General features: G+C 40.5%; 6 protein-coding genes across 6 annotated transcripts in view; all 6 read left to right on the forward strand.

The window, feature by feature from the left end:
• Positions 1–9321: 9321 nt before the first annotated feature.
• On the forward strand, positions 9322–21237 carry LOC310692521 (vomeronasal type-2 receptor 26-like; the record flags this gene model as incomplete). Its single annotated transcript, XM_083473465.1, has 9 exons — positions 9322–9880; positions 11561–11628; positions 12566–12690; positions 13645–13716; positions 14225–14516; positions 14858–15706; positions 17591–17818; positions 19425–19551; positions 20336–21237. The coding sequence occupies 9 exons, from the start codon at positions 9322–9324 to the stop codon at positions 21235–21237; spliced, it is 3222 nt and encodes a 1073-aa protein (XP_083329591.1).
• Positions 21238–24305: 3068 nt separating this feature from the next.
• Positions 24306–34929, forward strand: LOC310692522 (vomeronasal type-2 receptor 26-like; the record flags this gene model as incomplete). Its single annotated transcript, XM_083473466.1, has 6 exons — positions 24306–24448; positions 25526–25817; positions 27177–28025; positions 30229–30450; positions 32151–32277; positions 34028–34929. 6 exons carry the CDS (start codon positions 24306–24308, stop codon positions 34927–34929), a joined length of 2535 nt encoding a protein of 844 aa, XP_083329592.1.
• An 18326-nt stretch (positions 34930–53255) lies between these two features.
• On the forward strand, positions 53256–54194 carry LOC310691064 (olfactory receptor 14I1-like; the record flags this gene model as incomplete). Its single annotated transcript, XM_083470664.1, has 1 exon — positions 53256–54194. The coding sequence occupies one exon, from the start codon at positions 53256–53258 to the stop codon at positions 54192–54194; it is 939 nt and encodes a 312-aa protein (XP_083326790.1).
• A 4006-nt stretch (positions 54195–58200) lies between these two features.
• Positions 58201–59139, forward strand: LOC310691065 (olfactory receptor 14I1-like; the record flags this gene model as incomplete). The annotated part of the gene is made up of 1 exon (XM_083470665.1): positions 58201–59139. The coding sequence occupies one exon, from the start codon at positions 58201–58203 to the stop codon at positions 59137–59139; it is 939 nt and encodes a 312-aa protein (XP_083326791.1).
• A 5195-nt stretch (positions 59140–64334) lies between these two features.
• LOC310692523 (olfactory receptor 14I1-like) overlaps positions 64335–72089 on the forward strand; it is a gene marked incomplete at both ends in the record, with an annotated part of 12889 nt that continues 5134 nt past the window's right edge. The window contains one exon of the mRNA XM_083473467.1: positions 64335–64628. Within this exon, the coding sequence (XP_083329593.1) occupies positions 64335–64628 (294 nt within the window). The remainder of the gene's footprint in view (positions 64629–72089) is intronic.
• Positions 69643–70581, forward strand: LOC310691061 (olfactory receptor 14A16-like; the record flags this gene model as incomplete). Its single annotated transcript, XM_083470661.1, has 1 exon — positions 69643–70581. One exon carries the CDS (start codon positions 69643–69645, stop codon positions 70579–70581), a length of 939 nt encoding a protein of 312 aa, XP_083326787.1.

Raw genomic sequence — 72089 nt, forward strand, 5'->3', positions numbered from 1 at the left:
GCCATAACTCAGAAAATGAATTTCAATAGGGGCCAAAGTAAATCAGTACATTTTGACAGGAACAATCAGATTCACAATACTAGACTGCATTAACAGAAGTATAGTGCCCTGATCAGGGGAAGTAACAGTATAACTCTATTCTACCTTGGTCAGACCACACCTGGAGTACTATGTCCAGTTTTGAGTGCCACAATTTAAGAAGGACATTGACAAGCTGGAATGTGTGCAGAGGAGGGTGACCAAGATGATTAAGGGTCTGAAAACCAAGCTTTGTGCGCTGTTCAAGAGTGGAGAAGAAAGTAATGTCATCCTTTTAAAGCAGAGTGAGTCAACAGTAACTAGCAAAGGACATACCATTCTTTCCTGCATAGGGTTGTAGCTGCCGCCATTGTGCAGCGGTTTGAACATTTGCAAAGCGCCCTTGCAAGTAACTATGGAGCCTGCAGAATGTCTCACAGAAGCAGAGAGTTACTTAGCAGGTTCCCTTGTCTGGTATGAATATCAGAGCTGATCCTCAGGAGGTGATTGTTGGGGGCCCTCATCCACTACAAAAGGGAGGGAGGGAGGGAGGGAGGGAGGGAAGAACGAAAGAACGAAAGAACGAAAGAACGAAAGAACGAAAGAACGAAAGCTCCTGGCATCACTTGGCTCCTAGCCTTACTCAGCTGCGGCTGCCTCCTCATACCTCACAGTCAAGTCGTGTTTTGTGGGAGATTGCAGACAAATTCAACAAAAGCATATTCTTGACAGTTAGTAAGCTTAGGGTAAAACAGCCAAACAGCTGTATTGCTAGAAAGACAGGCTGAGACCATAGGAATGTAACTGGTGGAGAGCTCTGTGTGATGTCATTTCATCTGTTTTCAGTGGTGGGAAGAAATGAGAAATGAAAGCCCTTTTCCTTCCTGATGTGCTCTCACGCTATCTCGTTCTCTCTCTCTCTCTCTCTCTCTCTCTCTCTCTCTCTCTCATGCTGGTTATGCTGTAAACATAAGTATTTTACCTGCATAGTTTTCCTGCTGCCTTTACTGTGATCCAGCGCAAGACTACTGAGTAAGTAAACACAATTTTAAAGCTTACCTTATAAATTGCTGCCCAATACTTTGTTATGTTGGGTAATGTAGAGGAAGCCAGCCTATTTCATAAGCTGGAGTTGCTCAAAAGGGAAGGCTTTGGAACCTACTTTTTCAAAGCTTCTATTTTTGCTGCCAAATTATGTTATTTTAAAACTGTTGGAGACTGGAGGGATAAACTGTTATTACCAGTAATACATCCTCTCCTTCCTAGTAAAATTCATCTCATATGTTTCTGCCCTGGTAGTAGCTGGAGTCCCTGCCCCACCCCACCCACTCTCCCCATTACCCTTCTCGTCACATGCCGTTGGTGAAGCACCATGTTGGCTACCATAGTGCTGGTGCAGACAAATAGGTGGCAGATCCAGCTTCCAAGGAGCGTACCTCCCCCTCCTTCCCATCAGCTGGGAGGAATGGCATAGCTGCATGGCAAGTGTGAAGTGGCATGGCGCCCAGCTGCTGGAGGCTGCCACCTTGAGACCACCACCTCACCTAGCTTCATGGGCAGGCAAGTCCTGTTCTAAAGGAACAGAGAGAAGCAGCTCAATGGGAGATCAATCTGTGAACCGTAAATTATAAGTCTGGAAATATGAAGTCATCATGAAAGCTCTAATGTAATTCACGTTGGCATAAGAAATCTCTGAATTTATATTAAAAGCACCGCAATGTAGAACACAATAAACAAGCCTATTATTATGATCTCTACCCTAATCATGCTCACAACCTCAATGGCAGGGATGAGGAACCTGTGGCCCTTTGAATATTACTGGACTACAACTCCCATCTTCCTTCACCACTGACCATACTTTCTGGGGATAATAGGAATAAGGGTCCAATAATATCTGAAGAGCTACAAGTTTCTTATTTCTGCTTTATAATTTAATCCCCAGAACTAATGCTTCTGGATATAGTTTTTTTCACAATGTCACACTAAGTCCAAGTGTTGCAGCTGACTCAATGAATGAAAATTATGAGATTACAGCTAATAAATATGTTTTCTTCAGTTGTTCTGTTCCCTATGAGCAGAGTGCCTTGGGGACTTAATTGTGAACCCTGTAATTATTGAAAATCATGGCAATCCTCTTCCTTGCAAAAGATGCCATGTATTTTCAGTGACTACCCTCAAAAAAAGGAGTCATGATGGAGAGTTACAAAATGTGCCTGTGTTTTTCAGACTGGAGGGTGACAGACTGGACAAGCAGTGCTGCTGGGAGTTTTATAGGATGCAAAGAGTCACCATTGACTAGTAGAATGTAGAGACATTGTGACTGTATGTTTTAAATGGGGGAAATTGAATACTAAAGAATTAGGTTGGAGCAATGGAATTTGTTACAGAAGAAAAAGATTCACGCTTACAGTTGTAATGCTGATCTTGTTGGTGTGCCTACTGATTGTATGGCTGGTGATTCTTTCCCTAACTGATTGCAAGACACTTCCCTTTACTTGCAACATGAGAGATCCCCTCCGGATCCCACATGAGTATTATCAGCAAGGTGACCTCATCATTGGCAGTATATTTTCACAATTCTTCTCCTTTTTTGACACTATATCCTTCAAGCAACACCCCAATTTAATGTTTATTGAAGATGTCATGTAAGGAAACTATCATTTTACTCAGAAAAATGTTCATGGTCACACTATAATAATCACATAGGTAGATAACAGAGAGACTGTGAATATCCAGGTTTGGTCATACTCAGATTAGAGTCACTGGAATCTATGCATTTGAGATACTTTAAATCCAGTGGGTCTACTGTTAGTATAAGCAGTTATTTAGGAATCTACCAATTTCTCTGCCATTCAAATATCTCTATAGATTTCTAAATATCCACCTGACCTTCTTATCAGCTATACTCTGTTATATATCATATACTCGTCTCCCTTTTGTTTTGTTTTCTTCCAGATATATTTCAAGAATATATAGAATGGCACAAGATTATTTTTAGTTCTTTTCATTTCTGGAAATTTTGCTGTCTTTTATGAAGTCAGTTTTTTATATGAACATAGAGGCATAATTGACAATTCTATTAATCTACCTGTGCTTCCTTTCACATCAGACAAACAAGGCAACTTGCAATATTCAAACATAATTAAAAGCAATGAAAAACACCCTAAATATTTTTGTTTAAATTCTTCATGTTTTTAAATCTTTGATTCTAAAGCGATATATTTTACTAATGTGCATGCTAAATATCAGGTGCCTCTGTAAGGACAATGTAGACTTGACAAGCAGTTCATGAGATCTAGAATGTTGTTGTTGTTGACAGAATCATCCATAAATAGCAGGGTGATTCACAACATATACATATAATATTAATGTGATATGATGCAATGTGCCATATGTTTTCTTTACAGTGTAGTGACAAAATATTACCAGCATGTCCTAGCCTTGGTGTTTGCAGTGAAGGAGATTAATAAGGATCCCAAGATCTTACCAAATGTTACATTAGGATTTAATATCTATGACAGCTACTTCAATCAAAAGATGACCTACCAGACTACATTGAACCTTCTTTTTAAAGTGAAAGAAATGGTACCCAACTACAAGTGTGATACAAAGAAGAATCTGATAGCTGTCATTGGTGGACTTGACTCTGAAACCTCCCTTTGCATGGCTACCATCTTAAGCACCTATAAGATTCCTCAGGTATGTATGTGAGGAATGGAGAAGCTTCTGAGGGAAAATAAAGTGCCAGGGGTGGGACGACTCACGGTGGTATATCTTGCCTAATGATACTTGGAATATACAAGTACCACACACATAGGGTGGTAGACAATTTTGTCTACCTGGGTTGCACCATAACCAGTAATCTCTTAATCAATGCTGATCTGGACAAGCATATTGAAAGAGTGAGGAAGAATACCAGTCAATAAATGATTGTTCGGTGCTGCTACACACAAGGAGTCACAAATCCTGTATCTTTTTCCATAGTGCTATACAGTGGTACCTCTAGTTGCGAACTTAATTTGTTCCAGAGGTCCCTTTTTAACTGAAACTGTTCTTAACCTGAGGTACCACTTTAGCTAATAGGGCCTCCTGCTGCTTCCACAATGCCAGAGTGCAATTTCTGTTCTCCTTCTAAGGTGTAGTTCGTAACCCGAGGTACTACTTCCAGGTTAGCGGAGTCTGTAACCCGAAGTGTTTGTAACCCAAGGGCTTTGTAACCTGAGGTACCACTCTATTGACTTAACTCAGGAAAGATCTTCTCAGCATTGCGTGGACAGGCGGAGTCCCACCAACCCCAGGCGACCCCTGAGCGGAATAATGACTCAAGACAAGTTGCTATGGGATTAAAATTGGCCACAACTTTATTTAAAGTTTCAGATGTAGAGAGACCTTGGCTCAGGCATAGGGCATTTATCCTTCCAAGTCCCCAGCTGGAGATCTGGGAGACTTAACGGTTATCCAGAATATGTGGGGATTGGGCTGGCTTTGGAGAACATATGTTCAAGCAGAGAGCACCCCCCCCCCCGTTTCACCGCCTTTGGAGAGGAAAGCAATGACAACCTCTCGGAATATGGCCAATGCCTCCCCTCAATACCCCTTTTATGGGGAACCCTGGTATCACTGCCCCAAGGGGGGGGGCGTGGGTCACTGCTTCACGCCCCCCCACCCCATTTTGGAAGATAGACTAAAGGTTCTTCTCAGCATTTCTGCTTTTCACATCCTAGAATCTAGACAGAGACATTTCTACCCTTAAGAAAAATAATTGATAACTGCTTGAAAGATGAGCTACTGTAGAGTTTCATGTCCAACCTTTGACCCAGAACCACTTTCAGGTCCCCAACATTACGAGATGGAAAATCTACTATTAATAGTCATAATGAAGGAATGTGGACAAAGCAGTTCCAAACCCTAAAAAAAATGTGAAAAATTATTGTGGGAGGGAAAAATAATATTTCTCCAGAAAGCACCCTCTCAGAAAGCACACTACACTTCTGATTTGTTGTCAGCAATATATTTTTTATTTTATTTTATTGTAGGTCTCTTATTTCTTATTTGGTCCCTCTCAGAGTATGAAAACCCAGTTCCCTTTCATCTACCGTGTGGTTCCTAATGAAGAGAATCAGTACTATTTGATTATCCAATTACTTTTGCATTTCCAGTGGACATGGGTTGGCATCGTTACATCAGGCAATGATAAAGGAGAGAATTTTATGCAGACCTTGGTTCCAAAGCTTTCCCAGAATGGCATCTGTTTGGCTTTCACTGACAGAATGCCATCCCCGACAGACTTTTCTAAATTGCTTAATGAGTACCATACAAAAGGGGATATGGCCTGCTTTGTTAAAAACCACAAAGCAAAAGCAATTATTGTATTTGCAGAAACTTTATCTATACTTCATTTGATATTATTGCTGTATCAAATACAAACTGTGAATAAGGTAGAGACATATTTAGGAAGAGTATGGATCTTGACAGCTGAATGGGACTTCCCAGCAGTACAGTTTAACAAAAAATGGAGTATAGAAGTCTTTCATGGAGCCCTGTCTGTTGCTGTTCACACCAATCAGATAGAGGAATTTCATAATTTCATTCAGCCTTTAAATCCTTACTCACTCAGTGGAGACAGTTTTATCAAGGACTTTTGGCAGCAGGCTTTTGACTGCTTACTTCCAGATTCCCAGGAGTCTGAAGAGAGCAATGGAACTTGCACCGGTCAGGAAAAGCTGGAGAGTCTCCCAGGACCATTTTTTGAAATGAGCATGACTCCCCAAAGCTACAGTATATACAATGCTGCCTACGTGTTAGCCCATGCTTTACATGCATTGTATGCATTGAATCTGAAGCACAAAGCAGTGGCAGCACTTCCAAACTCACAACCATGGCAGGTGATTATTCATTAACCAAAGCATTTTGACAATCATGAGAAGATGTTTAATACCAGGGCCTGCCTGCCTGCCCATAAAGCAGACTGAAGCAGCTCCCTCAGGTGTTGGAATCCGATGGGGCAGTGACTCCAGTAACTTAGGCTTTGGTGGTGGAGCAGCACATTCTCATTTTGTGCATTTGCTGAAATAATATAAGCTGGACCTGCAACGTCACCACCATCTTCATGACCACCACCATATTCATTTTGTTCATTTCAGGAAATAGGATAGGCTGGCCATGCACCATTATCACCACCACCCCCATAATATATTTCTTACACCCCCGCAACTCTTGGCATCTTCCAACAAAAATACTGAGGGGAGGGAACACACCAACCATTAATAGCTTACTGAAACAGGGCTTCCTTCAAATATCTACATCAACTGATATGGCTTTTTATACTCTTTGACATCTGACGAGAGGGCATTCTACAGGGTGGATGTGACTACCGAGAAGTCATTCTGTCTTGTTCCTTGTAATTTCACTTCTGGTAATGAAGGAACTACCAGAAGGCCTGTGGAGGTGGACCTCGGTGTCTGGGTGAACAATGAGGGTGGAGACGCTCCTTCATGTATACAGGGTAAAAGCTGTTTAGGACTTTGAAGGTCAAAACAAACATTTTGAATGGTGCTTATAAATGTACATTAAAATGGGATTAAAGTTTAGAGGCATCTAGCATGAAAATCCCTAGTCCTGATCATCCGTAATTTGGCAGGTTTACCAACTATTATACCTTCAAATGCCATTGATAAATTTATTTGTTAAAAGGAAATTCTATAGATTTTATGATTTCCCAGAAGTGAATGGAGGAAGGCAAAATGAAGCAGATGCCCCCATTTCCTGAGTCAAATTGAGAAGTCTCCAAATCAGCTACACTGCAAAGCACTGAGTCAGGGTCTGAAATGAAGTTTCTCCTTTTGTCTTATTCTCTCTCTTTTTTTTGCAATAAATCTTTATTTGTTGCTTTTGACAAAAGAACTGAATCTTCTCATTAGCATATACTCTTAATTGTAACTATTGCCTTTATATTGTTTTTAAATAGTATTTTAGAGCCTGATGGATGGAAAGGTGGAATATAGTTATCATCAAAACAAAGATAGAAACAATGATGGAGTAAAAAAACCTTATTGTCTTTTCTCTATTTTTCTTAAATTGATTTTGCTTTTTCAAATTTAGCTTCATCACTTCTTGAGGAGAATCTTTTTTAATAACAGCATTGGTGACCTGGTGTCTCTGAATGAGAAAGGTGAATTAGAAAGTGGATTTGATCTTATAAACTGGGTTACTTTCCCAAATCGATCTTTCATGAAGGTGAAAGTAGGGAGGATGGATCTATGGGGAGGCAGACAGTTCACCATTAATGAGGAAAGCATCACATGGCACAAAGTGTTTAAGCAGGTAGGGCCTGAATTTTGGTTTCAGGTACAAAATATCAGTGAATATTCTAGTGGGTATCCTCAATGTATTTGTTCATCTATTTATTTGCCAGATGTATATCCAATAATTTAGGGCTTTAAGATGCTTTACAATATATTTCAAAATAGTATATCATACATAAAGATGAAAAATTTCCAGTGTAGAATACATTGCCACCCTCACTCAAAGTATTTTCATCCAATCGATTTTTAGCTACCTTTTAAATTTTAAAGTAGATCTCTGTGGAGTGTACATAGCATCAACAGTCAACACTGAGCACAGCAAAAGTTGTGAACTATTGGTATGAAATAAAGTATTATTCTGCAAAATATTATGTCGTTTTTCTGAAATTATGTATGACCTGGAATCAAGGAAGTTTGGGGCTTCCCGTTCTAGGGACCATTCTTCCCATATGAGAAGATTATTTGTGCCCAACTGTAAATGATGTTAATGGTTTGAATGCAATTAAATTAAATATTTTTAAAAAATGTAATAGAGGTATTAGGTGTTCTGAATAACCATGCGGCATTGGGTTGAGTGTAGAAAGAGTCTGTATCAGTTCAGAGCACCACTGTTTATTTGTTCTGTGCTGTTTTTGATTAATCTGCAGTGTTAAACAGTTCAAAGAACTGCATTAAAAATCTTGAGCAAATGCACTTATTCTTTAAAATAAAAAAAATATTTTCTTTAAGATAGTCATTTATAACTTTAATTAAAGATGAGAACTGCGTTGAAATAGTTATGAAGTGTCAATGCTAGAGATAACTAAAGTGGAAATATATGTTTCATGTTTAATTTGTCCCTTGTCATATAACACACTAGACTTTTGTGGGGCATCAATGGAGCCATCATAGTGATTCTTTGTGCACTGTAGGAGTAGATATCGTAACCCAGAAAGGCTGAACTTGTTTTGCTTCCAAGTGACCCCCAGCCTCTTATGCCAATACTTTCCATGTGACTGATTGATGGAGATCAGTATATACAACAACTATGTACCAGCTAAAAGATTAATCGTGTATCTGTGTTTTGCAGATACAGCCTGTTCTCCATTAAAGAGAGATACTGAATCCCATGTGGGAACGGGTGGTGGTCAAAAGAGGTCACTGATCCCTATTAAAGTGTTGGGTGGGGAAATGTCATGGCCCAGTGAAAACCCTGTTATTCCCAGAATCATTGATACAGCTTGTTTTCTGAGTACGTCATGGAGTTTTGGGAAGACAGCCTCTTCTTGCTGGACTAAATCTCTCCCTGGAGAAGAGTCATAAAACAATATTGAGCCAATTGGATCAACGTAGAGGGCAGTTTCCTATGCTTCCTTCCTATGTTCCTCCTGCAAGGAGATAACAGTGATGGTAAAACCAAATGTAAAATATACCCATGGGGAGGGGATGCAGCATTTGTTTAAAGGGGTGGCAATTTTTGGCACCCTATGACCAGAATAGAGAATTCATGATCCAATTCAAGACACCTTTAATTTGGGCATGTGAAAATCTCATTCAGAACACCCCTATCGATGCACACCCTTAAATGTACTAGCCATTTCTTTGCTTGCATTTCTGAATAGATACCACCTTCTTCTGTGTGTAATAACGTGTGTCATCCTGGGTTTGTGAGAAAAAAGAAGGAGGGGGAGCCATTCTGTTGCTGCGATTGTGACACATGTGCAGGAGGGAAGATTTCTAACCCAAAAGGCAAGTATCAACCATGTTGTCATATGAGCATGAATTCCTCTTCACCTCCATGGCTCAGTTAGGTTTGTGTGGACTTGGATAATTGAGTTTGCAATGTTAAACTTTGTATATGTTTATTGTAATTTTATAGGCCTAACACCATATGCGCATGTGGAATGCTCTTTCTGCATGATTGTGAAGATTGTGCTTCCAGAATTCCTTCTCATTCAGACATTTACCTATGTACTAGTTTCAGTGAATTGATTTGTGATTGTATGTTTTATCCCCAGAGATGGACAAATGTATAAACTGCCCAGAAGATCAGTATCCAAATGAAGAGCAAGATGGATGTCTCCCCAAGATGTTACACTTTCTGTCTTACGATGAAAAGTTGAGCATCACTTTAGCTTTCATGGCATTTTCATTTTCTGTGATCACAGCTTTGATGCTATCAATATTCATTAAATACCAGAAAACTCCCATTGTCAAAGCCAACAATAGTGGCCTCACATTTACTCTGCTCATCGCCCTCTTGCTTTGCTTCCTCTCCTCCTTGCTTTTCTTTGGAAGACCTCAGACAGTGACCTGCCTTCTAAGGCAAACAGCTTTTGGCATGATTTTCACCGTGGCTGTTTCATGTGTGTTGGCAAAAACCATCACTGTGATTTTGGCATTCATGGCCACACGACCAGGATCCAGGATAAGGAACTGGGTGGGGAAAAGACTGGCAGCTTCTATTGTTTTCTCTTGCACCGTCATTCAAGGAGCTCTTTGTACTGTGTGGCTCCTTACTGCTCCTCCGTTCCCATATTTGGACATGGACACTTTGGCTAAAGAAATTGTGGTTGAATGTAATGAAGGGTCTGTCCCTATGTTTTCTTCTGTTCTTGGGTACCTGGGGTTTCTGGCTCTTGTCAGCTTTGTTGTGGCTTTTCTTGCTAGGGCATTGCCCAGTACTTTTAATGAAGCCAAGTTCATCACTTTCAGCATGTTGGTGTTTTGCAGTGTGTGGGTGTCTTTTGTGCCAACTTACCTGAGCACAAAGGGAAAATACATGGTGGCTGTGGAGATCTTCTCCATCTTAGCCTCTAGTGCTGGATTATTGGGTTGTATCTTTTTTCCTAAATGTTATATTATTGTCATGAAGCCTGAGCTGAACAAGAAGTATCTCACAAAGAGAAATAAGTAGAAGTTAGTAGCTTGGGTCATATATTTCTTTTGAGATATTGATGTGACTTCCTCTTTACTGGTTTGGAATTCTGTGCTGGTTTTTCTCCTGATGATCCAGGGCTGTCTCCACCTGAGTTGAGCAGGGGTCCATTGGACACATAACAGAACTCCATAGATATATGCAATATTCCCTCAATATATCTTTTGCAATCATTTTATTTATCTATTTTAAAAAACTGAATTTCTAAAACACCTGCTTAACACTTGAAATGGCAGATAAAGGTAAAGGGACCCCTGACCATTAGGTCTAGTCGTGACCAACTCTGGGGTTGCGGTGCTTATCTCGCTTTATTGGCCGAGGCAGCCAGTGTAAAGCTTCCGGGTCATGTGGCCCGCATGACTAAGCTGCTTCTGGCAATCCAGAGCAGCGTACGGAAATGCCGTTTACCTTTCCGCTGGAGCGGCACCTATTTATCTACTTGCCCTTTGGTGTGCTTTTGAACTGCCAGGTTGGCAGGAGCAGGGACCGAGCAATGGGAGCTCACCCCGTCGCAGGGATTCGAACCGCCAACATTCTGATCAGCAAGCCCTAGGCTCTGTGGTTTAACCCACAGCGCTACCCGCATCCCAGGTAGAATGAAACAAATATCTGAGGAATTTTTTGTGAGTGTGAATAAGCATAACCGCTTATGGATTTATTTGAGATTAGTATCACTTTAAATTTAGGTTTCCACAAATGCCATGTAAATTGGATGTTATATAGCAAAGTTACAGGCATGAGAAAAGCACCTGAGTCTCCCAGTTGATGAATAGAAATGGAGAAAGGAAACTTTCCACCACCCATCCCATGCCCTCATCTGTGCAGGAAGAGGATATGAACAGATTTATAATGCCTGAATGATTGGTATTGGCAGAGAGGATTATGATATTTCTAAAGGAACTGCATTAGATCAAATAATTCACAGAGGTTAAGGCTCATGTTTAATGAAAAAGATCCCAAAGCCTTGGCTTAAAAAGAGACCTTCCCTACAAGTCTTGGAGAGTTGCTGTCACAGTAGATAGAACTGCCTGCATTGTATTCATCCAAGAAGTGCCAGCTTGGCCCTGTAACTGTGGGTGCCTGAGACCATGGGTGCCATGCAACCTGCATGGCCCTGGCACTGAAATTTGTGGGTGCCCGGCCCCTTCATGGGGAATTTTGTGGGTACCTGGGCACCCAGGGCCCCAGGGAGTTGGCACTTATGAGTTCTAAACTATTACCAGTAACACCTTGAAACATGGGGTGCCAACAAGGTGAACATAATCATTAGAACAGTGTGGAATACAAACTAAAAATTGCTTGAACTTGGATTTTTCCACAGTTAACAATCATTCAGGGATAGTAGTGAATATAAATGGTGCAAGGATGTTTGCACTGCAGACCACACAGGTATGTTTCCATGTACACGGGACCATCACATGCTTGATTATATAATCCTTGGAATATAAAATGTGATTTATGAAATCCTCATAAAAATCCCTCATGCAATATCAAAATGACAGAGGAAGTTTCTTAATATATATTACAAGCAGCCAGAAGACTGCACAATTGTAAGCCTATGCATAGGAGCAGAGAAAAGACATCATTCGTACATCCATTTCTACTCCAAGTCTTTCCACTTTCTCTAGGGCAATAACAGAAAACCTGTGGCCCTTCAGATATTAATGGACTACAGCACCTGTCTTCCCTTACTATTGGCCGCATAGGCCATACTGATTGGGGCTAAAGTGGCTGGAGTCCAACCACTTTCAGAGCATTCCTCATCCCTCCTCTATGGTTTACGCCAGAGACCTAATTCTTCTGGGAGCATTTTCTTGCTCAGTATCACAGTAAGCCCAGGTGTTGCTCCTGAATTAATAAACAAAAAGATGTGTGATGACACAGATACACTTTCTTCATCTGCTCTGTCCCTTGTGAGCAGAATGCTTTGGGGTATCTAATTGTGATCTCTGCAATTATGTAAAATTATGGTGATCTGCCTTATAGCCAAGGATGGCATGGCTTTTTTAGTGACCACTCTCACAATAAGCAGCCATGTCCCTGGCTTTTTCAGACTGTGGAGTGACAGATTGGACGAACTAGGTTGCTAGGGTTTTACAGGCCATAAAGTATCACTTTTGGCTAGCGGAACTGGAATACTCAGTGACCACTTGCCGTAAATTGATTGGACACTTATGAATTAGATCGGAGGAGTGGATTTTGCTGCACCTTGAGTGGTGCAATGCTGATTCTGTTGCTGTGGCTACTGCTTGTATGGTTGGTGCTTCTTCCCCTAACTGATTGCAAGGCACTTCCCTTTATTTGCACCATAAGTGATCCCCTCCAGATCCCACATGAATATTATCAGTCAGGCGACCTCATCATTGGCAGCATCGTGTCTCAGTCTCTCCCCTTTTCTGACTTTGTGAACTTTGATCAACATCCCAATGAAATGCTTTTTGAAGAACCCCTGTAAGGAATTTCTTGTTTCCTATAAAAGCATTTATAGACAGGCTATAATAATCCCATTCCCATTTATTTATTATTTATATTTTATTTATGCATTTTACATATCTTAGTATATGAGTTATGCAGTTGCCAATTGTTTATCTTACATTCTTTGACTTCTATGCACACCCCTATGTGGGGTCTTATTTAGTCCTTGTTAAGCTGCATCTCCTTATTTAACACCCTTCTTCTGCTTATATTACTGCTGCTCATATATCTAATCCCACTTGGAGGTTTATATGATTGTTATATTACTTTAAATATTTGTCAAAGTATTCCTACTCTTCTTTTATATCTGATTCATTCTGATTTCTTTTCTTTACAGTTAACATTGCTAGCTCCGCGAATTCTCTTAGCTTATTCTGCCAGTCTATTTTTGCGGGACTATTTTTGTCCTTCCACCTTTGGACATAAATGATTCTGGCCACTGTTATTGCACAGAGGAAAATGCTAAGTACTTTCTTGGGTATTTCCCCCTCTACTATACTCAATAAAAACATCTCTGGTTTCTTGGGAAATGAGACCCTTAACATCTTCTTTAGTTCTGAGTATATCATCATTCTTTGGCTTTCTTTACCCATGTGAGATATCCATGGGTAAAGTTCTTGTAATCCCTAAGTGTAAATAATGTTTGAAATGTCTCTTTGATATCAGGAAAATATGCTTTTCCTGTATCCTTGCAATATATATAATTATACATACATACATACATACATACATACCTACATACATACATGTATGTTTAAGAGACTAGTTAGTTCCTTTCTCAGTTTGCCATCCCCCTTTTATCAGCTCCACACACCAACAATTTCTCTGCCAGAACACATTTCTCCATGGTTTTCACAATATCCACTTGATTTTATCATCAGTTTGTCTGTCTCTGCTGTCATATACTCTCCTTTCTTTATTTTGTTCCAGATATAGGGTGATAGCCAGTGCTAGTCCTACTCAAATAGATTCAATGAAATTAATAGACATTTCTAATTTAGGGTTAGTCATCTAGTTTCATACAACCCATAATGATTTTGACAAATTAACAGTCCAAAAGTAATTTTACAGCATAAGCTAAATTTTCAGAGTGAATGGTATCCTTTCATAGATTATTAAAGGGGTTGATATAATAACAGTACCATTCATATATTTGTTTCATTATTTATTTATTGTGTTAGTCACCTAAAAGAGGGCATTATCAATATGCAAACATGTTAAAAGAAAATGACTAAAACAATTAATTGTGTTTCTAAAGTATAAATGTACATCATTTCTTTTGAGGTGAAGGCAGAACTGACAATTCTGCCTTCTCAAAAGTTGGACAAACTTTGTGCTGCTTAATGCGGACAGAGCTTCAGAAAATGAACAGAATGCCTGCCTCTCTATGTTATTTTTTAAAAAAAGATATGTCATGCGGAAAAACAGATGTCTCTGCAAGAACAGTGTGGACTTGTGGGTTCATGATAGCTCAGATATTCATGTTATATGGCCTATGTTCTGATTGCAGCGTAGTGATAAAAAACTACCAGCATGTCCTGGCTTTGGTGTTTGCAGTCAAAGAGATCAATGAGAATCCCAGGATCTTGCCAAATGTTACACTGGGATTCCACATCTATGACAGCTACTTCAATGAAAAGATAACTTACCAGACTACCCTAAATCTTCTCTTTCAAGTGAAAAGGATGGTCCCCAACTACAACTGTGACAAACAGAAGAATCTGATAGCTGCTATTGGGGCACTTGAGTCTGAAACCTCTCTTTACATGACCACCATCTTAAGCAACTATAAGATTCCTCAGGTGGGATATGTATGCGAAGCATGTGATATTTTGCAGATAGAGTATATAGAAAAATGCTTAAGAAAAGAGGAGGTATATTGTTATGGCATAAGCTGCATAATTACAAACTACATCTTTGCTCTCAAGGCATAGTGTCACTCACCCCTGTGTTTGCTCAGCATTGTAAGATAGGGAGTCTGGTACTAATAGCACCAGAAAATGCAGAAAAACTAGTTCCAAATTCTAGTGAAAAAAATATGAGGAAATGGGTGAAGAGAGGACGAAACATTATTCTCTCCTTTCAACCTTTCTGAAAGTTCACAATATTTGACTTGGTTTCAACAATACATTTCTTTTTGTAGCTCTCTTATTTCCTGTTTGGTCCTTCTCTGAGTGCTACAAGCCAGTTCCCTTTCCTCTATCGGGTGGTCCCCAATGAAGAGAATCAGTACTTGGGAGTTGTCAAACTACTTCTGCATTTCCAGTGGACTTGGGTTGGAATTTTCACATCAGATGATGACAAAGGCGAAAGTTTTGTACAGCTCTTGATACCCAAACTCTCCCAGAATGGCATCTGCTTGGGTTTCACTGATAGAACACCAGCCCTGACAGACTTTTCTCAATTAATGGATAGGTACCAAGTGGAAGCGGATAGGCTTTGCCTTGTTAACGACACTAAAGTGAAAACAATTATTGTGTTTTCAGAAACTATGTCTATATTGCGTTTGATATATTTATTGTATCAAGTGGAAAGAGATAATATAGCCGAGACGTCCCTTGGCAGAGTGTGGATCATGACAGCCCAATGGGACTTTCCAGCAGTACAGTTTCACAGGAGCTGGAGTATAGATGTCTTTCAGGGAGCCTTGTCTTTTGCAGTTCACACCAATCAGATAGAGGACTTTCAAAATTTCCTTAAGACATTAAATCCTCATTCACTGAATCGTGATGGTTTTATAAAGGACTTCTGGCAGCAGGCTTTTGACTGCTTACTTTCAGATTCTCAAGTGGCTGCAGAAAGTGATGGAATTTGCACAGGGAAGGAAAAGCTAGACAGCCTTTCTGGACCATTTTTTGAAATGAGCATGACTTCTCAAAGCTATAGTATATACAATGCTGTTTATGTGATAGCCCATGCTTTACATGCTATGTACTCATTGAATCACAAGAAAAGAGGGGTGACAGCACTTCCAACCCCACAACCATGGCAGGTATTACCTCATAACCAAAACATCTCTACAATCACAAAACACCTTTAAGTCCAAATATGATCTGTGATGATGAGGTACAGAAAATTGAACATTTCCAGCTCTAACCGCTCAGCTATTCTTCTTATTGGATGAAAATATATATGTAGTGCAGGAAAGCACACATTTCCTGTCACTGTGTTGGAGTAGCACATGGGCAAACATTTATTGCTTTTGGAGAATGAATGAACCCACATCTTTCTTTTATTATAGTCTCCTGAAATAATGGGCTTGAAGCATGACCTATGTCAACAAGGAGTTCTGTCTTCAGTTTTGTGGGTCCAACTTGATGGAAACCTGTTCATACAAGAAGTTAGACAGGGACCATCCCCACTGATTTTAAGATGCATGATTAAAACAATTTCATTTCAGGATGCCTTTGGATTAAGAATGCTTCCCTGATGTTATATATATATATATATATAGAGAGAGAGAGAGAGAGAGAGAGAGAAAGAGAGAGAGAGTGTGTTAGTTCACATTTTTGAGATTTTTAATTTCTGAGGTTTTTTCATTTATTAAGTTTTATTTATGTTTTACATGTTGTATATTGCTTTTTTTTCATTCTAAGCTGCTTTGAGATCTAGATAGTGAAAGGTGGGTTTTTTATTTTATGAAAGATAAATAAATACAGGAAGCCACTACAAATTGATGGGGTTGCCTCTCTCAACAAAGGCATGATCAAGGGTGATTTATTTATCCTCAATAGAAAAGAACACAGATGTGTACTTATGTTTATTTGCTTACTTCTTTAGTCATATCCTGCCTTTCTTCCATCATGAAAGTCACATAAACTAAGAAAGGATTGACAAGTAGTCTCCCATCCAGGTAATGAATATATTTGTTCACCTTTAGGATGGTGGATGCATTGTCTGCTGTCAGACTATGTACTTGAGCCTAACTGCTTACCAGCCTAATTGGTAACTACAGGCATCAGTAAAACAAGAGATCTACCAAGAAAGCATCAGGTATCACCATCTCTTGTCTGAACCTGCCCATCCATCCAGGTCCTTTGTGTAAGCAGTGCTGTGTGTTTTCTCATCATCTGAAATGCAGTGGGTTGATTTCCAAAGCAGTGCCTTTTTTGTGGTGATGTCTAATCTGTGGAACTTCTTTTCAAGTGAAGCCTCACATTGCCCCTTCTCTCCTTAGGTTAAGATGATAAATGAGAGTGCTTCTTCTTCATATGATATTTGAATCATATACAGTGGTGCCCCGCAAGACGAATGCCTCGCAAGACAAAAAACTCGCTAGACGAAAGGTTTTTCCGTTCGCGATTTGCCTCGCAAGACGAATTTCCCGTATGGGCTTGCTTCGCAAGACGAAAACGTCTCGCGACTTTTTTTTCTTTGACTAAAAACAAAGACATGTTTTGTTTATAAAGTTAATTTATTTTCCCTTAAATTTTTGAACTGCTCTTTACAGTATGTGTGACTTTAAAGAGCAGTTAATAAACTGTTGTTGTACCAAATTTGGCTTTGTTTGGACTTTTTTTGACCATAGGAATGCATTAATTGATTTTCAATGCATTCCTATGGGATTTCGTGCTTCGCAAGACGAAAAATTCGCTAGACAACAAAAATTGCGGAACGAATTAATTTCGTCTTGCGGGGCACCACTGTATAGTTATTTGTTACCCTTGATAGGCCTCTTCTTATAGTGCTGCTTCTGGTTTGTATTGATATATCTGCTTATGTTTTTTATAGTTTGAATATGCTCTATGTTTTTTAACATTACTGTTAGGCTAACTCTTAGAAAATGTCAGACAGCAGTATTTTACATGATAATGAACAAAGAAAATTAAGTGAAGCATGAATTATTATTATTATTATTATTCCTCTTTGATTATAGCTCCATCCCTTCTTGAGGAGAATCACTTTCAACAACAGTGCTGGGGATCAGGTTTCTCTGGATGAGCGAGGTGAATTAGAAAGCAGATTTGATATTATAAACTGGATTACTTTCCCAAATAGGTCTTTCTCGAGGGTGAAAGTAGGAAGGATTGATTCATGGGCCTTACCAGACAAAAAGTTTTCTCTTCATGAGGAGATCATCACATGGCACAAGATGTTTAACCAGGTAGTGTCTGACTTTTGGTTCTTTTGGTTTTTTGGGGGGGGAACCAAACTCATGAGTAATGACTGACCCAGGAGCAATCCTGGATTGCTCATTTATTTATCCAATGTTTAGGTCTTTAAAGCTATTTACAAACATATTTGAATAGAGCTGCTACTGCTCTTGGAAGGCACAAGCATCCATATAGTTCTTCAATGTACAGCAAAGGAACACACTCCCTCACAGTTCCTCTGACAAATACTGGTGTGTGTGTGTGTGTGTGTGTGTGTGTGTGTGTGAGAGAGAGAGAGAGAGAGAGAGAGAGAGAGAGAGATAGAGATTGTACTGACACAATTACACATGACACATCACACCCAATTTGGACCTTTGGTTCTTTGAAGAAAAGGGAAAATCATTAATTCAAGCTATCATTGCCTTCAGAAATTATCCGATTACAACAGGAACAAAGCATTTTCAAGAATATAGTTTTAGTATATATTAATAGCTCATAATGGCTTCTATGCACAGATATTGATTTCTGTGGTTCTATACATCCCAAGGACATTCAATCTAATTGTTAAAGCGATTAACAGATAGAAAGTGGTTTGTAAACCTATTTTCTCTAAAAAATGTACAGTTCTAAACACTGTTTTGTTTTGTTTTTGAGCTGAGAGTGCATCAAAATATTCAGGGAGTGCAAAAGCTGCAGTTAAGTAAGTGCCCCTTTATGTGCATTTGTCCATGTGCTAAGACGAAATTTCATGCCTCCCTAGTGCCACTGGGTATTTCATTTCCAGTGCAAATAGTGTGTTGTGACCACATAGAGAAAAAAGATGATTTTTCTCACCTCACTCAGCTCATGCTCACTTGTCCCCCCCCTAACATTTATTAAGATATGCACATCAATCACATTCACCCAATTAATATACTTAGCTTGAGCTGTCATAAATTGTAAGTCTTTTGCCTTTACAAGGCACCAATGGACACAGCACGAGACTAGTGGGTGTTTTCACTTTTGTGTACTTTCTGAGGCATGTATGAGAGCACGAAAATATGAAAGTGCTTTCCTGATTCCATTAGTTGTACATTAAAGCAGTGTTTCCCAACCGGTGTTCCGCGGCACACGAGTGTGCCGTGAGACATCGGCTGGTGTGCCGCGAGATGCCTGGAGGGAGGCGGGCGAGTCGGGCGGCGAGAGGCGGGGCGGCGGCGGCGAGGAGAGGCCGCGCCTCCTGCTGCTGCCTGGCGCTCCTCCTCGCAGCCGGCAGCGCTGCCTGGGCGCCTCCGCGCGACTCTGCCTCGCTGGGTTTGGTCTCCCAGCAGAGACGGGTCACACGCGCCCCTCCCTCCCTCCCTCAGCCTGCGCAGAGGGAGAGCCAGAGAGAGGCATCGCTCCTGCGCTCCGAGGCGGATTGAGCGCAGCTGAGAGGAGCTGCCGAGGGAAAAAACTTTCACTTTTGTGCGTCCCTCCCGGCGTGACGCTGCGCGCTGACGTCACGGGGCGGGGCTTTAATGGTGGTGTGCCGCGAGATTTTTTTTCAGTAAACAGGTGTGCCGTTGCCCAAAAACGTTTGGGAAACACTGCATTAAAGCATGCTCTCAGCTTATCCTGTCTTGCATTCATGGATAGATGCCTCCCTCTTCAGTGTGTAATGACAACTGCCATCCAGGTTCTGTTAGAAAAAAGAAAGAGGGGGAGCAGTTCTGTTGCTATGATTGTGACCCATGTCCAGAGGGGAAGATTTCTAACAAAAATGGTAAGTGTCCACTATATTATCATATTAAAATGAGTGTTCTTAGACTTTCCTTACCTTCTGTAAATATTAAATTAGGTTTGTGTGCATATATTAGCAACTTTACAATATACTCAGCAATGTTAACTATTGTATTAAAGGGTGGATGTTAACAGCACACATCATAATGAACTATTTCACTAGACACTGAACAATTAATTCTTTGTGGGGGGGGTTGAGTTGAGAGTGAAGTTGCACATACTGTCCTTCCTGTGTATGAATTCAGCTTAACAAAGGCCAAAGGGAGGAGTGCTATCTAGATCTTGGGACTCTTATTAGTTTGTGCTCTCTCCCCAAGCCATATTCCTCACCCCATATAATCACTGCCATCTGCTTACCTTCATGTCCTCCATGATTGCTTTGCCTGGCTAGAATGTGTCCTTCAATTGTGGAAATGCCTCTTGCTTGTCTAGATGGAGGATGGAGATGTGTGTATGTGTAGAAACCTTTGAACTTGGCACAGCTGGAATAAATATAAATGTAAGGGTTATATCTGTTTCTCCAGCTATTCTGACCTCCTAATGCAACTAGGTTTGTCTCTAGCCTCACCTACCACTGGAATGGAGGCCAAAAAGATTACTCATGAGGGACCATGGCCCCCATACTGACAATACTGAAAATGTGTAAGAACCATTCTATAGAATTGTAAATATTGCTTTTCAAGGCAATATTCAGAGAAACCTACGTACTTGTTTCAGAGATGTATGTATCATCATCTCCACAACATAATGCATTCTATCTTTTCTAGGAATGGACAATTGTATTGAATGCCCAGAAGATCAGTATCCAAATGGAGACCAAGATGGATGTCTACCAAAGGCTTTAAATTTTTTAGCTTACAATGATGTTTTGAGCATCACTTTAGTTTTCATTGTATTTTCATTTTCTGTGATCTCAGCTTTGGTGCTAGTGATGTTCATTAAATACCACAACACTCCCATTGTCAAAGCCAACAACCGAGGGCTCAGCTACACTCTGCTTATTGCCCTCCTGCTCTGCTTCCTCTGTTCTTTCCTGTTTATTGGGAAACCTCAAACAGTAACCTGCCTCCTAAGGCAAACAGCTTTTGGCATCATTTTCACTGTGGCTGTTTCTTCAGTGCTGGCCAAAACTATTACTGTAGTTTTAGCATTCATGGCTACAAAGCCAGGATCCAGGATAAGGAACTGGGTGGGGAAAAGACTGGCAGCTTCTATTGTTTTCTCCTGTTCCTTCATTCAAGGAGCTCTTTGTACTGTGTGGCTCTGTATTGACCCCCCATTCCCAGATTTGAACATGGAATCTTTGCCTAAAGAAATTGTGGTTGAATGTAATGAAGGGTCTGCTCTTATGTTTTATTTTGTTCTTGGTTACATGGGACTTCTGGCTCTTGTTAGCTTTGTTGTGGCTTTTCTTGCTAGGGCATTGCCCAACACTTTTAATGAAGCCAAGTTCATCACTTTTAGCATGTTGGTGTTTTGCAGTGTGTGGCTCTCTTTTGTTCCTACTTATCTGAGCACAAAGGGGAAACACATGGTGGCTGTGGAGATCTTCTCCATCTTAGCTTCTAGTGCTGGATTATTAGCGTGCATCTTTTTTCCAAAATGCTCTATAATTATCATGAAGCCTGAGCTGAACAACAAGGAACACTTAACAAGAAGAAGGAAGTAGAAGGAAGTAGTTTATGTCATACATTTCTTCTGAGATATTGATGAGTCCCTCATTACTGATTTTGAATTCTGAGTAAAAGATAAGTAAAAGTTAGAAACTAGGATATTGTTCTTCACTTCCCTGATATTTATTATACAAGTTGAATTGGTCACAACTGTTCCTGAAATATTTTCTTTTCCATTCAGGATCATTGTGCTATGGAACTGTAACCAAAAATACCCCACAAAAGTGTAATGTTACTAAGAATTGTATGTATGAGATTGAGGACAAGAAAACGAGTGTGTCAAGTATGAGAGTTCCCTTTTCCCTTCTGGTAGCTCAATGACAAGAATTAACGAGCATATGGTAGATTTATAGTCCTTTTATTACAGCATTGTGTTAGAAGCACAAACAGGAACCCTCTGCATGGATATCAGTTGCCTACTCTAACTCCTCCCCACTTTCGCAGCAAGAAGTGTGCCCACGGGAAGTTCCTCCTTTGTTCTCTGACATGCTCAGATCTCTGAGTTCAGGGGGAGGGAGGGGGTTCTCCCCCACTCTCTATTGATGTATCGCCCAGCTGCTCCCTCCCTACTGGTTGCTTACCTACTGTCTTATAACTGGGTAGCTCTTCTCTCAACTGAGCAGCCTCTGTGACTGCATGTCTCTCTGCTTCTGGAAATGCTGGAAGTAGGGTGGCGGCGGCAAATATTTCCCCTCCTCTTCTGTTGGGAGCTGATCTTCCTGCGATTGCATCCCCCAATCTTTCAATTCAGATCAACCCCTGACAGAGGATGGAGCAAGAATGGTATAAGAAATTTGGGTCATGCATTTGTGATAGATTTTTTGGTAAAGTTTTGCTTTCAGAAAATGGAACATCTGAAAAGGAATCCTGCATCAGTTTTTTTATGAGAGCCATTGCACCCACCCACCAGCTGACCAAAGACCTAGTATGTAGAGGCTGTTTTTTGTTTCTGTTTCCTAAGTGTGTTCAGGATCTTAGGAAAGCTTTTAGTTACAAAAGAAAATTCAACAAAGAAATTAAAATTGAAGTACACACAAAATAATAATAAAAAATATTTTTTTATTTATATCCCGCCCTCCCCAGCTGAAGCAGGGCTCAGGGCGGCTAACAACAATAAAATAATACAACATTCTAAAGTACATATCTAAATATGTACTTTACATACAAAATTCATATAATTTGAATTTAAACTTTTGTGGACACTTTCATAAAATGGAACAGGGCATACCTGTGATTAAGTGCTAGCAAAACTTCAAAACCATAAACCTGAAGCTTTAAACTATGATGAGGTTTCCCACCATTACAATTTCCCTTACAGAGTCTCAACTCTGTGATAAGAAAAAAAATCGAATTAATAAGTGAGAATTACAACATTATATACAGCAAAAAGAGGAAATATCCACATACCTGGTCTGAAACAATAAACTGTTCATTAATCATTCATTAGAGCAGCTTTTCAACTTAACTTACTGCTTACTGTAGCCTATTTTATTCTCAGTGTGGATCATTAAAACTAGGGTGTTCACATGGGGATTTCTCTTTCATCTCTTAAGATTCAGCTGTGTGAAAACTCTGATATTTGATTTCACTGCCATGACCATGGATAGACTTGGTTTCCCGGAGCTTCAGGGCACCAGTGTTGTCCACTCACCAGCACAGAGGCAAATGTCTAAAGAACATGTGGGCAACTCACAGCCCTGGTGGGTCTGGTGAATGTTACCCACAGCTGCTGATCTTCCTGCCTCTGCAAAATTTTGTGTTGTGATTCTGGTGGGGAGAACAGACACAGGAAGTGCCATCCCGCTCATTTACACCACACTAGTTCCAGTCTGCCCAAAAGCTGCTGGGGGGAAGTGGGAAGCATAATTTACATAAGCAGGAGGGGGTGCATGGAAGGGTCTAGTCACATGCTGCCTTGTATGTGCAAATTGCACGCTTACTAACCAGATGTGTGTGTGTTGGAATCTAGACAATAACATGGCATATAAAAGACAAACACACAGACAACAGTGAGGTGGGGAATGCAGGTGGACAGAAGGGATTTTCATGAACAGAAGGGATAGAAAAGATCTGCATATATGTTAAGATGATTACAACGAAACAACCTAGTGCTATACTAGAGCTTAGCACAAGAAGCCCAACTTCAACCAGGTAGAGGTTAGAGGAGGAGAGCTTCAGTAATGATGGGATTTCACAGAAGAACTGATGGACAGCGTTAGAGCAGAAGGTTCTCCCAATATGTAACATGGAACATAAAAGGCAAATAATCCACACAATCACTACCATGCATATACAGGCTCCTTTGCACATAAATGACTCATATTGAAATAGGTTGCAAATAGCAACCTAGTGATCATATGCCACTAGGAGGCCAAATATGAAGTTCCAGATAACACAAAATTGAAATTGTTCCAAGTTCCAAGTCCCATGGTGGCATTTTTTGTGTAGCTGCTTTAGGTTATGACTGGTCATGTATTCCTTGGGTCATCTGAGAATCTTCTAACTTCACCATTGTCCATACTATCTGGGGATAATTCCACACCACATCCTAGCGCTGTACCTGACTCCATAAACAAAAATTATGAGATTACAACTAATAAATAAGTTTTCTTCAGCTGCTCTGTTCTCTATGAGCAGAATGCATTGGGGACCTAATTATGAACCCTGCAATTATCTAAAATTATGGCAATATTCTTCCTTGCCAAAGATGGCATGTATTTTCAGTGGCCACTCTCATAAAAAGCAATCATGATGAAAACAGGTATGAAATGTGCCTTTGTTTTTCAGACTGCAGGGTGACAGACTGGACAAGCAGTGCTGCTGGGAGTTTTATAGGATGCAAAGTGTCACCATTAACCAGTAGAATGTAGAGACATTGTGACTGTGTGCTCTAAATAGGGGAACATTGTATACTAAAGAAGTAGGTTGGAGCAGTGGATTTTGTTACAGAAGAAAGAGATTCACACCTACAGTTGTAATGCTGATCTTGTTGGTGTGCCTATTAATCGTATGGTTGGTGTTTCTTCCCCTAACTGATTGCAAGGCACTTCCCTTTACTTGCAACATGAGAGATGCCCTCCAGATCCCACATGAGTATTATCAGCAAGGTGACCTCATCATTGGCAGTATATTTTCACAATTTTTCTCCTTTTTTGACACTATATCCTTCGAGCAACACCCAAATTTAAAGTTTATTGAAGATGTCCTGTAAGGAAATTATCATTTTACTCCCAAAAATGTTCATGGTCACACTCTAACAATCACAGGTAGATAACAGAAAGACAGTGTTATATCTAGGTTTGGTCATACTCAGATAAGAATCACTGGAATCAATGCATTTCAGAAACTTTAGTACAATAATTCCAGTGGGTGTGCTGTGAATTTAGGCAGTTGTTTAGGAGTCTGCCATTTCTCTATAGATTTCTAAATATCCACCTGACCTCCTTATCAGCAATACTCTGTTATATATCATATACTCTTCTCCTTTTTGTTTTTGCTTTCAGGGATATTTCAAGAATATATGAAATGGCATAAAATTATTATTAGTTCTTTCCATTTCTGGATTTCCCACAACTCTTTATTTCAGGATTTATTTCATTGCCTTCTCTACAATCTGATTTTAAAATATGAACATGGAGGCAGAACTGATTGAAGGATGCTTTGACACAATTCCACCTTCACAAAAGGTTGACAAGCTCTGTCTTGCAGGGCACTGAACTACATAACCCTCTGAGTCCCTTCAGTCTCTACAATTCTATGAGTCTAACTATGCTCCGTTTATCAGCCAAACAAAGCATCTTACAATACTAAAAAGAGCCAGTGTGGTGTAGTGGTTAAGAGCAGTAGTCTCGTAATCTGGGAAACCGGGTTCGCGTCTCTGCTCCTCCACATGCAGCTGCTGGGTGACCTTGGGCCAGTCACACTTCTTTGAAGTCTCTCAGCCCCACTCACCTCACAGAGTGTTTGTTGTGGGGGAGGAAGGGAAAGGAGAATGTTAGCTGCTTTGAGACTCCTTTGGGTAGTGATAAAGCGGGATATCAAATCCAAACTCTTCTTCTTCTTCTTCTTAAAAAATAATTTAAAACAATTAACTCACCACAATATTTTTGCTTACATTTTTCATGTTTTTGAAGCTGTGTGTGTAGATTGATTCTAAAGCTTTATACTCTACTGATGTGCATGCCAGAAAGCAGATGCCTGCGGAAGAACAATGTGAACATGGCAAGCAGTTCATGATATCTGGAACATTATTGTGATGCAATGTGGCCTATGCTTTCTTTACAGTGTAGTGACAAAATATTACCAGCATGTCCTAGCCTTCGTGTTTGCAGTGAAGGAGATTAACGAGGATCCCAAGATCTTACCAAATGTTACATTAGGATTACACGTCTATGACAGCTACTTCAATGAAAAGATGACCTACCAGACTACACTGAACCTTCTTTTCAAATTGAAAGAAATGCTACCCAACTACATGTGTGATACAAAGAAGAATGTAATAGCTGTCATTGGGGGACTTGACTCTGAAACCTCCCTTTGCATGGCTACCATCTTAAGTCCCTATAAGATTCCTCAGGTATGTATGTGAGGCATGGAGAAGCTTGTAAAGGAGCACTGAGAGTGTGTGTGTGTGTGTGTGTGTGTGTGTGTGTGTGTGTGTGTGTAAATGTATTTATTGTTGTATATCTTGCCTGATGAGACGGTTCTTTGAATTTAAGGCCATTAAACTTGTTCCAGTGCTCTTTTTGTGGTAAACTGTAAGAGAAAGGGACAGACACAAAGTAGGCTATATTAGAAATTTCTATCTCACCGACAGAGTCTCTCCTGAGTCACTATTTAGAACTTAGAAGTTAACCATCAGCATGATTATCTCACTATAAGCTGCAGGAAAAATGCCGAAAGCACAGGTGCCTCTTTTACATCACCTTCATAAACCTAATGAAGGCCTTTGGCCTTGGCAGCCAAAAGGGACCCTGCACACTGCTCAACAAGATAGGGTTCCCATCTAAGCTTCACAAGAAGATTGTATCCTTCCATCACCAGCAATTTCTTAATCGATTCTGAACTGAACAAGCATAGTGGCAAGTCAGCTATGACTCACCTCCCCAAAAGCGTATGGGAGAATGTGATTCTAACTACCAATATCAAGATGAAGGTCTACCAGGATTGTGTGTTGCTTTATAGAAGTGAGTTGTGGGCAATTTACAACCACCAGGAGCAATGCTTCAATGCCTTCTACATGTGCTGCATCAGGGACACTTTGGGCATCACATGGCAGGACAGAGTCTCAAGCAAACAAACAAATGAAAACAGCTCTCCCAAACCTTGCAGAATGAGTTGTTGTAGAGGTTTGACATGTTCACAGGCCCTATCTGGGTAGGAACAGGCTTACTGTTCTAACTGATTTTAATACTGCATTTTCACAATGTTTACCCAGGACCTTACAGTGACGAGCGGGTAAGAATACCAATCAGTAAATGATTGTCCTTTGTCCTACCCACAAGGAGTCAGAAATCCTATATGTTTTTCACAGTGGTGTATTGACTTAGCTCAAGAAAGGCCTTCTCAGCATTTCTGCTTTTCACATCCGAGAATTTGGACAGAGACATTTCTACCTTTAAAAAATACTTTGGGGACTGCTTGAAGGATGAGTTAGAGTGTCATGTCCAATGTTTGCCCTAGAACTATGGAATGGAATGGAACCGATCATTTTCAGGATCCTCAGCATTGCAAGATGCAGAGTCTGCTATTAACAGTCATAATATTTTAGAATACCATGAAGCAATGTAGACAAATCAGTTTCAAAACTCTTAAAAAATGAGAGAAATTGATGTGGGAGAGAAAAATAATATTTCTCCAGATAGCACTCTCTCAGAAAGCACACTACACTTCCGATCTGTTTTCAGCAATATGTCTTTATTTTATTTTCTTGTAGGTCTCTTATTTCTTATTTGGTCCTTCTCAGAGTATGAAAACCCAGTTCCCTTTCATCTACCGTGTGGTTCCCAATGAAGAGTATCAGTACCATTTGATTATCCAATTACTTCTGCATTTCCAGTGGACATGGGTTGGGATAGTTACATCAGGCAATGATAAAGGAGAGAATTTTGTGCAGACCTTGGTTCCAAAGCTTTCCCAGAATGGCCTTTGTTTGGCTTTCACTGACATAATGCCATCTCCGACAGACTTTTCCAACTTGCTTAATGAGTACCATACATCAAGGGATATAGCCGGCTTTGTTAAAGATCACAAAGCAAAAGCAGTTATTGTTTTTGCAGAAACTGCAGCTATATTTCGTTTTATATTCTTGCTGTATCAAATACAAACAGTAAATATGGTAGAGACATCTCTAGGAAGAGTATGGATCTTGACAGCTGAGTGGGACTTCCCAGCACTACAGTTTCACAAGGACTGGAGTATAGAAGTCTTTCAAGGAGCCTTGTCTTTTGCTGTTCACACCAATCAAATAGAGGAATTTCATCATTTCCTTCAGCCTTTAAATCCTTACTCACTCAGTGGAGACAGTTTTATCAAGGACTTTTGGCAGCAGGCTTTTGACTGCTTACTTCCAGATTCCCAGGAGTCTGAAGAGAGCTATGGAACTTGCACCGGTCAGGAAAAACTGGAGAGCCTTCCAGGACCATTTTTTCAAATGAGCATGACTCCCCAAAGCTACAGTATATACAACGCTGCCTACGTGTTAGCCCATGCTTTACATGCAATGTATGTATTAAATCTCAAGCACAAAGCAGCGGCAGCACTTCCAAACTCACAACCATGGCAGGTAATTTTTAATTAAGCAAAGCATTTTGACAATCATGAGAAAATGTGTAATACATGGCTGGCCTGAGGCAGACAACTCCGGTGGTTGAATCCTATGGGGCCGCAGCTCTGCGAGCTCCACACCCACTTTTACCACTGCTGCAAGACCCCAGTAAGTGAGGCTTTGTTGGGCAATGGGGTTGGGTGCCACATGCTTGTTTTGCGTCAGATGGCAAAATGAGATGGGCTGACCCTGGCTAATATATATTTATTTCATCCAAAACACCATTACCTTGTGGCTTAGAGGGGGAAGTAGATTGCTGGGTTTCAATCTCTTCCATAGCAATACATTTATTTGAATTTTATATACTGCCCCTCAGTGTGCTTCTCAGAATAAAACACAAGATAAAAACAGAAGTAAATAAATAATACAAAAATAATTAAACAATAACCGCAGCCCTTCCCACAAATATATTTAAAAGGCTTTGGAATATCCATCAGCCCAATGCCTAGTTGAATGGGAACGTTTTCGCCTGGCGACTATATATATATATATATAGAGAGAGAGAAAAGTCATTAGATGAACCTCCCTGGCAAGAGCATTTCACAAATAGGAAGCCACTACAGAAAAGGCCCATTTTCATGTTGTCTCCCTCCGGACCTCTCGTGGTGGAGAAGGCACATGAATAAGTGCCTCATATTATGAATGCATGTCCCAGGGTGGTTTATATGGGGAGAGGCAGTCCTCGAGGTAGTACAGTCCTGAGCCATTTAAGTCTTTATAAGTCAGCACTTTGACTTGGGCCTGGAAGACAAGTGGCAGCCAGCGAAGTCAGGTCAGGATTGGTGTCATATGCTCAAAGCGTCTTGTCCCTGTGAGCAACCTGGTTGCTGAATTCTGCACCAGCGGAAGCTTCCACACCATCTTCAGAGGCAGCCCTATATTTAATGCGTTGCAGTAATCTAGCCTAGAGGCTACCAGAGCATAGACAACAGAAGTTAGGCTGGGCCACAAGCTGAAGCTGATGGAAGGCACTCTGCACCACTGAGGCCACCTGAGCCTCAAGTGAAAGCAGAGGATACAGAAATACCTCCAAGCTACGTACCTGATCATTCAGAAGGAATGTAACCCCATCAAGAGCAGGCAGCCTTCCAGCCAGCTACCTTTATGTTTAAATACTGTGTTAACCACAGCACCAAACACCTAGCTTTAATTTCCCAGTTTTCCCCCAGATAGATATGTGGTTGGAATGGCTGCGTGTCAGAATTCCTTGTTGTGAAGCTGATCCCTACAGAAAGCAGGACTAAAGTTGCTACCTATTAGCTTTGAACATGTTGGATTGGTTGTGTGGGGAACTCAAACATACAGCCAATCTCTGCAGAAAGCAGGTTCAACATCACAGCTGATAGACAATAACTGTAAACCTCAACTGATCAGCAGTGTTTTAAAGTACCACACGGGGCTCTTTGGAAGCCCTGAATGGTGCTTTGTGGTCCTGACAATCCATACCTGCTGTCAGTGTGATGTCAGCTGATTGACAAGTGTTCATTCCCAGCAACCTGCTAAAATTGGCCCACAATTGACAAAGGAGATAAGGATGAGGCTTTCTAATCAGATTCAGTTTCCTTCCTGCTCCAAGCTTACCTGATACCAGGGTGGGATGGTGGGGGAAGAAAGAGCAGATGGCAGAGTGGGGTTTCTCACTGGCAGGTCAATCTTATAGTTAGACAGAACAATTTTACCCAGGAAAGTATGTCCCCTTTCTGTTCTTTCCACCCCAAAATCAATGTAAGAGGTGCCTAGCACAAAGGCTGTGGATAAATTTATGTGCTGTTCAAATTACATCTATTTTTGTTAAAAGGAAAATAAATTGTATGTAGTTTTTTTTTATTTCCAAGTAGTGAATGGAGGACAGAAAAATGAGGCAGATGCCCCCATTTCCTGAGTCAATGGAGAAGCCTCCAAATCAGTTCAGACTGAATCAAACTACATTGCAAAGCACTGATTCACATCTCAACTGAATCTTCTCATTGGCACATACTTTTGATTGTAACTATTGTTTTTATATTGTTGTTAAATTGTCTTGTATAGCCTGCTGGTTAGAAAAGTGGACTATAGGTATGACCAAAATAAGCAAAACAAATTGAAGGATGTTGTAAAAATATTTTTATGATTGTCTCTTATCTATTTTTTAAAAAAACTGATTTTACATCTTCAAATTTAGCTTCATCATTTCTTGAGGAGCATCTCTTTTAACAACAGCATTGGTGGCCACGTGTCTCTGAATGAAAAAGGTGAATTAGAAAGTGGATTTGATATTATAAACTGGATTACTTTCCCAAATAGATCTTTCATGAAGGTGAAAGTAGGGAGGATGGATCCATGGGGAGCCAAACAGTTCACCATTAACGAGGAGATCATCACATGGCACAAAGTGTTTAACCAGGTATGGTCTGACCTTTGGTTTCAGGTACAAAATATCAGTGGATATTCTAGTACGAATCCTCAATGTATTTATTTATTTGCCAGATTTATATCCAATCATCTAGGTCTTTAAGGTGGTTTACAAATATATTTGAAAATACTAACTTATGGGAAATTTTCACTTTAAAACATATGGAAACACTCATTCACAGTTCTTTCACCTGAGAGATTTCCAAATAAGTAACTTTAACAATTTAAAGTATTTCTCTGTGGAGAGTACAGAGCACCTGTTGTCAACTCAGCATAGGAAATGTTGTGAACTATTGGTATGTAATAAAGTAATATTTTGCAAACTGTTATGTCCTTTATTCAAACACTGTGTTGAAGCCTAGTGGAGTTATGTAGGACATGGAATCAATGAAGTTTTGGTTTGTTCCTCTTAGAGAACATGCTTGCCATATGAGGTTATTGGCCAAACTGAGTATGATGTTAATGGTTAGAATGCAATTAATGCAAATATTCTTAAAAATGTAAATAGAGAACATACATGTCCTGAAGAGCAATGGGGCAGGAGGTTCAGCACAGAGTGAGGGTCATTATCAGTCCAGAGCACCACTCCTAGTTTGTTCTGGCTGTTTTTGATTAATTTACAATGTTAAAAAGCCCATGGTACACATTTAAATGCATTTTCTCTTAGAATGGGGAAAAAATGAAAATGTATTTCTTTAAGCTATTCATTTATAACACATATTTTAGTCTTTAGGGTTTTTTAAAGATGTGAACTGCATTGAAATATTTATTAAACTAGAAATAACTAGAAGGGGAATATGTAGAATAGTTCGTGTTTCATTTGTCCCTTGTCATATAAGTCACTAGCCTTCTATAAGGCCTCAATGGAGCAAGCATTAGGACAGTGAAACTTTGTGCAATGTGCATTGTAAGAGAGCACATCTCTTGACCCAGAAATGATGAATTTATTTTGCATCGAACCTGTGTCCTCTCTTATGCCATTACTTTCAATGTGATTGATCCATGGAGATAAGAATATACAACAGGTGTGCACCAGTCACAAGATTCATCTAGTATCTGTATTTTGCAGATACAGCCTCTTCACCATGGAAAAAAGTAATTGCTTCACTGAATCCCATAGGGGAAGGGGTGGTGGTCAAAAGAGGTCATTGATCCTCAAGAAAGAGTTGGGTAGAGAAAATGTCATGGCCCAGTAAAAACCCTGTTATTCCAAGAATCATTGATGTGGGTGGGCTTCTTCCTACCCCATGGAGTTTTGGGAATACAGCTACTTTTTGCTGGGATAGATCTCTCCATGAGGAAGAGCCATAGCTTATCAGTAGAACATCTGTTTTGTATGCAGGCAGAAGTCAAGACTGAGCTAGATGGATCAATGTATCTATCAGTAAATGGCAGATTCCTATGTTCCCCCTGCAAAGAGATAATGATGGTGGTGAAAACAAATGCAAAATACAGTATATCCATGTGAAAAACAATGCAGCCCTTGCTTTAGAAATGTGGCAATTTTTATGCAACCTAGTACCAGAGTGACTCAGACCATTAAAGTGTTCATGATCCAGCTCAATACACCCTCAATTTGGGCATGAGAAAAACTCAGACCACTCCTATTTGCCTTGTAATCTAGGTAGCACACAACCAATTGATGCACATCCTCAGTATACTAGCCCTTTCCTTCATTGCATTTCTGAATAGACACCACCTTCTTCTGTGTGTAATAACGTGTGTCATCCAGGGTTTGTGAGAAAAAAGAAGGAGGGGGAGCCATTCTGTTGCTACGATTGTGACCCATGTGCAGAAGGGAAGATTTCTAATCCAAAAGGCAAGTGTCAACCATGTTATCACATGAACATGATTCCCCCCTCACCACCAGTGGCTTAATTACCGTATTTTTCGCCCCATAAGACGCACCGGCCCATAAGACGCACCTAGATTTTAGGGGGGGAAATAAAGGAAAAAAAATTATTTCCCCCCCAGGTGCGCTGCGCTAATCCAGAAGCTTGGGGCAAGCTGAGGTCAGCGCGCCCCAAGCTTCTGCGTGCCGGCAAGCAGTCCGCTGCCGCCCCAAGCCTCCCGCACCCGGCAGGAGGTCCCGCTGGGTGCGCAAGGCTTGGGGCGGCAGCGGACTGCTTGCGCGCACCTAGAAGCTTGGGGCGTGCTGAGCTCAGCACGCCCCAAGCTTCTGCATGCCGGCAAGCAGTCCGCTGCCGCCCCAAGCCTCCCGCACCCGGCAGGAGGTCCCGCCGGGTGCGCGAGGCTTGGGGCGGCAGCGGACTGCTTGCGCGCACCTAGAAGCTTGGGGCCAGCTGAGCTCAGCCCGCCCCAAGCTTCTAGGTGCGCGCAAGCAGTCCGCTGCCGCCCCAAGCCTCGCGCACCCAGCGGGACCTCCTGCCGGGTGCGGGAGGATTGGGGCGGCAGCGGACTGCTTGCGCGCACCGAGAAGCTTGGGGCCAGCTGAGCTCAGCCCGCCCCAAGCTTCTAGGTGCGCGCAAGCAGTCCGCTGCCGCCCCAAGCCTCGCGCACCCAGCGGGACCTCCTGCCGGGTGCGGGAGGATTGGGGCGGCAGCGGACTGCTTGCGCGCACCGAGAAGCTTGGGGCCAGCTGAGCTCAGCCCGCCCCAAGCTTCTAGGTGCGCGCAAGCAGTCCGCTGCCGCCCCAAGCCTCGCGCACCCAGCGGGACCTCCTGCCGGGTGCGGGAGGCTTGGGGCGGCAGCGGACTGCTTGTGCGCACCGAGAAGCTTGGGGCCAGCTGAGCTCAGCCCGCCCCAAGCTTCTAGGTGCGCGCAAGCAGTCCGCTGCCGCCCCAAGCCTCGCGCACCCAGCGGGACCTCCTGCCGGGTGCGGGAGGCTTGGGGCGGCAGCGGACTGCTTGCGCGCACCGAGAAGCTTGGGGCCAGCTGAGCTCAGCTGGCCCCAAGCTTCTAGGTGCGCGCAAGCAGTCCGCTGCCGCCCCAAGCCTCCCGCACCCGGTGGGACCTCCTGCCGGGTGCGCGAGGCTTGCAGACACTCGCCCGAAGCAGGGGGAGCCCTCCAGAGGGCTCCCCGTGCTTCGGGCGACAGGCTGCCGCCCCAAGCCTCGCGCACCCGGTGGGACCTCCTGCCGGGCGCGCGAGGCTTGCAGGCATTCGCCCCATAAGACGCACCCCGATTTCCCCTTCATTTTTGGAGGGGAAAAAGTGCGTCTTATGGGGCGAAAAATACGGTAAGTTTGTGTGGATTTATTTTATTTTTTAATCATTTTTATTGAGTTTTTTTCTCTTACAACAATATCTGCAATCATTACATTACATGCAAGTTTCACTTTCCCCTTTTCCCTACTGACATCCCTCAACTTCCGTCCCTGGTTTATTACCTCTCATATTACAATCTGCTGTTTGTGTGGATTTAGATGATAAAGCTTGCAGTGTTAAACTTTATCTTTAGATATGGGAATTTTGAAGGCATATGTACATGCAGAAGTCTCTTTCTGCATGATTGTGAACATTGCTTTTCCAGTATTCTGTATAGTTCAGACATCTACCCATGTGCTAGTTTCATTGACTGAGTTGTGATCATGCCTTTTCCTCTACAGATATGGACAATTGTATAAAATGCCCAGAAGATCAATATCCAAATGAAGACCAAGATGGATGTCTCCCCAAGATGCCACACTTTCTGTCCTATGATGAAAATTTGAGCATCACTTTAGCTTTCATGGCATTTTCATTTTCTGTGATCACTGCTTTGGTGCTTAAAATATTCATTAAATACAATGAAACTCCCCTTGTTAAAGCCAACAATCGTGGTCTCACGTACACTCTGCTCATCGCCCTTTTGCTTTGCTTCCTCTGCTCCATGCTGTTCTTTGGAAGGCCACAGAAAGTAACCTGCCTCCTTAGGCAAACAGCTTTTGGCATCATCTTCACTGTGGCTGTTTCTTCTGTGCTGGCAAAAACCATCACAGTGGTTTTAGCATTCATTGCCACAAAACCAGGATCCAGGATAAGGAACTGGGTGGGGAAAAGACTGGCAGCTTCTATTGTTTTCTTCTGTTCCCTCATTCAAGGAGCTCTTTGTACTGTGTGGCTCTGTACTGCTCCCCCATTCCCACATTTGGACATGGACTCTTTGGCTAAAGAAATTGTGGTTGAATGTAATGAAGGGTCTGTCCCTATGTTTTATTCTGTTCTTGGGTACCTGGGGTTTCTGGCTCTTGTCAGCTTTGTTGTGGCTTTTCTTGCTAGGGAATTGCCTAGCACTTTTAATGAAGCCAAGTTCATCACTTTCAGCATGTTGGTGTTTTGCAGTGTGTGGGTGTCTTTTGTGCCAACTTACCTGAGCACAAAGGGAAAATACATGGTGGCTGTGGAGATCTTCTCCATTTTAGCCTCTAGTGCTGGATTATTGGGCTGTATCTTTTTTCCTAAATGTTATATAATTGTCATGAAGCCTGAACTGAACAGAAAGAAGTACTTAGGAAGGAGAATGAAGTAGATGTTAGTAGCTTGGGTCATTCATTTCTTCTGAGATCCTCACGTGAGTTCTTTACTGGTTTGGAATTCTAAGCTGAAATCTTTCCTTCATTGAGGTTTAAAAACAGATAATCAGTGCTCAAGGATTTAGGAACTCATTTACAGATTTTGTTTGGTCTCCATTTTTGGAGTGTAGAAATAAATAGAAGCTATCAGAGGTACAGCTATCTTACATCAACCCATAGTACACCACAACTTTCTTTCTTTTTTGGAATTGATTTTGGTTTGTTTTCCCCCAACTAGACAAAGGTAATGGCCAGTTCAATAATCCAATAACTTCTGTTTCCAAAATGCAAAATGCAAATTCCAAAAATTCCTACAGGTAATTGGTTATTTATTCTGTTAGCCACATATGAGAGACTACTTGGGCCAACCTGGATCTGACATTAAATAATATGAATATGAAATATCAATATTTATATGTTTAAATTAGGGTTGGTGGAATATTCTTATTGTTAATATCAGCTGAATTGGTTTTGTTCATTTTCTATTGATGATCATCAGGTTTCAAAATAACCTTTTTTTGTTAGGAGAGTTATGGAGGATCTTAGTACAACACATTTTAATGAACTAACTGTCCTTATAGAATAGTAATGAAGTTGGGGTATATTAATTAATCCCACAGGGACTAAAACAAATAATTCAGTGCTTTGAATGACTGCAGAACATATTTGAGGTTGTAGAAAATAATGTTGGAGCCTTACCAAGGGAGCTAGGAGACCAAATACAGTGGTACCTCGGATTAAGAACTTCATTCGTTCTGGAGGTCTGTTCTTAACCTGAAACTGTTCTTAACCTGAGGTACAACTTTAGCTAATGGGGCCTCCCACTGCCGCCACACCGTTGAGTGATTTCTGTTCTCATCCTGAAGCAAAGTTCTTAACCTGAGGTACTTTTTATGGGTTTGTGGTGTCTGTAACCTGAAGCGTCTGTAACCCGAGATACCACTGTATCATCAAAATGAACTAAAATAGCCTAATAATACATTAATGTTTGACTCTATTAAGGAAATCTGAAGTGGGCCATGTGTGTTTGTCCTCATTCTTCCTTCATGCATATAAAGGTGACATGGAATGGATTTAGAAATATTTTAAAAAGTTATTGATTTGAAATAGGTCTCCATTTTCCTTCCCCTATGTTTGCATACACATTATAAGAAAGAAATTTGATGAGAGTCAATGTAATTTAAATGAAATTTAAATGAATAAATTTAAATGAAAAAGTATTAAACCCCTGATGAAATCTGTGAGCGTCAGCTGTTAGTGGATTTGATATCCTGCTTTATCACTACCCAAAGGAGTCTCAAAGCGGCTAACATTCTCATTTCCCTTCCTCCCCCACAACAAACACTCTGTGAGGTGAGTGGGGCTGAGAGACTTCAAAGAAGTGTGACTAGCCCAAGGTCACCCAGCAGCTGCATGTGGAGGAGCGGAGAAACGAACCCAGTTCACCAGATTACGAGCCTATCGCTCTTAAGCACTATACCACACTGGGTCATGTTACGATGTCAATCACATGTTTTGTGACAGAAGCATTCCTGACATTTACTGGAATATCGTCCCTTTAGTTAGTGACTATAACTCATCATACCCAGAAATTACATAACATTTTACAAAGAAGCAGAGCTACAAATAATGAACTGATTTTCACACTTTTTTGCATATATTATGTCATCATTTAACAGAATTTGAATAAAATATATTGCATTGTCTTATATGAATATAAGAATATTTAAAAGCATAGTTCTGACTTCAGGAGGGGAGATGGAGTGAGATGGTACATAAAGGAGAAAGAAACCAGAACAAAAGAGGGAGGGAACTGAAGCAGAATAAATCCCCACCAGCATTCAACCCATGGAATTGAATGAACTTTTAAACTAGTCATACAAATAATTGAAAACAACAGTAATTTATTGCTTATACCCCACCCATCTAACTGGATTGCCTCAGCCACTCTGGGTGGGTTCCAACATAATAAAAACACAACAAAATGAATATATTGGCAGTATGTCTTCACATCATATAGTGTATCCATTTTTGTACGTTATTGTCTTCCTAATCAATTCGTGGTTCTTAAATGGGTTATTATGGGAGAAGGCTCCTATCTCACCTTGGGAGAAAATGAGGTTGGTGTTTTATCAATCTATGTGACAGTAAGTTATACAGAAGTCAGACTAGAACACCCTATTCTGAGATTTGCAGCTGTCTGGAATAAAAAGCTGAGAGGTGAAGTATTAAAGTTGATGCTGTATGCTATTGGGAGACCTGATATTGTGTTATAACCTTATGCTATCTGATTAAGGTAGGCAAATAGATAAATTACACAGCTTCACAGATGAAAGCTATAAGCTAATGGCACCATAAACCTAGGTTATGGGCACAACAGAATGTCTAGGCGCACTTTTTTATAAGAAGAATACAAAGCTGAAAATGAATGAACTGCAGCTAAAATATTATGTTCATTTTCCCCATGATCTAGTCCTTCCCCAAATATTCTTAAGAGGGTCTCTTCTACAGCCTACAGAGAGTAGCTGGAAGTGGGAAGGCAGAAAAAGGTTCTCCTTTCCTCCCACTCTGCAGTTTTAATCTGAAATCTTAGGCACAGTACTGCATACAGAGATCAGAAACTGCTCAATCTAATGAAATTCCCTGTAGCAAAATACACCTAGAACAATGGGAATTTCAAACACTGACCATAAACACCTAGCTGAATGAAAGAATGAATGAATGAATGAAAGCTTGTTCTCTTATAATGGCAATGGCGGGCACTTGAGAGATGCCAAAACGGAGTTCTCGTGAGTTCCAGCTGAAAAAAAGACATGAATATCTCTTTTGGGGTGCTGAATTCTGGCCTTGTGCAGGGTGCCATTTTATGAAAGATTACAGAAGTCTGCCCTGGGGTACAGTTTGTTCATCCCCTCCATCAATATTCCATCAAAACATTCCTGTTTCCTTTATCCTGTTGACCCTGCCTTACAAATGAATTACTCATACACATTTAAGTTCCTACACTGCAGCCTTCTCATTTTGCTGGTGCAGAATCTCTGTCTGTAGAGAAAAAGAAGAGAGAACTGAAGAAAGCAGCCACTGAACATATGATATTTATTGTCCAAAGGCCTTATCACTCTCTTCTAGCTGAATGAATACTTGGGAAGGCATGACAATGGAGAAGGCAGATCAGAAAGGTTACTATATTAAGATCAAGGGTACTAAGGGGTCACGAGTTCAATCCATGATGTTTGGGAAAGCAAGTGCTTAATCAACTGTTTTCCCAAATATTGCACCAATTTTCTTCACTGCATCTTTTAGCACATCCTTGACTACTTTATTTCTAAAGCTATAGATAATTGGATTAAGTAAAGGAGTAACCACAGTGTTAAGAACAGTGGCCACCTTATTAAAATCCATAGAAGAGTTTCCAGCTGGCCTAACATAGATGAATATGGAGCTGCCATAATAGAGAGAGGCCACAGTGATATGAGAGCTGCAGGTGCTGAAGGCTTTCTTCCTACCTTGGGCTGAGGGCATCCTGACGACAGTAACAATGATGCAGAGGTAGGAGATGGCTGTCACAGAGACGGAGCTCAGAAGTGTGAAACATGATGAGGCAAATTCAATATTTTCAACCAGGGTGGTGTCTGCACAGAGTAACAGTGTCAACGGGGCTGTGTCGCAGAAGAAATGATCGATGACATTGGGGCCACAGTAAGGTAGTCCCGACTTGAAGATGATACCAAGAGCTACACAAATGAAGCCTCCAAACCAACAGAAGAGCATCATCAGCATGCAGACCTGGCTACTCATGATGGCCGTGTAGCGCAGTGGGTTACAGATGGCTAAGTAACGATCCACAGACATGGCACCAAGCAGGAGAACTTCTGTGGTCCCACAAAGGAAGTACAGTGTTATCTGGATAGCACATCCAAAAAAGGAGATGGTTTTTTTCTTTGTGATGAGGAGGCTTAGCATTTTAGGTGTGACTGTGGTGGTGATGATAATCTCCAGCCAGGAGAGTTGGCTCAGAAAATAGTACATGGGTGTGTGAAGGCGGCAGTCAAGGCGGATTATGAGGATGACCAGAGCATTGCCAATTAATGATAAAGTATACATGACCAGGAAGATGCAGAACAATGGCAACTGCATCCCCCGAAGACCAGAAAAGCCAAGCAACACAAACTCTGTCACGACTGTTCCCGATATATTTTCTTTTCCATTCAGGATCATTGTGCCATGAAACTGTAACCAGAACCCCTCCACAAAAGTTTGATGTCACTAAGGATTGTGCATATGAGGCTGGAAACAATAAAAAGAGTGAAAGAACAAGAATGATATAAGAAATCTGGGCCAAACATTTCCGATAAAATAATTTCGGTAAGATTCCTCTTTCAGAAAACAGAACATTGAATCTTACTTCAATGCACACAGTCACCAACTAGCTAAAGACTTGGCATGGAGGCTGTCTTTTGTTTCATTTTGTTAGAGTGTTCAAGATCTTAGGACAGCTTTTAGTTAAAATAGAAAATGCAACAAATAAATTGCATACAAAATTCATACAATTTATATTCAAACTTTTTTGTTTTAATTTTGGTTCCTCTGTTTTGTTTTTGCTGGATTGGTGTTGAATAAATTTGTTGGAGTTGGTGGTTATTTTAATTCAGATATAGCTGTAAACTGGTTGTTGTTGTTGTTTTCTATTTATTTATTTTCTATTTATTGGATTATTTATAGTCTGTATATTCTGTCTTTTAAAGACAGAAATGTCTGGGGAAACCCAGTCAGATGGGTGGGATATTATTATTATTATTATTATTATTATTATTATTATTATTATTATTATTATTAATTATTATTATTTCAGAATTTTTATGTGAATGTCATGACAGATATGGAAGTTTCTTCTCACTTCCCTCTTCCCCCCCAAAAGCCATGCAATGAACTTCAAGGAAATCAACATTTGTGGCTACTATCATCGTGCCCATCAATAATTTGCCGCAAATTTTTGCCTAATGCACAAATCAAAGTAAATATGAGGATTCATATAGAAATTTGAAATAAGAACAAACGATCAATGAAATACATCTTAGCATTGGTTATGAACAACTCCATAGCCAGCTAACCCACAGACTGCTTTTACCGTTGCTGAGTTGAAGTCAGGGAGATCCAATAGACATGGAACCCATGGATCAAACATGCTATGAACCAGATATGGGGAATATTTGGTCATCCAAATATTGCTGAACTACAACTCCCAGCAGCCCCAGCATGCATGGTCAATGGCCAGTAATGATCCAAGTTGTATTTCAGTAACATCTGGAGGGTGGAAGGTTCCCAATACCTGCTTTAAACACATTTATCCCCCAAAGAAAGAGCTTACTAAAATATTGTTGATCATGGAAACCATTGCTCACCCACCATATTTTTTTCTTTTCATTCATTGTTGCTAACTGCATCCAAAACAGAGAAGAGGCAGGGAATTAGCCTCATGTTCTGAATGAATTCTAAAATGGATGACAGTATGAAACCATCAATACTTACAGCACTGCAGTGACACAAGGCGGTTGGAGTGGGGCAACAGCTGAAGGCAAGAAAATGTGTTCCAGATTTTCTAGATGAGAAACTCAAAAGCTGATCAAATCAGAAACAGTTTAGTTTATCTTTGTTGTTTAGCAGCTCTCGCTATGTCCCTTTCTGTATGGCTCCAACTTCAAAACCATAAACTGAAAGCTATTAAACTATGTTGAGGTATCTCATCATCACCATTTGCCTTTCAAGTCATAGTCTGACAAAGAAAAACCTAGATTCAGGTAGGTAGCCGTGTTGGTCTGACGCAGTCAAAATACAGGGTGAGTCCTTTAAAAGAGGCCCTGTGAATACAGCACACACATGTTCCACGGGTCCTCTTTTAAAAGATTCACCCTGTATATTAAAAAAATAAGAAAATAATACAAATAAAGAAAATAAAATCCTGATTTAACTAGTGAAAATTACAAAATTATATGCAGCAAAAAGAGGAAATATCCATATACACCCTGAACTGTTAATTAATTGCCCACTGAAGCAGCTTTTAAACACAACATACCGGTACTTGATTACAGTAGCCTATTTCATTCTCTTTGTGGCTCATTAAAGCAAGGACAATCACATGGGGATTCCTATCACAACCCTTGAGATTCAGTTGTGTGAAACCTTGATGTCTGATCTCACTGCCATGACCAGAGATAGACTGGGCTTCCCAGATCCTCCAGGTGACAGGGTTTTCCATTCACCACCACAGAGGCAAAAGTCTGAAGAACATGTGGGCTACTCACAACCCTGGTGGGTCTTCCTTGTAGCTGCCCTGAAGGTTGCCCACAGCTGCTGAATCCCCCGCCATTGCAAAATTTTGCATTGTGATTGCAGGGGGGACAACACACACAGGAAGTGCCATCTTGCTCATTCATATCACACTAGCTCCGGTATGCCCCAAAGTTGCAGTGGGAAGCATAATTTTTTTTTGGGGGGGGGGGCACACACTGTGCTTTATTATTAAAGATTTTCTTGTTTTACAGAAGTAAGTGTAATGTCTCTCGTATTTTTTCCGTGTAACATTTTTACAAATCAGTTTCATAATTTACATGAACAGGAGGGAGTGCAGGTAAGGGGATATCAACATGTTGCCCCTGCCTATGTAAATTACACTCTTGCTAGCCAGGTGTGTTTGTGTGTGTGTGTGCGCGTGTGTGTGTGTGCTTGTAAATGCCCCCCTCAGTCCAGGCACCAGCCACCCCCATTGGCAGGTAGGTGCTTACTATTGACCCACTACCACATGAGGCAAAAACCTCGCAGCAGATAGCATTTTCCCTTTCCTGGAGAAGGCATTGGGAGGGCCTGTGCCCTTCTGCTCCCCTTCCAATCATTAGTTCCTATGGCAACCAAGTCACTCTGTAGTTATGCAAAGAGATGCTTAACATATTTTTCTTCACAAATAAAGTGGAAACAGGCGTGACCATTGTAGTAGTCCCCTTTTTCTGTATTCACCACATTATGTGGTTCTTACTAGTGTATAAAATGGGGGTGCATAGGTGTAATTGTTTGTAAATGATGGGATTTATGAGCACTTTTTCTTATATAGAAAAACAGTGTTCAGAGTCAGAATATTCTGAAAAAAATAATAGAATCACAGAATTGTAGAGTTGGAAGGGAGCCTGAGGGTCATCTAGTCCAATCACTTGCAATGCATCCATGTTTGATAGCCATCAAACCTCTGCTTAAAATCTCCCAATGAGGAAATGGAATCCATTCCACTGTCTGCAATGGCAAGTTTGAAGGTCAAATAAGTGCCTTGACCAGTGATACAATTTATTTTTCAAGTCCATCAGGTGTTTATACAGGAGAACATTAATTATGTCCAGGAGGAAAACACTGTTGTCATGAATGCAATGGGTAGGTGCACCTTATACAAAAATCCTGAAGCAAAATGGGTTTCAAGAAAGGACACATGTTATGTGCAGAAATACTTCTCGTACGTAGTATTGGAAAAGTACTTTAGAGAAGAGGCTGTGTTTGTTGTGGGGGAGTTGTGTTATATCCTCATGGACAATGCTGGTATCCTTATGCCAAGTCAGTCCATTTTTCTCAGCATTGTCTAGGCTGACTAACAGAGGCTCCCCAGGGATCATGTCCAGCAATATTCAGAAATTGTATCTGGGACTTGTCCTATGAAAAGCATATGCTATACAAGTGGTTGCTGCATGTTTTATATTTGCATTCTGCATTTCTTTCATGCTGGAACTCCAGGCATCCTAAATTGAGCTTCTATACACATATCTGGTTAGCTGCACTGAAAGACTGCTGCAATGCAGTGCCATTTTAGGGGATGGAACTTATTTTTTGCAAATTTCTTCAGCGAGGGCTCTTAAAAATATGTTTTAAGGTGCAAGAAATTAAAATCCGCTATTATTTCAGTGATTGCACATTTCTCTTGGCAAACCTATGTTTGATGATGAAGCACATAAACTGCTTTTAGAAAACCAAAGAATTTAATTTTACCTTCTGAAAATGTCAGCTAATCTTTTTAAATAATTTATATAGAATGTTACAGACACTTTACTCACCAAGCAAAACTAAATTGTATTAATTTAATAAAAATACTGTTTGAATTCCCAAGTCATGTTACAACCTTTTAGCACCCCTCATTTTTGGAATATGAAAGTTGAAAAATTCTACACTCACAACTGCTGCATCATGCCCCTTTAAACCCCTTGAAGACAATTACTCTAATTGTCTTTACCTACATTTCTCAAAAGAACTTGCAGTCAAGAGGGTTGTGGAAAATCTTAATGAATGTATAAAGCAATGCATTTTAATGAAAAGGAGCAATAGAACTGAAATTAAGTTGTAGTAAGTTAATTATTCTCATGGGGAGGGGAGCAAATAAATTGGAATAAATACAGAATGCAGAAACTTTTAGAGATTCTAGACAATAACATTGACATTCCAAGGCTCCCAAGGGTGTTAGGAGACCATATGTCTCTGAATTAAATTAAAACAAACTGATAATATGCTGGTTATTTCTAGTTATTCTGTAACATTTGTTAAACTTTTTAACAATCAACGTCACTATAAAATTTTATATTCAGGATGCTACTGTTGGTAGATATACATAGGTATGCAAGAACCTGCTGCGTTTAGATATTAACTGAGTATATTTTAAATTATAGGCCCAACAATTATATAATTGGAATCTTCAAGCTTCCAACTGTTTCTACTACATATGTTCCTTGATATTTGAAATCTAGAACCTTAATTATTGGATGGTGGTAGAAAATCTGAAGTGGATGGCATGGGTTTGTACCCATTCTCCTTCCCTTCCCAAAGAGCTGTTGTTAATGAGCAGCAATGAAGAAGGTTCACAGCTCCCCCCCCCCATGTTGTGGGAAATGTCCAGATTTGATGAGTGTTGGTGTCAACATTTACATGCAAATTTTGTCAATTTCTATGAATGTCAAGGTTTTGGTTGCACACTTCTCTGCTTGTCAAATACAGTATATGAATGCTCATATATATATCACTATAAACATTTTAAAGCAAACTAGTATGGGTAACATTCACCAGATTTTGGATAGTAATTGTTAACATGTCAGAAAACCAGTGAATATTGGCATTTAACAATAATTCATACAGTTAAACCTCACGGCCATCAAATTCCTGTGGGAATGCCTGCCTGATTTACATCATTTACCAGATTACTGTTGCCTGGATGCAATGTCTATTGCAAGTCTTCTGACATGATTTTTTTTTATATTTATTGGGAAACCAAGTGCATTCATTAAGATATTTCACCCCATCTCCAGAACTTATAGGAATTGAAAAGAAGCTGTGAAGAATGAACTATTTCAACATTATTACATGGTTTATGGCTTTATTTAAGACTGAAACACCATGTCCTGCTATTAAAGAATATTTTGGTACTCTGGATATTAAAAGATGCAGAAGAAAGCAAGTACTAAAGTATGACAATGTCCACAAAAATGATAACTCAATCATAAATATTGGGCTTTCTGATGAGGTGTTATTGATCACAGTTGGGACTAAAACTCCAGTCTTCTCATTTTGCAAGAGCTAGGTCTCTGTCCGATGGTGCTAGTGACCCCAGTAGTGACAGCTGGCTTATACATGATGTGCTGCCATCAAAATGGTGTTCTGTTAGTAGCAGCAGCTAAGGAAGCAGACACAGAAAATCTGATATTTATTATCTGAAGCACTTTTGCAGTTCCTTCTCCTCTAAGAAGTACTTGAGAAAGGATGATATTTGACAAGGCATAACAGAAAGGTTCTAAGTTAAGTTAGGAACTCGAGTGACAAAGAAGCAAGAGATGCCTAATCGACTGTTTTCCTAAATATTGCACCAATTTTCTTCACTGCATCTTTTAGCACATCCTTGACAACTTTGTTTCTAAAGCTATAGATAAGTGGATTAAGGAATGGAGTTATCACAGAGTTGAACACAGTGGCCACCTTATTAAAATTCATAGAAGAACTTCCAGGTGGTCTGACATAGATGAATATGGAGCTGCCATAATAGAGGATGGCCACAGTGATATGGGAGCTGAATGTGCTGAAAGCTTTCCTCCTGCCTTGCGCTGAAGGCATCCTGATCACAGTGAAAATGATGCTCAGGTAGGAGACAGCTGTCACAGAGACGGAACTCAGGAGTGTGAAACAGGATGAGGAAAATTCTACGGTTTCAACCAGAGTGGTGTCTGCACAGACCAACTTTAACAAGGGGCCAGTATCACAGAAGAAATGATCAATGACATTGGGGCCACAATAAGGAAGGCCTGTCTTGAAAACGGCACTAATCGCAACACAAAAGAAACTTCCAAACCAGCAGAAAAGCATCATGAGCATGCAGACTTGGTTACTCATGATGGCTGTGTAGCGCAGTGGGTTGCAGATGGCCAAGTAGCGATCCACAGACATGATTCCTAATAGGAGAACTTCTGTGGTCCCACAAAGGAAGTACAGTGTTAACTGGACAGCACATCCAAAGAAGGAGATGGTATTTTTCTTTGTGATGAGAAGGCTGAGCATCTTAGGTGTGACTGTGGAGGTGATGATCATCTCCAACCAGGCAAGGTTGCTGAGAAAATAGTACATAGGGGTATGTAGGCGGGCATCGAGGCGGATTATGAGGATGATCAGACCATTGCCAATTACTGACAACACATATATGACCAGGAAGAGGCAGAATAATGGCAGGTGCATCTTCTGCAGTCTAGAGAATCCAATCAGCACGAACTCTGTCACAACTGTTCCTGAGATATTTTCTTTTTCATTCAGGATCATTGTGCCATCATTGAACTGTAACCAAAAGACCCCGATGAAAGAAACATCAATGTGGCATTACTACTATGCATTATAAAGCTGAGACTAAACCACTGTATATATTGAATGTGTCAATTTTAGCCTTCTGGTCTGATTTATAATAATAGTCCTAGTGCTGCTTTAGCTAATTATATCCTTGTTGATGGGGAATTTTAAATTGTTTAAGTATTTTGTTTTTGAAAATTTCCTGGAGAACTATAGTTATGGTGTGACTTAGGTATAGAGCAATACAATAAAAACAAACAAACAAGTAGAAAGGAGAAAAAATGATTTAAATAATCTGAGCCAAAAAGTTGTGACTAAAATTGTTAAATAAATAAAACCTTTTCTGTAACATTCTAGTGTCAAAGTTCTGGATTATCTGAGGAAACATCTGAGGGAACATGCTGTCATTTGTGGGAATCCCTTCCCTAGTCAAGACTAGCATGTAAGTGCCAAAACCAGAAAAAGGATTGTGACAGGCTTCTAAAGGGAGTCTCCACACTGGCTGAATAGGCAACAAAATAGCAAATATGGTTCACTGTTAACAAGTGAGAGGTGATGCACTATGAGACAAAAAGCCCTGACTGCACACATGTACCCAATGGGGTCATAGCAGACAATGACTGACCAATAAAGATAAGGGTTAAGGACCCCTGGATGGTTAAGTCCAGTCAAAGGTGACTATGGGGTTGTGGCACTCATCTCGCTTTCAGGCTGAGGGAGCCGGCGTTTGTCCATAGACATCTTTCCAGGTCATGTAGAGCCAGCATGACTAAACCGCTTCTGGCACAATGGAACACCTTGATGGAAACCAGAGCACATGGAAATGCCACTTACCTTCCTACCTATTTATCTACTTGCACTGGCATGTTTTCAAACTGCTAGGTTGGCAGGAGCTGGGACAGAGCAATGGGAGCTTACTCCATTGCAGGGATTCGAACCGCCAACCTTCAGATCAGCAAGCCCAAGATAACCTGCATTCATCATGATAGCTCAATGGATATGTTGACTTAGTGAGTAGCAGCTGAGAAAAAGCCAAATCCCATATGAGGGATCAGTTAGGAAAGGGATTAAAAATGAACCCACCAATTTTGTAATGGTTCAAAAATATTTATAGTGCAACCACATTTGCAATACTGTCCACAGCTCTGGTTGCCATACTTCAAAAAGTATCTTGTAGAGTTCAGAAAGGGGTGAGGGGAGGCAACCAAAATGAACATAGAGCTGGAACAAATTCCCTTCAAGGAAAGGTTACACTGTTTGGCTTTTTGGTTGGGAAAAGGGGTAAAAAAGAAAATTCTTCTCCCTCCTCCATAATACTAGATCTTGAGGCCAACCAATGAATGGTGGGAGAATCGGGACAGCTAAAAAGCTTTCACACAGAAAATTGTTAGTAATCTTTGGAAGTCTGGATGGCTTTAAGGTGGTTAGACAAACTTGAAAAACCTGTACTGTATCCCTCCCTACTCTTTGCTATAAAAACATAAGGTTATTGGCATTTAGTCATATGTTACTCCAGTTTGAAGAGGATGAACACTACAAAACTAGAACATTTCACACAAGATAATATTCTTCACAGATGATTGGAACAAAATGGCATTAAATTCATACCATGCACATAGATGCAATTAATGGATAACAAGAAAATAAATTATTAAATTTTTTGCTTGTACCTGATTTAAAGATGGAGAAAACGTTGATTCCCTCATTTGACAGCACTTATCTAGGTAGCCACTTTTGGGGGGGGGGGGTTGAAGGAAACAAAAATAATTGTCTGAGCTTTAGGATATTAAGCAGTTAATTAAATAGCAGAATCTTAACTCTGGGCTATCAGGCGTCAGAAGATGTGATGTGGGAGCCAGTAGGAATGTTGGTATTCATTTGGAGGCTCCATGGAAGCAGAAATCTTTGAAGATTATAAAACCAAGGGAAAAGAGAAAGCAAAGAGGGAGAGAGAAATCTAAGTATTTCAGTCCTCATGTTCTCTTCTAGAGGGATAAACTTTCTCTATAATTGTTTTGTGTGTGTGTTGGGGATGTCTGCAGTGTTTAGTATTATCTGTTGAGCTTGGGGATATGCACACTTGGGGCATTGCTCCTTGCAACATAAGAAAACACAAGAATTCCAAAATGGAAAGTTACATTGTCTCATCAGTATAATTTGGTTTTGACTGTGAAACAGGCATTCTCCTTATCCACACACAGTTTATAACTAATTAAATTAAAATAGTAATAAAACTTTCCAAAGTTGCATAAGTATATTCACAAAATCTTCAGAGACTCATTCTGTGAAATAATATCTGACTTCTTATGTTGTGTGACAAATGCATGTTTGTTTTTTTTGGGGGGGGGGGAATTCAGCTCAGCACTACTAATTACCTTTGTAGTGCATATTGTCTTTTTGCTACTTTTTCGCTTTCCTTATTGGGGGGGAGCACATTTGCCTGCCCCAGCTAACTTCTTTAACAATTTAAATTAACTTCTGTTCCTTAAAACCACTGATACATTGCAAACTGAAGGGGGCACTGTGGGATTGCTAAGCAACTTAAGTTATTTGAGTTCAGAAATAGCTACTGTGGACAATGTTTTGTGAGCTGTATGTATTAAGTATGGCAATGTATATTTTGCAGTCAGTTGCTTTATTTTATTGTTTCACTCTTGTCTCTTATCTTGTGGTTCAATTCAAATGTCTGATGCACATCTGTGTCTCCTGTACAAGGGGAAGCAGGTGAGCTTTTTCAAAAAGTTGAGTACTACTCAAACACAGTACTCTTCATCAAGAGCAAAAGAATTGAATTGAGTGGCAAGTTCCAAGCCACAAGTTCCAAGCCACATGAGCCACAAAGTTCCCAGGAGAACAATAAAGCACACGGACACAAAGTATTTTGGTTTATGGGTTCAAATAGGTCACAACTTTATTGGTTACGAATGTGAGCAGTTTGGATTAGGCCAGCAATGGAGAGAGAGAGAGGGTGCCAGCTGGTTGTGCCATGGTTAAATGTGCCCGTGGCCCACACAGAGTTCTGATTGGCTGGGGCTATCCAATAAGGGCAGAACTCCAGCAACAACAACCCAGGAAGCAAATGGACATCATAATAGCCAGTCTCTACCTGAAGAAAGATGGCTGCCTACATTGATATCTGTATCTATAACTCTTTGTTATGACATGTGGTCCCTGGAAGCACTTTATATGACTTTTTTACCCACATGACAGTCCCATTACTAGCTGCTTTGAACATTTAAAAAGAAGTAAGGCAGACTTTGCATCAGCTTTTAAATACATAAATGCTTAGATACGCAAAACAAATTCATCTCCATATCTCTGTTGCAATCCACACATGGGACCCAGAGGGACAAAATGTTTAAGCTCACTCCAAAACGTAGACCACAGCGGACCTTGCCACCAAACTCTGCCAATTTGTCCTTACCCACAACAACTTCAAATTCGGTGATGACCTGTTCCTTCAGATCAGCGGCACAGCAATGGGCACCCGCATGGCCCCACAGTATGCCAACATCTTCATGGCAGATTTAGAACAACGTTTCCTAAACTCCTACCCACTCAAACCTCTCTTGTACCTGCGATACATTGACGATATTTTTATCATCTGGACACATGGTCAACAGACCCTGGACACCTTTCACCAGAAATTTAATGATTTTCACCCCACAATCAACCTAACAATGAATCAATCCATGCAAGAAATACATTTTTTGGACACTACTATAAAAATACAGGATGGGCGCATAGACACCACCTTATACCGTAAACCAACTGACCGACAAATATATCTACATGCCTCTAGCTACCATCCCAAACATACCAAACAGTCCATTGTATATAGCCAGGCACTACGTTACAGCCGCATCTGTTCCAATTCTACAGACAGAGACTCTCACCTAAGAGATCTACAGCAAACCTTCTCAGAACTAAAATACCCAGCAGATGAAGTTAGACAACAGATCAACAGAGCCCGACTGATACCTAGAGAGAACTTGCTGCAAAACAGACCCAAAAAAGAAAATAACAGAACACCTCTAGTCATCACATACAGCTCCCAAGTTAAAACAGTACAACACATCATCAGAGATCTACAACCTCTCCTGGACAATGACAGTTCTCTTTCTCAAGCTCTGGGAGGAAGACCTTTCATTGCCTACAGACAGCCACCCAATTTTAAACAACTCCTAACCCACAATAATACTACAACCAGGCTTAACACAGACACTGGCACCAGAGCCTGCAATAAACCCAGATGCCAACTTTGCTGCCACATACACCCGGACAACACCATTACTGGCCCCAACAACATCACACATACCATCTCGGGACTATTTAATTGCTCATCATCTAACACTGTGTATGCCATCAAATGCCAACAGTGTCCTTCAGCTCTCTATATTGGACAAACAGGCCAAATCTTATGCCAAAGAATAAACAGACATAAATCTGACATCAAGAATCACAAAACAGAGAAACCAGTAGGAGAACACTTCAATCTCCCAGGACATTCTATACAAGATCTCAAAGTAGCTGTTTTACTACAAAGGAATTTCAGAAATAGACTGGAAAGAGAAGCTGCTGAATTGCAACTCATTACCAAACTTAAAACCATGGAGAGACCTGGTCTGAACAAAGACATTGGATTCTTATCTCATTATACATGACTAAGCCATTTTTCACCTTCTCACCCCTTGCTTTTTCCTGTAAGACCTATTGCAGTCGTTAAGAGTCATCAACAGGCTCATCTCAGCTATCTGCCAATCTCCCATTCCCACCACCCTTCTGAGTAATACCCCACCCCACCTTCTCACTATATAGGAGGATCTGGCAACTTCTGTTTCAGTGTATCTGAAGAAGTGTGCATGCACACAAAAGCTCATACCAAGAACTAACTTAGTTGGTCTTTAAGGTGCTACTGGAAGGAATTTTTTTATTTTGACTATGGCAGACCAACACGGCTACCTATCTGTAACTGGATCCAAAACGTAGAGTGAACCAAAATTCTCTGCCATTGCCAATTCAGGCAAAACGTGCATGTAATATTTATTTGATTATATTTCTGACAAAATCAGAAGAAGCAATAATGAGGGTGAAAATTATTGTTATGAAAGTTATTGTTTGGACACATGGGAGCAATTTGTCAAAGTACCAAAGTGCACATCCAATTAACCTCCTTTCTACATGAGCATCTTTAAAAAGCCAGTTTACAAAGGAGCTGCTACACAATATTCAGTCAAATCTGAAAAGCAGATGAAAGACTCTCAGATGACCCAAGGGATGCATGATCAGTCATAACCTAAAGCAGCTACCTCCCAAAAATGCCATTTACCCACATTGAGCGCCAACTGCTCTTAAAGGGGATAGGTAAGTTTTATTTTAATTTTAAAAAATGTAAATTTAATACTATCTACAGTTTTAAAAGTCTGACATTTCCCCCCTCTTTATTCACTGGCACACCACCTACATTTCTCTCTTACACAACAACATTCCCTTTGAAATCTCCCATTCACTGAAGTCAATGTCATTAAAGTGTAATAATACAAGCAGTATGCATTAACTGGGGGGCGGGGGCAGCAGTATGTCTGTGGGAAACATCAAGTCAAGACTTCCAAGATGTGGAAGTAACATGTAAGCATCTTTGTACACTTAACTGAGAAATCTGACCAAAAGAAAAATAATGAAATTGCAAGCAATTAGGGAAAAAGTGGTCTTACAACCAATTCATCCTCCCACCTTTATACTTCTCCCATGAGTAGACACTAATGTGATAAATTAATTGTTTGCATGTTGCTGACTGCACCAGAATACAAATCCAGAGTAGGCTAGCAGGAGGACCAGCAGATCAGTTGGGGCTGATCCAAGGCATTCTTCTGGCTGAGGCAACATATAAGTCGGCACTCCCTGCCACACTCATCAGCATCTTACGCCACACCAAAGGCTAGTTTAGGCACCACAAAGCAGGTCACATTACACAAACTTGGTTTATCCTCCAATAGTGTTTGCTCACTCTCCCAATTAGCAGCTATTTTTCTTATTTTCAAGCAAGTCACCTCCACACCAAGGGGCTAACATTGGATAAGACAGTTCCATAATTATTTCTTAAATATTAAGGCAGCTAAATACTAATGGGGTGCATGAGGTGTTAGGGGAGGGACAGTACCTCTGGTGGGGGATATGTCATGCTCCATCTGGGGTAGTTTGTTGACCTTTGGTCCCCAACTTGCACTCAGCTCTCACCTGTGCCTCCTAGGAGCTGTCAGCATGTGACAATGGCCACAAACATGGAACAGCTTTGCCTGGCCAGCTAAACCAGCTGAGGGTAGGCAATGGCTCTCAAACCCTTGGTGAATTAAGGACTTCCCCCGCATGCAAAGATTTAGCGGATCTGATTCTGGCAAATAAGACCAATGGTGGGTCCAGTGGTAGAGAAGGTGGTTACTGCAGGTGCTGTAGAGGGAAGTGGGGCAGATGGGGCTTGTCAAACTGGGAAGGTAGCCCATTTAGGAGAAGGAAAACTCTGATCCTAAACCTCTGCTGCCTTGCAGGATTTCTTCAGGAGATGAAAAGCTAAGAAGTAAACACTACACAAATCTGGAGAGCAGTCCCTCCGACAATTGGATGGTGGCTTGTATGCTATTAATAATTGTGTGTAGAGTGATATAGTGAGCTCCTGTACTAGTCTTCAGATATGTTTTTGTGGGTCTATGATACAATGGTGCTGCGTTCATCTGAGAGCCCTCCATCTTCTAATGGGACCTGACAGAATATTGAGTAGTAGTTTTCTGTTTATGGGGGGTGGGACCTGCTAACTGTGAAAGGGGCCTGCTGTTTGGTGACCTTTCTGGGGCGGGCAAAGGAACTGGGGCAAATATGTTCACACAGTTTGTGGGAAGGATGGGAGGAAAGGCACAAGTATCTGCATCACCAGTGAAAATAGTTGATCCACCCTGCCTTCTCAGGATGCATTAAGTTTCATATTTCCTTCCACATCCAGCCAAACACCCAAAAGGAAGGCTATAAGTGAATACTGTGTGCAAATAATCTGGTAGTTTAATTGAGAACCCTGAATCATTGAGACCTATAGCTTGGTGGTGAACTCCTAGGACATAGATGTGCCTGCATGTTGGCTTCTCTTTTCTGAGGTCCCTCTGAATGCATAGATGTCAGGAGAAGAGATTATGGATATAGTCAGACCTTGCCCTGAACACATTTGCAACAGATATAGAGGCTCAATGAGTGGACAGGGATTCTCTCATGACAATACAGAGGGGTCAGACAGCCTGTCATCATATGTCTTCATTTCATATTTCAGCAAAGAAATATCAGCTTCATTTGATTATTACACAGAAGGAGTCCACCTTAAATTAAACTGCTTACTCAATATTTCTTTCTATCTTATTCTGGTACAGGTAATATGTGAATATGCCCAGTGAAAAAAATGCACAATCTTACCTCCATGTCTACATTTCTGCTGCTGGGATTCTCAGACATTCGAGAACTGCAGATCTTGCACTTCTTTGTGTTCCTAGCATTGTACATTATAGCAATCATAGGTAATCTCCTCATTGTTGCTGCAATTGTCCTTGATCACCAGCTTCACACACCCATGTACTTCTTTCTACTGAATTTGGCTATGCTGGACATCGGAACAATTTCCGTCATGGTACCCAAATCAATAGTTCTTTCCCTTCTAAACAGCAGGTTTATTTCTTATTTTGGATGTGTTGCACAAGTTTTCTTTTTTATGTTATTCGGAACATCAGATGTTGCTCTCCTAACTATAATGGCACATGATCGCTATGTTGCTATCTGCAATCCATTACAATATGAGTCAATAATGCACAAAGCAGCCTGTATTCGTATGGTAGTGATTGTGTGGACTATTTGTGTTTTATATGCTGCGTTACATACTGGGAGCACCTTTGCAAATACCTTCTGTTCTAATGCTGTTAATCAGTTCTTTTGTGAAATCCCACCACTACTGAAGCTCTCCTGCTCTAACTTCTACCTGGTTGAAGTTGGGCTTCTTGTGCTAAGCTCTGGTATAGCACTAGGTTGTTTTGTTTTCATAATCTTAACATATATGCAGATCTTTTCTACAGTGTTAAAAATCCCCTCCGTTCATGGAAAGAAAAAAGCCCTCTCCACTTGCCTTCCTCACCTCACTGTTGTCTCTGTGTTTCTTATAAGTGGGGTGTTTGCCTATGCAAGGCCTCCTAGTGATTCTTCTTCCGATCTGGATATAGGTGTGTCTGTGATGTACACCATAATTCCTCCCACATTGAATCCATTCATCTACAGCATGAGAAACAAAGAAATCAAGACTGCTTTGTGGAAACTCTTAAATTTTGGGAAATCTTCTAAAGTTTTCTCCTGAGTTGTTCTGTGAAAATGGGATTTTGTGGTCTTCGGTATGAGAATGGTTTCCTTTAAATAAAGCGCCACACACATTTCAGTAACCAGCAAACATTACTTCTATCACAAATATTACCCTCTGCCCACTCTAGCCTACATTGAATTTCTTTCATCCATCATTTTTCATATGCATAGTTTGGCTACAGTCAACCTAATATCAGCTGAGTTATAATCTACGCAGAAATCAACATGACATTCTAATACTGTCTGAACTTTATTGATTAGGTTCCTTTTCTAAACACTGGTGTAGGCCTCGTCCCTTGCTACTACCAATAACAATGGGTGAGAATTTCACCTCAGCTCTCATTCTAAACTGAATCTATCAAATTCACACTTTCAATATACGAACTTGACCACAAATTCAGTTCTCTGAATTTTCCAATGAAGTTTGCCCATAAGCCAATGTTTTAGAAAAATCCATATTTTCAGGGAATTTATGTAAATAAATGGATATATTAGTGAACCTAACACAAAAAATGCTTCAAAAATGTGTGCATTAGTAAAAACTGCACGTAAATATATTTATTAGAAGATATGCACACTAAAATGCTGAGGAAATGTCATGAGAATATTTTTTTAACAGCGAATTGCTCCAAAAATTGAAAATTGAATTTATGGTTAGAAAAAGGTTCAACTGAGATAGGACCTTTCTCTGGGACCAAAGAGAAAATGTTTTTGGACAATGTCAAGGAGTTTCAAAAGACTGGAAATTATTGCTACTTTGCTTAGAGAAATTTGTTACTTTGCATTTTGTAACATTTTATTTTGTAACTAGTTTAAAACATTTTTGAAGTAAAACTTTTTGGAATTCATTCTTGTGGTGGAGCTTATTCTCTTCTATGGTGCACAAGATCCAGAGCAGGGATCCATTCTAATATCTCTAACAAGAGGTGCTGAGGGAAGGCACATTCCTTTCTATTTATGGAGCTTTCTAACCTGCCAGCAATGGCAGAGAGATGCCAGCCGGCTGTGCCACGGTTAAATGTGCCAGTGGCCACACTCACACAGAGTTCTGATTGGCTGGGGCTGTCCAACAAGGGCAGAACCCCAGCAACAACAACACAGCTGCCATGACGCAGGGTGAAGGCAGCAACTCTCTGCCCCCTAAGCTGGCATATTGTTGTGACCCAGCTGCCCGGCTGCAATGCCGCCCACTGTGAAAGGTGAGCGGACTTGTGACACATCACTATGGGAAGTTAGTTTTTAAAATGTTCCCAGGAAGCAAGATGGCTGCCTACATTGATATCTGTATCTATAACTCTTTGTTATGACATGTGGTCCTTGGAAGCACTTTATATGACTTTTTTACCCACATGACAGTCACATTACTAGCTGCTTTGACAATTTAAAAAGAAATAAGGCAGACTCTGCATCAGCTTTTAAATACATAAATATGCAAAACAGATTCATCTCCATATCTTTGTTGCAATCCGCACATGGGACCCAAAGGGACAAAATGTTTACGCTCACTCCAAAATGTAGAGTGAACCAAAATTCTCTGCCATTGCCAATTCAGGCAAAACGTGCATGTAATATTTATTTGATTACATTTCTGACAAAATCAGAAGAAGCAATAATGAGGGTGAAAATTATTGTTATGAAAGTTATTGTTTGGACACTTGGGAGCAATTTGTCAAAGTACCAAAGTGCACATCCAATTAACCTCCTTTCTACATGAGCATCTTTAAAAAGCCAGTTTACAAAGGAGCTGCTACACAATATTCAGTCAAATCTGAAAAGCAGATGAAAGACTCTCAGATGACCCAAGGGATGCATGACCAGTCATAACCTAAAGCAGCTACCCCCCAAAAATGCCATTTACCCACATTGAGAGCCAACTGCTCTTAAAGGGGATAGGTAAGTTTTATTTTAATTTTAAAAAATGTAAATTTAATACTATCTACAGTGATAAAAGTCTGACATTTCCCCCCTCTTTATTCACTGGCACACCACCTACATTTCTCTCTTACACAACAACATTCCTTTTGAAATTTCCCATTCACTGAAGTCAATGTCATTAAAGTGTAATAATACAAGCAGTATGCATTAACTGGGGGGGGGGGGAGCAGCAGTATGTCTGTGGGAAACATGAAGACAAGACTTCTAAGATGTGGAAGTAACATGTAAGCATCTTTGTACACTTAACTGAGAAATCTGACCAAAAGAAAAATAATGAAATTGCAAGCAATTAGGGAAAAAGGGGTCTTACAACCAATTCAGCCTCCTACCATTATACTTCTCCCATGAGTAGACACTGATGTGATAAATTAATTGTTTGCATAAGCTGACTTAAACAGAAAACAAATCCAGAGTAGGCTAACAGGAAGACCAGAAGGTCACTTGGGGCTGATCCAAGGCATTTTTCTGGCTGCGGCAACATATAAGTCGGCACTCCCTGCGACACTCAATTCCCTACTTAAAGACCACGAACGAGGCAGCATCTTACGCCACACCAAAGGCTAGTTTAGGCACCACAACACGATCACATGACACACACTTGGTTTATCCTCCGATAGTGTTTGCTCACTCTCCCAATTAGCAGCTATTTTTCTTATTTTCAAGCAAGTCACCTCCTCACCAAGGGGCTAACATTGGGCAAGACAGTTCCATAATTATTTCTTAAATACTAAGGCAGCTAAATACTGATGGGGTGCATGAGGTGTTAGGGGAGGGGCAGTACCTCTGGTGGGGGATATGTCATGCTCCTTCTGGGGTAGCTTGTTGACCTTTGGTCCCCACCCTGCACTCAGCTCTCACCTGTGGCTCCTAGGAGCTGTCAGCATGTGACAGTGGCCACAAACTGGGAACAGCTTTGCTTGGCTAGCTAAACCAGCTGTGGGTAGCCAATGGGTCTCAAACTCTTGGTGAATTAAGGACTTATCCTGCATGCAAAGATTTAGTGGATCTTAATCTGGCGGATTGAGCAAACAAGACCAATGGTGGGTCCAGTGGTAGAGAAGGTGGTTTCTGCAGGTGCTGTAGAGGGAAGTGGGGCAGATGGGGCTTGTCAAACTGGGAAGGTAGCCCATTTAGGAGAAGGAAAACTCTGATCCTAAACCTCTGCTGCCTTGCAGGATTTCTTCAGGAGATGAAAAAGCTAAGAAGTAAACACTACCCAAATCTGGAGAGCAGTCCCTCCAACAATTGGATGGTGGCTTGTACACTATTAATAATTGTGTGTAGAGTGATATAGTGAGCCCCTGTACTAGTCTTCAGATATGTTTATGTGGGTCTATGATACAATGGTGCTGCATTCATCTGAGAGTCCTCCATCTTCTAATGGGACCTGACAGAATATTGAGTAGCAGTTCTTTGTTTATGGGGGGTGGGACCTGCTAACTGTGAAAGGGGCCTGCTGTTTAGTGACCTTCCTGGGGCAGGCAGAGGAACTGGGGCAAATGTGTCAACACAGTTTGTGAGAAGGATGGGAGGAAAGGCACCTGTATCTGCATCACCAGTGAAAATAGTTGATCCACCCTGCCTTCTCAGGATGCATTAAGTTTCATATTTCCTTCCACATCCAGCCAAACACCCAAAAGGAAGGCTATAAGTGAATACTGTGTGCAAATAATCTGGTAGTTTAATTGAGAACCCTGAATCATTGAGACCTATAGCTTGGTGGTGAACTCCTAGGACATAGATGTGCCTGCATGTTGGCTTCTCTTTTCTGAGGTCCCTCTGAATGCATAGATGTCAGGAGAAGAGATTATGGATATAGTCAGACCTTGCCCTGAACACATTTGCAACAGATATAGAGGCTCAATGAGTGGACAGGGATTCTCTCATGACAATACAGAGGGGTCAGACAGCCTGTCATCATATGTCTTCATTTCATATTTCAGCAAAGAAATATCAGCTTCATTTGATTATTACACAGAAGGAGTCCACCTTAAATTAAACTGCTTACTCAATATTTCTTCCTATTTTATTCTGGTACAGGTAATATGTGAATATGCCCAGTGAAAAAAATGCACAATCTTACCTCCATGTCAACATTTCTGCTGCTGGGATTCTCAGACATTCGAGAACTGCAGATCTTGCACTTCTTTGTTTTCCTAGCATTGTACATTATAGCAATCATAGGGAATCTCCTCGTTGTGGTTGCAATTGTCCTTGATCACCAGCTTCACACACCCATGTACTTCTTTCTACTGAATTTGGCTATGCTGGACATTGGAATAATTTCCGTCATGGTACCCAAATCAATAGTTCTTTCCCTCCTAAACAGCAGGTTTATTTCTTATTTTGGATGTGTTGCTCAAGTTTTCTTTTTTATGTTATTTGGAACATCAGATTTTGCTCTCCTAACTATAATGGCACATGATCGCTATGTTGCTATCTGCAACCCATTACAATATGAGTCAATAATGCACAAAGCAGCCTGTATTCGTATGGTAGTGATTGTGTGGACTATTTGTGTTTTATATGCTGTGTTACATACTGGGAGCACCTTTGCAAATACCTTCTGTTCTAATGCTGTTAATCAGTTCTTCTGTGAAATCCCATCATTACTGAAGCTCTCCTGCTCTAACTTCTACCTGGTTGAAGTTGGGCTTCTTGTGCTAAGCTCTGGTATAGCACTAGGTTGTTTTGTTTTCATAATCTTAACATATATGCAGATCTTTTCTACAGTGTTAAAAATCCCCTCCGTTCATGGAAAGAAAAAAGCCCTCTCCACTTGCCTTCCCCACCTCACTGTTGTCTCTGTGTTTCTTTTAAGTGGGTTGTTTGCCTATGCAAGGCCTCCTAGTGATTCTTCTTCCGATCTGGATATAGGTGTGTCTGTGATGTACACCATAATTCCTCCCACATTGAATCCATTCATCTACAGCATGAGAAACAAAGAAATCAAGACTGCTTTGTGGAAACTCTTAAATTTTGGGAAATCTTCTAAAGTTTTCTCCTGAGTTGTTCTGTGAAAATGGGATTTTGTGGTCTTCGGTATGAGAATGGTTTCCTTTAAATAAAGCGCCACACACATTTCAGTAACCAGCAAACATTACTTCTATCACAAATATTACCCTCTGCCCACTCTAGCCTACATTGAATTTCTTTCATCCACCATTTTTCATATTCATAGTTTGGCTACATTCAACCTAATATCAGCTGAGTTATAATCTATGCAGAAATCAACATGGCATTCTAATACTGTCTGAACTTTATTGATTAGGTTCCTTTTCTAAACACTGGTGTAGGTCTCATCCCTTGCCACTACCAATAACAATGGGTGAGAATTTCACCTCAGCTCTCATTTTAAACTGAATCTATCAAATTCACACTTTCAATATACGAACTTAACCACAAATTCAGTTCTCTGAATTTTCCAATGAAGTTTGCCCATAAGCCAATGTTTTAGAAAAATCCATATATTCAGGGAATTGAATTTATGGTTAGAAAAATGTGCAACTGAGATAGGATCTTTCTCTGGGACCAAAGAGAAAATGTTTTTGGACAATGTCAAGGAGTTTTAAAAGATTGGAACTTATTGCTACTTTGCTTAGAGAAATTTGTTACTTTGCATTTTGTAACATTTTATTTTGTAACTAGTTTAAAACATTTTTGCAGTAAAACTTTTTGGAATTCATTCTTGTGGTGGAGCTTATTCACTTCTATGGTGCACAAGATCCAGAGCAGGAAATTCCACTCTAATATCTCTAACAAGAGGTGCTGAGGAAACAGGAAGGCACATTCCTTTCTGTTAGTGCTTTGACTTGGGAAGCCTCACACAGATCCCATGTCAACTTGGGGAAATCCAGAATCCACCCTTCTGCCTCCCTCAAGGCACCCTGCTTTGGCTCAGGATGAATTTGGTATTTGTCTGAATTCACTGCACACATCCTTCATATTAAGTAATCCATGCTCTTTTACAAGACAAATATCACATAAATTGCAGGTCTCCAGCAGGATGGAGGACCCAGAGTGCTTCTACATAATACAGTGGGGTTTTCTTATTTCTTGGACAATAGCACAATTGGAGGTTACCAGAGTCTGTGTGACGGTAGCCAAGCTATCCCTGTCCATTAAAGACAATAGTTGTGCACCAGCTGAAGCTTGGCATAAGCACTTCAAGCCACTGACTCCTGATCCCAAGTGATTACGAACCTGCTCCTTTAAGTAACATTACTCCACCTGGTTGAACCAGTTAGAATATTCAAGGGCAGAAGACTGAAATGTTATAGCCATCTTCAAATATCCAAATATCCAAAGAGCTGTCACATGGAAGATGGCACAAGCTTGTTTTTCACTGCTCCAAAGGGTAGGATTCAAATTACAAGAAAGGAGATTCTGATTGAACATTAGGAAGAACTTTCTGATGGTAAGAGCTGTTGAACAATGGAACCGACTACCTCAGAAGGTGGTGGACTATTATTCATTGGAGGCTTTTCAATAGAGGTTGGATGGCTCCCTGTCAGGGATTATTTACTTGTTATTCCTGCATTGAAACGAGTTGGGCTATATGGCCATTGAGGTCCCTTCCAACTGTTCAATTCTAGGTATAATTCAATGCAACAATTCAAGCAAGAGGTAACCAGAACATGGATTGCTGTGAAAGACTATCTCTATACATAAATGGCAAGAGCTGAGTAATCAGTCAAAGCTGGCAGAATACATTCCATGTCACCAAGTGACAATGGTGGATCAAAGATCTCCTTCAAAGTCGTGCAGTTGGCCCTTTTGATGGGGGGTATTGGACTGTAAAAAAATGGTCGAACCTCATGGTTTGAAGCTTCATAATGATGATGAAGATGGTTTTACTGTACTTTTATCAGTGAGGTCAGGAAAAGCTGTGTGTGGTGGACATTCCTTTGGTCAGCCCCCTGAAGACTCAGTAGCCAATCACAGTAAGGTGAAGTGCTTGTTAGGATATTTCCGTTCCGCCTTAAAAAGGGGACAGGCTGTTGTGAGTCACAGCCTATGTATTTCCTGTTCACAGGATGTTTCTGTTTTGTATATGCTTTCGTTTTCTCTCTGTGCCTGGACATCAAAGCAGGCAGTCATGTTTTCTCTTTGTTCTGACCAACGCTGAATAAAGTTGTAAATAATGTTCTCCTGAGTGCATCTGTACGAACTCTGCTGATAGAGCGTGCATCAGTCCTTGGAATGTGGAAAGCTATTTCCGAGGCTTTTGTCGCTAATTGATTGATACTGCGTTTCTACGGGAGGTTGATGGATCGTCCAGAGACAGTGTGGGGCCATGATGGCTTTTGTCTCCCTGGCAGTATCCCAACAGTGCTAGCCAATCAGGGGGGAGTGGAAAAGTAAAAGGTAAAACCTGGCAGTTAAAGTGTTAGATAGGGCTTGGATGGGAGAATAGCTGAGCAGCTAGAGGTTTGCTAGGCAGGGCAAACCAGATTATTTTATAAAACAATTATAACATATTATATCATAAAGGGGGGCTAGATGTGTTTTACTAGCATGGTGGGACAAAGAGCCATTCTAGGATGAATCAGATGATTTAGGAACACTGTTAAAGTCATAAGTAAAAGTCTTAAACACTTCTTTAAAAAAAAAGAATTTGACCAAAATCAAGCTTGTACTTTACCAAAGTAACCATCAAGCTGTAACGCTCATTGGGTGTGTATAAATAAAATACCAGTTTTGTTTTAAACATGTCTAATTTAATTTATTCCCACTTTAAGGGATAAGTGGTCACAGATCATGAGTGAATGCCTGGAACCCCATGGGCTCCTGCCACCGCTCAGCAAAGAGAGAGGGAGGCACCCAACTTTTGTAACAGTATGTTTTATCTGTATGGTGGACAATTTACCAGGCAATCCAATAAACTTTTTAAAAAAACATGGAAAGAAAGAAGGCAGTCCTCAGACATCTTCCAAGTACCATTGGAGAACCCATGTATGGATTGATTCATAGATATGCAGACAAATCCTCTTTTCATGTTCCAATGTGCACATAGGTCTGCCAGAATAAAAAAAATTCCTTCCAGTAGCACCTTAAAGACCAACTAAGTTAGTTCTTGGTATGAGCTTTCGTGTGCATGCACACTTCTTCAGATACACTGAAACATTAGTTGCCAGATCCTTCTATATAGTGAGAAGGTGGGGAGGGGTGTTACTCAGAAGGGTGGTGGGAATGGGAGATAGGCAGATAGCTGAGAGAGCCTGTTGATGACTCTTAACGACTGTAATAGGTCTTACAGGAAAAGGCAAGGGGTGAGAAGGTGAGAAATGGTTTAGTCATGTATAGTGAGATAAGAATCCAATGTCTTTGTTCAGCCCAGCTCTCTCCATGGTTTTAAGTTTGGTAATGAGTTGTAATTCAGCAGCTTCTATTTCCAGTCTATTTCTGAAATTCCTTTGTAGTAAAACAGCTACTTTGAGATCTTGTATAGAATGTCCTGGGAGATTGAAGTGTTCTCCTACTGGTTTCTCTGTTTTGTGATTCTTGATGTCAGATTTATGTTCGTTTATTAAAACCATTAACGGTTTATTAAAACCGCTATCTGCCTATCTCCCATATCTGAAGAAGTGTGCATGCACACGAAAGCTCATACCAAGAACTTACTTAGTTGGTCTTTAAGGTGCTACTGGAAGGAATTTTTTTTATTTTGACTATGGCAGACCAACACGGCTACCTATCTACAATAGGTCGGCCAGGGTCAAGATGGAAAACCTCTCTGTATACGCAGTGCGATCTGGAATCCTCTATAAGACAGTGAGCATATATTAGTTGCTTACATTTGTGACAGAAACAGAGGAAACAATAATTGGGGAGTTCTGGTTCTGATCAACTGTTTTGGACTCATGGGAGCAATTTGCCACAATGCCAAAGCACATATCCAATTAAGCTCCTTCTAACACACACACCTTTTAAAAACCAGTTTATAAATACATCTGTTATACAATATTCAGGCATGTGCCAGAAGAAGAAGAAATCATCTCAGATGTCTCAATGAATGTCTGACCAGTCATGGCCTATAGTAGTGAAATGAAAAACTTCACTTACCCAGGCTGAAACTGTTTTAAAAGGAATAGGTAAGTGGTTGGGGTGGTTTTTAGCTGTGAACTTAACAATACCTGTGGCAAGAAAACTGTAACTCCTTATTTCTTCGCATCATTCTTCATCACCACACCTACATCTTTCTGCATGTTACTCTTACACTCAGTGCTTTTCTTGGGGGGGGGAGAGATGCATGGGTATGCATACCCCTAAACATTTTGTGAATCTAAGTTTGGCTAATTCAGGGGCAGTATTTCAATATGAGTAGGAAAGTGAGAGTACCCCAAACATTTTATATATATATTTTTTTAGGAAAAAAAGCACTGCTTACACTGCATTTTGACCTAAACAATTTCTCAGAACTGAGGTTGATGAATTGAAAGAAAAATAATACAAGCATGTTACATTAACTAGCATTCCTCTATCTGTGGAATGTATCAGAATCAGACTCGGAAGAAAAGGTGGTAACACTCAAGTATCTTTGTACATTTAAGTTGGAAACATAACAAATCTAAGAATACTGCAAATTGTGATTCCACATACCCACCCATCTCCAGTAGGGAAGAAGTGGTCTCAGATTAAAATCAGTCTCTCAACAGTATATTGCTCACAGGGCATAGGCAGATTTCTGATGAACTATTTGTGGATATTAGCTGGCTGAAGAAATGTTTGCACCAGTTGTGTTTTTTAAAAAATCCAGATTAGGACTTCCACCCAGTCAATATATATTGTTTACATTGTGTGTCTTTAGTCTGTCCACCTTATCTGGCATCCTGCATAATTGGAGCCAGCAACTGATTGGTGAGCTCCTATGCACATATAAATGTATGCTTGTAACTTCCCTTTCTGATGCTTCACTGAATGCATAGATGCCAGGGGAAGGATTTTAGGGAGTATAGACTCACCACACCTTGCCTACATTTGCAAATGGTGTGTGTGGGGGGCACAAGTGGACAGGGATTATCTGATGAGAAAACAGAGGGGACAACAATTATTGCTGATTATGCAAAGGAATATTTGGTGGACTTGATTTCTAGATCAAAGCAGCTCAGTTTAAATTAAATTGATGAATCAATAATTGTACACTAATAGTCCTTATCCTCTTGCTTGTACAGGTAACATGTGGATAAGTGCTGCGAACATAATGCACAATCTTACCTCCATGCCTGCATTTCTGCTGCTGGGATTCTCAGATATTCGAGAACTACAGATCTTGCACTTCTTTGTGTTCCTAGCCTTGTACTTGATGGCAATAATAGGGAATCTTCTAATTGTCATTGTCATTGTCCTTGATCACCACCTTCATACCCCTATGTATTTCTTTCTAATGAATTTGGCCATCATGGACCTTGGAACAGTTTCAGTTATGGTGCCCAAATCAATGGCTATTTCCCTTTACAACAACAGGTTAATTTCTTATTTTGGATGTGTTGCTCAGGTTTTCTTTTTACATTTATTTGGAATATCAGATTTTGCTCTCCTAACTATAATGGCACATGACCGTTACGTTGCTATTTGCAGACCACTGCAATATGAGACAATTATGCACAAAGGAGCCTGTATACGGATGGTAGCCATTGGGTGGATCACAGGCTTTCTTGCTGCCATGTTACATACTGGGAGCACCTTTGGCAATACCTTCTGTGGTAATTCTGTCAATCAGTTCTTCTGTGAAATCTCAAAATTACTGAAGATCTCTTGCTCCGACTTTTACTTAGTTGAAGTTCGGGTTCTTGTGATAGCCTTTATTATATCAGTAGGATGCTTCATTTTCATCATCATAACATACATGCAGATCTTTTCTACAGTGCTCAGAATACCTTCTTTAGATGGTCAGAAAAAAGCCCTCTCCACTTGCATTCCCCACCTCACTGTTGTCTCTTTGCTTATGTTCACTGGTGCCTTTGCCTACGCAAGGCCACCCACCGATTCTTCTTCTGATCTAGATATAGTTTTTGCTGTGATATATACCATAATTCCTCCCACATTAAATCCATTTATTTACAGTATGAGAAACAAAGAAATTAAGACTGCTTTGTGGAAACTGTTCTATAAAAATAGTGTTGTATACTGTTCTATATGTTAAAGTTTGGCAATGCCATTTTTAACCCAGCAACACAACTTTTGGTAGAGTATCTGCTTTCCATGCAGGAGGTTCCTGCCTTTACCCCTGGCAAGTCCTGGCTGGGGGATAATGATTCCACGTCTGAAGTCATAGAGGATTACTGCCAGTCAGTGCTGACAATACTGAACTAAATGGACCCAGTGAAATAAGTGTAAACCAGTTTGTTCTGTTCCTGAATCTGTGATACAAATCATTCCACAATTCCTCCACCTCATTTTTCATATAATTCATCATCAATTGATCACGCATTTCACCATCTTCTCAAGACAGTGTATTTCACTTACAAGTGATACATGTATACGACAATCGAATGTAACCATATTAACAAATATTCCATGTAAACATTTAGTTAGAAAAAGAAAATTGAAGAACATAAAATGTATCATTTCCCCAAAATGTTCTGAACAGAACATGACCTTGTGGGGCATTTTGTTCTTGATCATTCTACAATACTATAAAATTTATTTTTGCATAAAAATGTCATCTGGCAATTTTCTTTCTTTTATTTTTTAATATTGAATAGTAGAACCATCTAATTTGAACTTTTGCTGTCCAGTGGGTTGTGTTTGCGATAAATTATCCCTCCAAGAGCTGCATGCCGGAGCTTGGCCTCCACTCTTAGTCTATTATACTCATACTACACACACCGGCGGACATGCAGCACACAAACCTACAGACATGGACACACACTGATCATAAAAAGAAAACAAGAACACAAGCAGCCCCCCAATTGACCCAGTGAGACAGTTCCCTTCATGCGCAGATAGCACTTGTGCAGAGCAAATTTTCACACATCATAGCACAGGACTGCTTGGAGATTGGGGTGACAATATGATAAAATTTATACATTCAGAAATTACTAAGCAAAATATTAAATTATTATATGCTATTACGACAGAGATGTGCATAACATTATGCAGAACATTAACACAACAAATCTTTAGCATCTCCACTCTTTTCAGTTCACACAACCATCATTTCTAATGTATATGAACACCCTGAATGACAGGAACCCACTGGAAACTAAAAGAAAAATACAAGGAACAATTACTGACCACATACCCCATCATTCATTAATGGAGGCCATTCCACATGTACTATACTGTGAAGGCTTGAGATCAGTTTACTTGTGAGCTTGCTATACCCCATTTATGCCCATCTGACTGTTTTTGTCTGTGGAACTGGCAATGTTACAGGTGCCACATACCGGTAATTTAGGACTAAAAAAGAAAAGAAACTGTTTTTAACTGTTTTTATTAATAATTATATATTTCTTGTTAGCCATGTGGAGGCTTTATTACAATCAAGTGGTATATAAACTTTGTTAACTGAAACAAATAAACAGAGGTTATTCCTACAGCAACTGGGTCAGATAGGTCAGTCTGGGACTGACTATCCCAAAGTCACACAATATGTTTTATGACTGATTTTATCCATGGTCTCTCACAACCTACTCCACTTAATATTCCTCCATTTTCCCCCCACATACTGGGAAAATGACATAGAAGTGAGTAAACTGGGGGGATGGAAGTAATCTTTTCTGATAGGTCTGGAAATGTATTGCAGATAGAGGCACATGACGGCAAATAAATAAATAAAAAATGAAAAATGGAATGGTAGTTAGAATTCTCTTCAGTTAGAATTACTGCAGCCAGGTTTTGCACTAAAGGAGTCATATTGAAGGGCAGCCCCATGTATAATGCAATATAGCAATTCAGCCAGGATGTAACCAGGAAATGGAGAGTTTGTGAAAGCCTATCTCTATCTAGAAATGGCTACAGTATTTGGATATAACTAAATAAATAGCCATAGAGTGATCATTTTTCATGTACTGAAGCACATGTTGTATCTGTTGTTGTTTGTTTGTTTCTACTACCAAAGTCGAAGCAGCAAAATTGCCTTGAGGATTCAGATCAGCTCTGCTGCGCTCTTGGGAGCAGGATCCCAAGATGCCTAAACAGAATTAACTAACACTCCCTCCCATGCCTGCTGGCACTAATAGCTGATGCTACATTTAGTGACTATTACCTTTAAACATGGTGTCTTTTTTAAAGGGAAAAAATACTCGGTTACATGTTTGGGGGTACGTGCCAAGGGAAGGTTGAAAGTGCTTGGTTGAGAAGGTACATGGGCTCTCGCATCTGAAGCATATCATACCCTATGAATTTTACACTTGAAGGTATTTCAATTGCTTGCCAACTTTTTCTAACTGGATTATAATTTTGTTCGATTAAATCCAGACTTGGTGATGCTATTAGTAGACCCATTGACTGCAGAGGTTCAGTTGCAAGTATATGACTAAATGTGAGTCCAACCCAATACGTTTGATTATAGTTGTATAATTGTGAGATCTGGTACGTCACATTGAATGGGAAATTGTGACAAAAATGGAAGTGCACAAGCCAAGTTATAAAAGACGATATAAGTATTTTATTATTCATGTGATAGTAATAACCGCAAAACCAATACTGTGTGGTGAGCTTTTATGTACATGTATGTGTATGTAGGCTTCTCTTTTGGATGTTCCATCAAACGCACAGATATTAGAAGAAGGATTGAGGGGGTATAGTCTATACCCTCCAACATTCCTCATATGAAACTAGGGATATTCTGTTTACATAAGTGTCATTCCACCCCATGCCCATTAGACAAAGTCAAGTGAACACCTCAAGCAGCAAATGCTGGGGATTGGTGAAGCAGCAGTGAGGTTGGGAGGTTAGGGCGGCGTGTACAAGGTGCCCTGCCCTGTATTAACTCATTGTATTCTTATAAGCTGTTTAGGACCATGCCCTCACAATGCGACATACAAACAAGAGCAAGGCAAGATATAAAGGTATAATAGCTACATGACCAAACATACAACATACTTTAAGAAGCTGTCCTGTAAAACCCAATTATGACCTAAGTTAAAGGTAGCATTAAACATAAAGGTCTTCACCGCTTGCCTAAGTGCCTGTACACATGGGGTAAGGCACAAGTCAGTAGGAAGGGAGGGTATGAGCTCATGATATAATAAGCCAGAAAATTAACAGTGAAATATTTGATTTTCCTATCCCTTATTTTTGCAGTCCCAAGCAGAAACCGACCTACCAAACCTTCAGGGAGCCTCTGTTCATGCTGCGTGTTCTGTCTTCAATTTACGGAGGTTACCTAATTTGTGCAGGCCTGCTGCAAATTATCCCAAATTAAAAGCATGTGCATGTGTGCATAGTGATAACAAAGTCAGTTTATACGAGCTCCAATTCCAGTTCTTACCCGGGTGCTGCTGCAAGCCACTGCCAGACTCAGGAGCACATATATATAATGGGTATAACAGTAACCTGCCATTTGTTTTGGCTAAAAGAAGTAGATTGATTTTGAGCACATATCTCTGAAATTATTTGATGATATGTGTTGTGCTCTTAACTCTTAATATTGTATAGGTCACATGCAAGGACATGCAGATTGTTCTGAGTAAACCAGCGACGTAGCGTGGGTTGTCAGCACTCGGGGCAAGGCAAGTAATTTGCGCCCCCTAACCCCTAACCTGCCACCGCTGCCAGCTTCTTCTTGCTGCTGCCTGGGCTGGGGTATTTACGGTAAGGTAGCCACGGCGGCGGCAGCGGTGGGTCCATGTCAGGTGATCTGAGGCGAGTTGCCGCTGGCGCTGCCGCCCAAACGATGCCGCTTGCCTGGAGGAGGAGGGAAGAGAGGCGAGGAAAATGCAACATGGCCCAACAGCTGCAGCAGCAGCGGCGGGGCTGTGAGGAGGGGCTGCCTGGCGTGCCCTCCGTGGCCCTGACGTGTGGGGACCGCGGCGAGCGCTGAGAGCCGCTGCCAGCTCGTCGGTTCCGCGAGACATGGGGCTCTGCTACAGCCTGCGCCCGAGGCTCTTCGGCGACTCTGGAGGCGGCGAGTGCGCCCCCCCCAGATGTTGCGCCCGGTGTGGCTGGCCCCCCCTGCACCCCCCACGCTATGCCACTGGAGTAAACAAAACTGCTCTGCAAGAAAGCTCACAATGCAAGTTGAAAATCAGTGTTGCTGGGAGCAATTGGGACAATCCTGGATAAAATGAGAAGCCAAAATGACTTCTGTAATTCCAGGAGTGTCCTGGGAAAATTGTGACACTTGAAGGCTATGCTAGCCTCCCCACACCATGCACAAATTTCAAATAGGTGCTGGGGGGTGGGGTTCAGTGACAATCCAAGGGGGAAAGCATAGAATGCATGGTGGATTTGACTGTTTAAAGGAACTTTGTTTAAATTAAACGGGTTAATAAATATTTATAAACAAACAATCCTATCTTCTTCCTTGTACAGGTAATGTGTGAACACGTTGTGTGAATAAAATGTCCAATCTTACCTCCATGTCTACATTTCTGCTGTTGGGTTTCTCAGACATTCGAGAACTACAGATCTTGCACTTTTTTGTTTTCTTGTTGTTGTACTCGGTGGCAATAATGGGGAATTTTCTCATTATTGTAGTAGTTGTCTTCGATCACCACCTTCACACCCCCATGTACTTCTTTCTCATGAATTTGGCCATGATGGACCTTGGAACAATTTCTGTCATGGTACCCAAATCGATGGCTATTTCTCTTTTAAACAGCAGGTTCATGTCTTATTCTGGATGTGTTGCTCAAGTCTTTTTTTCATATTTATTTGGAACATCAGATCTTGCCCTCCTAACTATAATGGCACATGACCGCAATGTTGCTATTTGCAACCCACTCCAATATGAGTTAATTATGAACAGAGGAGCCTGTATACGGATGGTAGTCATTGTATGGATTATCAGTCTTCTTAATGCCACCCTACATGTTGGTTGCACCTTTGCAAACATCTTCTGTTCTAATGCTGTCAATCAATTCTTCTGTGAAATCCCAAGGTTACTGAAGCTTTCCTGCACTGACTTTTACTTAGTTGAAGTTGGGTTTCTTGTGCTAGGATGGAGTATAGGGCTCGGTTGCTTCATTTTCATCATCATAACATACATTCAAATCTTTTCTACAGTGCGTAGAATCCCTTCTGTTCATGGTCAGAAAAAGGCCCTTTCCACTTGCCTGCCTCACCTCATGGTTGTCTCTGTGTTTATGTTCACTGGAGTATTTGCTTATGCAAAGCCACCCACAGATGCTGCTTCTAATGTGGACATAGCTTTTGCTGTGGTCTATACCATCATTCCTCCCACATTGAATCCATTCATCTACAGTATGAGAAACAAGGAAATAAAAACTGCTATGTGGAAACTCTTAGATTATGGGCATTCTTCTAAAAATATATTTTGAGTTTTTAAAAATGGGATTGTATATTCAATGTGAATGTTTTGATATACAGTTTTTAAACTAGCACTAGAACCTTGGGGTGGACATTTGCTTTGCATGTAGGAAGTTCCTGCTGTAACCCCTGGCATCTGCAGGTGGAGGAATGAATGATTCCATATCTGAAGCCATAGGGAGCCACTACCAATCAGTGTCAACAATACTGAGCTAAATGGACCAATGGGTTGATTCAGTGTAAAGTAACCTCCTGTGTTCCTCACTCTGCAATGCAAATAGTCTTATAATTTATTCACCTTATTCTCCATGCCATTCATTGCCATTTGTTCATCCTCTTCACCCTTTCCCCCCAAAAAATGTGTTTTACTTACTACTGATACAAGTATAGTACAATTAGATATACTGTAATTATATCAGCAAATACTATTTCCAATGTCTTTAGTAAGAAAATGAAAGTTCAAAAGCATAAAATGTATGTCCCCAAAATAATTATCAATTTTATTATATTTTTGCTTGCCACTCCAATCTCTGAGAAGTGTGAGATTCCAGGGGTTCCAGGAATTTATCCAGGGTTAAACTCACAGTACCTAGGAACGTAACCTGAACTCGTGGTGCGTTCAGACGTAACCCCCACTTAATGGAGGTTGCCTATATAGAGCAATCAAATGTAACAAATATTCATTCTAATAAGAAAAAGTGTTGAAAAATGTGTAATTTTCCCATCAGAATTTTCAGTTTTACTGTAGTGTAGACAGAATCATACATTTTGATTGTGATCATTCTAAATTATAAAACTTGTTTTTTGATAAAATAATATATGATGTTGCTATATTCCTTCTCTTATTTTGATGATATTAATTGCTAGAAACATTTCCCTTGCCATATTCCATCTTCCCATCAGTCACCCTGGAGACTGCCTCTACCTCTGGAGTTGTTAGGATCCACCTCTGGCTCAGTCCATTGGGATTTCTTTCCACTAAATAGTGCCATTCACCACTCTAAGAGATACTGCTGTCAAAAACCCAGCCACCCTTGCAGTTACTTCCAGGCTAACATAATTAACAGGAAACTAAAATATTATCTTAAAGATATCAAAATAAAACATTACCAAAGGAAATCAAATGCAAAATGCACATTTAAAACAGCACAATTAGGAAGATAATATTATCATAGATACCACGCTCTCAGTATCCAGTATCCAGTAACTAGTTGTAATTGCACACTCTAACCACGATGTGCATTCCCTGATGAACCAATTTATCATAGTTGATTCTTCCATGAAATAATCCATCATGGAATGTGGTATTCTGCCCCCACACCCCGTTCACACAAACTCTCACCTTCGCATTTTTCCAGCACTTTTATTACAGGTAATCCTAATGTCCAGTTTGCACATTGTGGTCAAATATGCAAACATTATAAACTAACTAACTAACTAAATAAATCATACCCTCACAGCAAACTCATGAAGTACATTAGACTGAGAGGCAGCGACTCAGTGAGTTTCATAAGCTGGG

This window comes from Podarcis liolepis, assembly GCF_965112155.1.
Source record: "Podarcis liolepis genome assembly, chromosome: 13".
NCBI classification, from domain to species: Eukaryota; Metazoa; Chordata; class Lepidosauria; order Squamata; family Lacertidae; genus Podarcis; species Podarcis liolepis.